At 41.0% G+C, this 71758-nt stretch overlaps 14 gene segments (V, D, J or C); 6 read left to right on the forward strand and 8 right to left on the reverse strand.

Moving 5' to 3' along the window:
- The first annotated feature begins 13014 nt into the window (after nt 1-13014).
- Nucleotides 13015-21355, forward strand: LOC115775295 (Ig kappa-b4 chain C region-like). The segment is given in 3 exon segments: nt 13015-13191; nt 13877-14206; nt 21110-21355. Coding segments are annotated over 2 exon segments (465 nt in total).
- LOC115775304 (Ig kappa chain V region 3381-like) lies at nt 17824-18338 on the reverse strand. The segment is given in 2 exon segments: nt 17824-18146; nt 18254-18338. Coding segments are annotated over 2 exon segments (375 nt in total).
- LOC115775305 (Ig kappa-b4 chain C region-like) lies at nt 19563-21108 on the forward strand. The segment is given in 2 exon segments: nt 19563-19713; nt 20780-21108. Coding segments are annotated over 2 exon segments (465 nt in total).
- Nucleotides 21356-22445: 1090 nt separating the features above from the next.
- Nucleotides 22446-22936, reverse strand: LOC115775306 (Ig kappa chain V region 3547-like). The segment is given in 2 exon segments: nt 22446-22777; nt 22885-22936. Coding segments are annotated over 2 exon segments (384 nt in total).
- A 1629-nt stretch (nt 22937-24565) lies between these two features.
- On the reverse strand, nt 24566-25398 carry LOC115775299 (immunoglobulin kappa variable 2D-40-like). The segment is given in 2 exon segments: nt 24566-25101; nt 25313-25398. Coding segments are annotated over 2 exon segments (360 nt in total).
- Nucleotides 25399-26336: 938 nt separating this feature from the next.
- On the reverse strand, nt 26337-26818 carry LOC115775307 (Ig kappa chain V region 3381-like). The segment is given in 2 exon segments: nt 26337-26656; nt 26764-26818. Coding segments are annotated over 2 exon segments (372 nt in total).
- A 1326-nt stretch (nt 26819-28144) lies between these two features.
- LOC115775308 (Ig kappa-b4 chain C region-like) lies at nt 28145-30038 on the forward strand. The segment is given in 2 exon segments: nt 28145-28211; nt 29713-30038. Coding segments are annotated over 2 exon segments (393 nt in total).
- A 7877-nt stretch (nt 30039-37915) lies between these two features.
- On the reverse strand, nt 37916-38401 carry LOC115775310 (Ig kappa chain V region 3381-like). The segment is given in 2 exon segments: nt 37916-38238; nt 38346-38401. Coding segments are annotated over 2 exon segments (375 nt in total).
- Nucleotides 38402-39633: 1232 nt separating this feature from the next.
- Nucleotides 39634-41580, forward strand: LOC115775294 (Ig kappa-b4 chain C region-like). The segment is given in 2 exon segments: nt 39634-39784; nt 40835-41580. Coding segments are annotated over 2 exon segments (465 nt in total).
- A 4298-nt stretch (nt 41581-45878) lies between these two features.
- On the forward strand, nt 45879-47640 carry LOC115775296 (Ig kappa-b4 chain C region-like). The segment is given in 2 exon segments: nt 45879-46122; nt 47158-47640. Coding segments are annotated over 2 exon segments (462 nt in total).
- A 4384-nt stretch (nt 47641-52024) lies between these two features.
- Nucleotides 52025-53274, reverse strand: LOC115775298 (Ig kappa chain V region GOM-like). The segment is given in 2 exon segments: nt 52025-52972; nt 53189-53274. Coding segments are annotated over 2 exon segments (360 nt in total).
- Nucleotides 53275-54489: 1215 nt separating this feature from the next.
- Nucleotides 54490-54971, reverse strand: LOC115775311 (Ig kappa chain V region 3547-like). The segment is given in 2 exon segments: nt 54490-54812; nt 54920-54971. Coding segments are annotated over 2 exon segments (375 nt in total).
- A 9604-nt stretch (nt 54972-64575) lies between these two features.
- LOC115775297 (Ig kappa-b4 chain C region-like) lies at nt 64576-66207 on the forward strand. The segment is given in 2 exon segments: nt 64576-64726; nt 65787-66207. Coding segments are annotated over 2 exon segments (390 nt in total).
- A 1812-nt stretch (nt 66208-68019) lies between these two features.
- Nucleotides 68020-68502, reverse strand: LOC115775312 (Ig kappa chain V region 120-like). The segment is given in 2 exon segments: nt 68020-68342; nt 68450-68502. Coding segments are annotated over 2 exon segments (375 nt in total).
- Nucleotides 68503-71758: the final 3256 nt, after the last annotated feature.

The following is a 71758-nucleotide window of genomic DNA, read 5'->3' on the forward strand; positions in this document are numbered from 1 at the left end:
TGTATGGGTCACCAGCCTGTCGCAGGGCTAACACAGAGACACAGACAACCAGTCAGACTCATAGTGACATAAATGGGCAATTTAGAATCATCAATTAACCTAACCCCACTAACTACACATCTTTGGACTGTGGGAGGAAATTGGAGAACACCAACAAAAACATGGGGAGAACATGATAACTCCACAAGGTGGAATTGAACCCAGAACTTCTCATTTTTAGGAAACACTGCTAACCACCACATCACCCTGCTGCCCTCCTGTATTACCAGACTGAAGTCTCCTCCTATTATAAGTGTGTTGTCAGAGTGATCAAACAGTGAAGAAGATATGAAAACAGGAGGGGTCATCAACATTTGGTCCATATATACTAGCAATATATAAATTCATGGTTTGAACAGATAAATTAAATGTTATAAATCAATGTTCTAAATGTTAAACTTCATCTTTATGTCAATCCATTTGACTACGACTCTGCTTGGATTTGTAGCAGGCTGAGAACATGTGGAGGAACTGTGGAGAGGTGAGTGTGTGAGTGTGTTTTGGACAAACGTGTCTCCTGTAGAAAGAAAATATCTGTCTGTAAGTCATTTAACTAATTAACGATTTTTAGCCTGGACCCAACTTTGAGTTTATTCATGAAACAAACCTAAGTGTGAGCATGCTTAAACTAACTGGTGTGTGTGTGTGTGTGTGTGTGTGTGTGTGTGTGTGTGTGTGTGTGTGTGTGTGTGTGTGTGTGTGTGTGTGTGTGTGTCCTCAGTGAACTGTATCAGTCTCTGCAGTAGCTTCCAGCTGCAGCAGTCAGTTCACTTTCTGTTCAGTCTGACTGAGGGAGGTTTTTTTTTCACTGTGTGAACACATACTGACTGATATAGTGAGCACTCTGACAGTAATAAACTGCTGCATCTTCAGCCTGGACTCCACTGATGGTCAGAGTGAAGTCAGAGTTTGATCCACTGCCTGTAAAACGAGCTGGAATCCCTGAATCTCTGCTGCTAGCATAATAAATGAGACATTTGGGAGGTTTTCCATCTTTCCATTGGTACCAGGCTAAAAAGTGGTAACCACTAGAAACATATACCATATGTCTACTAATGTATGATCTAAATAAAGTGAAATGAAATAAAGTGGCTGCCTATGGGCGCATAAAAACTGTGCATTATGAGCAGAAATTCTTCATTCCTTCCTGCCACTCCTTTTACTTTGAGGCCTCAGTCACTTTTTGGCCATTAAGTCCTCACACTAAATACAGGAAACTGCTTAGAAAACTTCACGTTAACATGCTAATAAGAAGCATTAGCATTAGCCAGCTGACTGCTCATACTTAAAACTCATATTTAAAACCATTCACACAGCTAACTGCAAAGGTAATTGTATCTTCAATTTAGACGAAATGATCATGTGATTTTTCAGTTGGTCTCACTTGTTTTTGTGTTCATACATTTTATTTAGGAAATTCCTGTTTTCACTGTTTCTAGGTAATTGTCCTACCTACATCTTCCCTAATCAACAAAACGAACCACACCTCCTCAGTCTAACATGTTTAATGGAAAAAGAAGAACAGCTGAGCAGGAACTGCAAAGCCAAGAGGAGACCAGGGAGAGGAGAATGAAAATCAGATGCAATTCATTTTAGACCAGGAGCTGCTGAGGAGGCCATGGAAGAAAGGCCTGTTGTTGGAGTGCTGATGGAGATGCTCAACATTAGAGCAACAATACAGCAGCGGGCAGAGTTAACACCTCTGACCAACTTGTGAGTATCGGCTTCTCACAAGTGACAATCGTTTGTGTCCCTTCTGTACAGGAGGTCAGCACCATCAAGTTGGAGGCCATATAACCAGAACATGGTGGCTACAAGAGATTTTATAAGAGTGCTTTATGGTTTTAGAGGCTGTGATGGTGTGTGTAGCCCGTCTACCATATATGTAAATAATGATGTAGATGGGGCCCTAGGTTCTTTTCTCTATCTACTGTAACTGTTAACAATTAAAGATTATTCAACACAAATTACCCCCAGAAACTAACATACACTAACACACAATAGGATTAGCAACAGAGAATGTACATTTACTACTACCACCTTGAAACCTTAAAGAGAATGAGCTTTACTATAAACACAATAAACACAACAGTATTTGAAATTAAAAGAGTCAATTTACTAATAGTTCAATGAAAATAAAAGAGAAATACAAAATTAAAGTGCCTTCTGTTATTCAACTTAAATTTCAAATCATCCTTATCCTTTAACACTATGCCGGCAAAACAATATAAAAGAAAATAAATGTTGCAGGCCTGAATCGTGGCTGGAGATCGTAGTGACCTAAAACTCAGTGGTCGTTTCACTCCACCTGGAGCAACAAAATAAAATGGTGGTACCTTTTTGAAAGACACGTGTCCCGCAGGAAGAAGCTAGCCAGCAGGCCTCATCTCCGGAGCAGAACAGAAGCTCTCAGGAATCACTGCAGAACAAGATGGACTTCACCTCCACTAGAGGAACCACGGGCGTCCCCGGGCCACTCTAATTGTTGCTTGGATGCTATCTCTTTTCCTGGCCCACAAAATGTCCAGACCGGGCAGCTGTCTTGAAGCTGGGTTAGCTACTAGCCGCTTACAGTCCGATCGCTCAGTCATTAGCTACTCACTTCACCAACGAGCAGCAAACTTCCACACAGCAAACTTCAGGTCGACTTTTGCTGTTCTCAGAATGGCCCACAGTCTCTGACTTATCTAACCGACAATCCAAAATGTCTGTAGCCATAAACTTTTGCCTCCGATCTCCGCGGGAATCCACTTCTCTGCGGTAGCTCCTCTGGTCTCCTCTCGTTCTCACTCCGCCATTCCACCTGTGTCTCCTTCACTTCCACTCGGAAAAAACAGTTCTTTCAAAGAAATACAGTTTTTAAAACCAAAAAAAATATACAATAATTAAAACAAATGGTTTTTAACATTCTTAATATTTCAGCCATGAACTTAACACAACAAAATATATTTTTAACTGTTTTTAACCAAATATCACAAATTTATTATGAACAGCTTATTTATTACAGTTTCCCATTTTTTAACCGGGCTACACCCTCCCCCTTCTAAACGTCTGATGTCCTCATCAGGCTTCAAACATCTCAAAACATAAAACACATAAGGGGGTGTGAGCAAGCATCCTGTTTTTTTTTTTTTTTTTTAGCTTTGCCCAATCTTTATGACAACACCTCTATGTATGATGGTGATTGGTTCATCTTTGGCAGTACCTGGTTTGTCATACGTTAGCCTAACAACTGGCTTCACTGTTCTCTTGGGGCAGATCTCAGTTTTCTCATCATGTCTGCAATCTGTCTCTCTCACATATCTTGGAGCTCTAGCATGGTGAGATCCATCCCCTTCCAAATCTTCTTCCTCAAGATCAGTTCCAGAATCAGGAACAGAATCCTGAGATTGCTGGTCTTGATCAGTCCAACGCTCTTGCTCAGCATGATCCAGCTCTGGACCTTCATCTAACTGAGAACGCGATCTCTCTTCCTCCAAAACAACAGATGACCGCCTAGCAGGTTCCCACATTTGTTGCCCCAATCTTGCTGAGCATTCATCGGCAATCCTTGCTGGTCTATAATACTCTAAATCAGAGGATGAGTCAGAGTCTTGCACCTCTCGACTCTCAGGTAAGTTTTGGGTCCATCTCTGGGTAGATGAAGTTCTTGTCTTTGGTCTGGTGGGTGGACTGCAATCCCTATTAGTCTTTGGCAACCTCACAAGTTGTCCAATAGGCAGGATATGGTCACGATGAATAGTTTTCACGCCTCCACAGCCATCTTCAGGTTTGACTCTATAAACTGGAAGATTGGGCAGTTTTTCCACTACAGTGTAGGGGACAGGACTCCACCGGACTTGCAACTTATGCTTTCCTTTAAGCCCCAAGTTCTTGAGTAACACTCTGTCACCTACTTTGAGAGACTGAAAGCCAACTCTTTTGTCGTACATTCTCTTGTTCTTATAGTGACTCTTGTTGGCAGTTTCAGTGGCAAGCTGATAAGCTCTCTTAAGGTCTTCCTTCAACTTTGCCACATAGCGTGAATGGCTCTCTCCTTTTCCATCCTCACCAGTGCCAAAACACAAATCCACTGGGAGCCGGGCTTCCCTGCCAAACATTAGATAATACGGGGAATAGCCTGTTGCATCGCATTTAGTACTGTTGTAGGCATGCACCAGAAATCCAACATGTTGACTCCACTGTTGTTTTTTCTCATCACTCAGAGTAGCAAGCATGGAAAGCAAGGTCCGGTTGAACCTTTCCGGTTGAGGGTCTCCTTGAGGGTGATACGGAGTAGTTCGGGACTTCCGCACTCCCATCATCTTCAGCATGTCTCGAATCAGGTGACTCTCGAAATCTCTGCCCTGATCTGAATGGATTCTAGAAGGCAGACCATAATGTACAAAATACTTGTCAACCAGTATCTTTGCCACAGTCTGAGCCTTCTGGTTCTTGGTAGGGAAAGCTTGTGCATAGCGAGTGAAATGATCAGTGATCACTAATACACTGCTCATGCCTTTACTATCAGGTTCCAATGAAAGGAAATCAATACATACTAGATCCATAGGGCCACTGCTTAGGATCTGATGTAATGGAGCTGCTCTCTGCGGAGGTGACTTACGGGTAATGCACTCTCCACAAGTCTTTACATGCTGCTCCACATCTCTTGACATTTTGGGCCAAAAGAACCTTCTCCTCAGGAGATCAGTGGTCCTTTCAATGCCAAGGTGTCCCAAATCATCGTGCAATGATGTCAACACAATCTTACGGAACTCCACAGGTAGAACAAGCTGAGTGAGTTCTTCACCTGAGGGTTGCCTGCTTATTCGATAAAGCAGCCCATCCTTTATTACCAGCTTATCCTTGTCTCGTTTCAGCTGGGAGAGCTCTGGATTATTCTCTGTATCCTCAGGCCATTGTTTATTCTGAACCGCTTGCAAAGCTGCTCTAATTACCGCATCCTCTTTTTGGGCACTGACCAGCTGTGGTTTTCTCAGACACTCTAAAGACTTCAATCCCATGTATGTCGGGAAAGAGTAGATGTCTGGCACACAAGCAGGAGAAGCTCCTAACTGATCAATGTACCTTGGGGGGCCATCTGAGGACTCAGAGACACAAACCTGTTGACAGACTGACTTTACATCTGCCTGCGGAATGATCTCCCATTCTGTGTTATCACTGTCTGGAAAGTTTCTGGAAAGGAGGTCAGCATCTATATTATGCCTTCCAGGTCGGTAATGGATGTCAAAGTCGTATGTGGAAAGGGCAGCAAGCCATCGATGCCCTACTGCACTAAGCTTGGCTGTGGTGAGCACATACGTCAAGGGATTGTTATAGGTGCGCACCGTGAATCGAACCCCATAAAGATAATCATGGAACTTGTCCACCACAGCCCACTTAAGTGACAGGAACTCCAGCTGATGTACTGGGTATCGTTTCTCAGATTGGCTAAGCTTTCTGCTGGCAAACGCAACTGGTCTCAATCCTTCTGGGTATTCCTGATAAAGGACAGCCCCAATCCCCTTCAAGCTTGCATCCACATGCAGGATGTACGGCTTTTCAGGGTTAGCAAAAGCTAACACAGGGGCATGAGTCAAGCAGTAGATGATCTGATGGAATGCATCTCTGCAGGACTGATCCCATCTTTCACCAAAAGGTTCTGACTCATTCAGATAAGTCTTAGTAGGGTCTCTGTTTTGCCTCTTACTTTTCTGGGTGGGAGCATAGCCTTTTGTCAGCTCAGTCAACGGTCTGACAATGGCAGCATAGTTGGCTATGAACCTGCGATAGTATCCGCAGAAACCCAAAAAGGATTTCAATGTTTTCAGGTTTGTTGGCTGAGGCCAGCCAACGACTGCCTCAATTTTCTGTGGGTCTGGTGAAACACCATCTGCGGATACAATGTGGCCAAGAAACTTTACTTTTGGCTGGCAGAACTGACACTTCTCAAGAGAGAGTTTCAGTCCAGCCTCTGCAAGTCGGTCTAGAACTTTGAGGAGCCTTTCCTCGTGCTCTTCCAAGGACCTTCCAAAGACAATTAGGTCATCGAGGTAGACCAGTACTTGCAGCAAGTTCATGTCACCAACAGTCTTTTCCATTAACCTTTGGAAAGTTGCTGGGGCTCCAGTTATTCCCTGAGGCATTCTTTCGAACTGGAAAAAGCCCAGAGGACAAATGAATGCAGTTTTTTCTTTGTCCTCCTCAGCCATGGCTATTTGGTAATAGCCGCTCCGCAAGTCGAGAACAGAGAACCACTGGCTTCCAGACAGGGAGTCCAGTACTTCATCAATACAAGGTGTAGTGTATTGATCGGGAACTGTCCGGCTATTCAGTAGCCTATAGTCAATGCACATCCTTATAGTCCCATTTTTCTTCCTAACGATCACAATTGGTGACGCATATGGACTACGAGACTCCTTAATGATGCCTGCACACAGGAGCTGTTGGAGGTGCTTTCTGACATCCTCAATGTCTGCAGGAGCCAGGCGGCGGGAACGCTGCCGAAAGGGTCTATCATCAGAGAGGCGAATTGTGTGCTCCACATCTCTGGCTAGCCCAACATCCCATTCCTCCTTGGAGAAGACATTTGATCGTTGAGACAGTTTTTCTCCTAATCATCTCTTCCATTCTTCTGGGACAGGTGAATCTCCAAAATTAATCAGTTTGGCATCAATGCCTGATGTTGATGCTGACTTGGCCAGAGGAACTGTAGCAACACTCTCAGTGAGGTACATGTGTCCCAGGACCGTGCCCACTGGTATGACTGTCTCTTTCAGAGACTGGTTCTGAACCAGGATTCTGAAATTATTGACATTCACTGCATGGCCTGGTACTACCATAGGTTGCAGTAACACACTGGCCGGAAGTGGAGCCGAGGGAGAAGAGTCAAGCATCAGGATCTCTTTATCAACCGGTTGTATGAGATCAACTTTGCAGACCACCTGCTGGTCTGCACCTGGGGGCAGAGTAAGAGGGCCAGGGCCCTGCCATGTCACCATGCCAACACTGTCTTCTGACTCACTGGCAGATGATGTAGTCTCTGCAGCTGAATGCTCACTGTTAGACTCAGCCGGTATGCCAAGAGTTTGTGTGATATCAATGCCACTTGCTCGACACTGTTCCACTAGACTCCTGACATGACTGGTATTTGTCCCTATAATAACTGGGGTCTGATCATCAGTTCGGGGACTGGGGCAAATCAGGGCAAGAACTGTCACAATCTGACATGTCCCTGTGACCATGGCTGGGTATTCAAGGTCTACCACTACATAGCCACGATAAGGATAGCTAGCCTCTGACTCACTCAAACCCCACAGAGCAAGACCGGACACTGGTTGTATGGGGACATCCGGGAGGTACTTTTGGTACCAAGACTCAAAAATTATAGTGACCTGAGAGCCACTATCAAACAGGGCATGGCATGAGTGTCCATTAACTTTTAACTGTACAATGCTAGGTGGCCCAATCAAACCTTCAGGGATTCCAGAGTCCTGTGGTGTAAGTACGAGACTTCTCTTGACACCACAGTTAACCTCTTCCCTTGCTGGTTTTGCAGAAGGTTGGTGTACCTTTGCTAGCTTTAGAGCTTGAATCAGTTGCCTAATGACCTTGCTCTGATTTTCTGGATTACGGCATTTTGCGGCAAAGTGACCTTTCTCCCCACACCGGTAACAGAACTGTTCCTCTGTGTGTCTGGAGGGTCTGGAGAGGGAGCTAGCAGAAGCTTCCATAGTCGAAACTGTAGCTGGTTGGGCCAGAGTGTCTGATTCAGGCACTCTTTTATTTACCTTTTGCTGCAACCTCTTTAACTGCTTTTTTAAAGATGTCAGCTCAGACTCTTGAGTGTTCTCAAAAGTGTGTTCTTTGATCACAGTACCAGCACTGGGATATTCATCCTTAGGTACATGGGGCTTGGTCCCAACTGATGCAACCATGCTCTTGAGCTCTTTGATTTCAGCTTTTAGACTTTGGATCTCGGCCTGTCTTAGATCCACTGTCTGTGTTGCTTCTACTCGATGCACTGAAGTTTTGAGTTTCATCCTAGAGGCTTCATACTCTTCCTCAGCCCGAACTTCACTCAAAAGCTGCAGAAAGGTAGGAGGAGCTGTCTTTCGCTCTCTTAAGCGTAGCTGGATTAACATCAGGTCAGAGGCCACTGCCCCTCTGAGTAGTTGCTCCAAACGAGCCCTATCCCTACAACTAGGGGGAAGGCCACCTCTCTGAATGACCTTTGAGAGAGCGCGCTCCAGCCTTCTGAGGAAATCGGAAAGTTTTTCTCCAGGTTGCTGCTGCATCAATCTGAATGCGAAATACAGATCCTCCCCGGATTCTGCTGTTCCGAAAGCACTTTCTAGGGCTTCCAAATACACAGCAGGGCTAGCATCCGGATGGGAGGTTCGCACAGCTTTTGCAATTTCCAGTGCTGGCCCCTTTAAACTTTCCATTAATCGCCGCTTTTTTTCTTTATTAGTGCATTCACTTTCTTCTATCATGAGCCATGCCTGTTCGAGCCAGTACTCAAACTGCTCTTCCCCAGCTGGGACAGGCTGTGCTCCTGAAAAAATGCGTAAGCGTCGATAAATACCTTCTAAGGGAGGTTTAGTAGCCTTTTCCAAAAAATCCCCAACTGCTTGGAGGATGGACTCAGTAGAGTCCGTGGGGCGTTGACCAGTAGTCAGCAGGACTTTAAGGTCCTCTATGGTCTTTCCTTCAGCTGCCAATAGCCCTTTTAGTTTTTTGTCAAACTCTTCATCAGCAGTGTCAGGGGAGTTTCCTGTAGTGACTAAGGGCCAGGACCCCCTTCCCTCAGGAAGATGGACCTCTGAAGGAAGACTTGCGCCAGATAAAGTTTCTCTACTTTCACACAAAACCATCAGGTTGTCTGATCTGGCATCAAAGATCCTTCCTCTGACACGAACTCGCCCTAAGCACTTAATAGTTTCAAGAGTCTCTTCAATTTTGGATATTTCAGTATCTTCTGGAACAATGACCATTAGTCCATGGGCTTCATCCAAACCTTCACCCCTGCACCATCTCTTCAGCTCAGAAACAAGGTTTACCTTATCTGCCATTCTTAAGAGTATTGCTTCTCTACGGTTTCTTAGCTAATCCATTGAAATCTAATAAAAGGGGGGTTGTGAACATCCCAGCGGTGCCTCCATTTTATGTAGCCCGTCTACCATATATGTAAATAATGATGTAGATGGGGCCCTAGGTTCTTTTCTCTATCTACTGTAACTGTTAACAATTAAAGATTATTCAACACAAATTACCCCCAGAAACTAACATACACTAACACACAATAGGATTAGCAACAGAGAATGTACATTTACTACTACCACCTTGAAACCTTAAAGAGAATGAGCTTTACTATAAACACAATAAACACAACAGTATTTGAAATTAAAAGAGTCAATTTACTAATAGTTCAATGAAAATAAAAGAGAAATACAAAATTAAAGTGCCTTCTGTTATTCAACTTAAATTTCAAATCATCCTTATCCTTTAACACTATGCCGGCAAAACAATATAAAAGAAAATAAATGTTGCAGGCCTGAATCGTGGCTGGAGATCGTAGTGACCTAAAACTCAGTGGTCGTTTCACTCCACCTGGAGCAACAAAATAAAATGGTGGTACCTTTTTGAAAGACACGTGTCCCGCAGGAAGAAGCTAGCCAGCAGGCCTCATCTCCGGAGCAGCACAGAAGCTCTCAGGAATCACTGCAGAACAAGATGGACTTCACCTCCACTAGAGGAACCACGGGCGTCCCCGGGCCACTCTAATTGTTGCTTGGATGCTATCTCTTTTCCTGGCCCACAAAATGTCCAGACCGGGCAGCTGTCTTGAAGCTGGGTTAGCTACTAGCCGCTTACAGTCCGATCGCTCAGTCATTAGCTACTCACTTCACCAACGAGCAGCAAACTTCCACACAGCAAACTTCAGGTCGACTTTTGCTGTTCTCAGAATGGCCCACAGTCTCTGACTTATCTAACCGACAATCCAAAATGTCTGTAGCCATAAACTTTTGCCTCCGATCTCCGCGGGAATCCACTTCTCTGCGGTAGCTCCTCTGGTCTCCTCTCGTTCTCACTCCGCCATTCCACCTGTGTCTCCTTCACTTCCACTCGGAAAAAACAGTTCTTTCAAAGAAATACAGTTTTTAAAACCAAAAGAAATATACAATAATTAAAACAAATGGTTTTTAACATTCTTAATATTTCAGCCATGAACTTAACACAACAAAATATATTTTTAACTGTTTTTAACCAAATATCACAAATTTATTATGAACAGCTTATTTATTACAGTTTCCCATTTTTTAACCGGGCTACATGTGGATTTTTCTTTGTATATATACAAATGTCAATGGTCCTCTTTGGCTAATGTGTGTGAAAATGTTGCTGCACAAAAAGAAGGACCCACACAGTCTTCATTTTCAAGATTCATCAACCCTCTCTGCTCCATGATGGCTGCAGCCTGCTGCCTTGTAACTCTTGTACTGATCTGTTCAGTGTTTGGGCCTCAGTTTTGTAATAGGACATGATTTTCCTCACATTATGGAGTTCATAGATTTGCAAATAAAACTTGAACTGAACACTGAAAGAAACTCTTAAATCTGAGGAAAATGGAAACTAAATTATTTAATTGATTTAAAAGCAAAGTTTCTGTTTAAAGTACATCTTACATAGTTTAACAGAATCTGATTTATTAGTGACTCGTTTAATTTAGTGATTCAGTTTTATTTTCTCTTTTATCCTGAGTGATCTAATGTTCCTGTTGTTGAGTCTTTAAAAGTTATTTTTGATGTTAATCTAATTTACGATTGATTTGAGAATTACTAGTACAAAATAGTACAAAGCTGAGGTCAAAGGTCATGAACATGTTGTTAATTATCACAATTCTGGTGGTCTTTATGGAGTGTAGTCAATAAAAGATAAACATGGGATACTAAAACGATACCACTGGATATTTAAATCTTTAACTTTTCTTTCTTTTTTTGATACATGCTCTTTTCAAATAAGGTGTGTGTGTGTGTGTGTGTGTGTGTGTGTGTGTGTGTCCTCAGTGAACTGTATCAGTCTCTGCAGTAACTTCCAGCTGCAGCAGTCAGTTCACTTTCTGTTCAGTGTGACTGAGGGAGGTTTTTGTACGACTGTTTTTCACTGTGTGAACACAAGCTGACTGTTAGGATAGTGCCAACTCTGACAGTAATAAACTGCTGCATCTTCAGCCTGGACTCCACTGATGGTCAGAGTGAAGTCAGACTTTGATCCACTGCCTGTAAATCGAGCTGGAATCCCTGATGCTCGAGTGCTAATATAGTAAATGAGACGTTTGGGAATTTGTCCATCTTTCTGTTGGTACCAGGATAACCAATCACTATAAATGTTCTGACTGGTCCTACAGTTGATGGTCACAGATCCTCCCACAGCAGAGCTCACTGCTCCAGGCTGAGTCACTGTGATCTGTCCTCTGGACTCTGAGGATACAGAGACACAAACATAAAGCAGCTTGATGGTTTTGTCAGCTTCATTTCAGAGGGACAGATGTTGATAGAGGAGAGGAGTTTGATTCTCTGGACTTTACCTGTGAAGCAGCAGCAGAGGAGAGTCCAGATGAGGACGCAGATCAAAGTCATGTTTTTGATGAGGACGATTTCTGTGGCTTCTGTTGTGATGAAGGACAGCTGTCAGTCATCCAGTGTTCAACTGTCAGGACTATAAACTCTCCCAGAGCACTGGAGCATGGTGCTGCTGATGCAAAGTGGCTCTCTATGGAAATGCTCTCACTGACTCACACAGGGATCAATATGAAGATGCTGTTTATCAACACTGTAAATCCGGATAAATTGAATCTACTTAAAAAAAAAAACTAAGGTAACTGGTTGCCTTAAATTTTTGAAGTAATGAAGCATCAGTTGAATAAGTGCAGTGGACTATGTTCAATGTACTTGAGACAATTTTGGAATGGAGTGAAAGATCTAAGTTAAATGTACTAATAACAGAGTTTCAGTAATTGAAGATACTTAGTTTAAGGAATCACTCACCACCCATTTATTTCACTCAGCTTGTTAAGTAAGCACTGCTCCATTACCAATTGAACTAAACTGTATGTTCTAATTGACCAAACTTATCTGTTATAGTTCTTATAAGTCAAAATATATCTTTTAATCAACAGAGCTGGGTAAATTAAATATATACAAAATTTTTCATTAAACATATCTTTATCCGTCCATCCTCTTCAGGTTCAAGGGTGGGGGGGATTGGAGTCTATACCAGCTGACAGGGTGAGAGACAGGGTACACCCTGTACAGGTTGCCAGCCTGTTGCAGGGCTAACACAGAGAGACAGACAACCATTCACACCTGTGGGCAATTTAGAGCGACCAATTATTCTAACCCCAGTTATTGCATGTAGTTTGGGAGGAAACCCACGCAGGCACGGGGAGACACACAGCCAAGGTCAAACCCAGAACTTCTAGAAGTTATTCTAGCTGTGAGGCAGCAGTGCTAACCACCGCACCACCGCGCTGCCTGATATATCATCAATCCAATATCATCAATCCTGTTAAAACTGGTATAAACTAGATTTTTGGTTGGTGCAAAACCTGATGATATTAAGTTGTTTGAATTCAAACACATAATTACAATAAGAGAGACCATTAAAAAAATACAGTATATTCAGAATTGATAAGTAATGTAGCAAAAGGACAGCTGTTAAAGAAATTAATATAAACTCAGTGGGAGATAAATTACAATTAACCTGTGGACTCTGAAAATAAAAATGTAGATATTTTATTATTATTAATTTTCTAAAATGATTTTGGGGAATCAAGCAGGTCTTAATTTACATGGATACCTTTTAAATCCAGTGAACATTCTATGAATTGGTGCCACTGTGTTATTGTGAGTGTTTGATATCAGAAGAAAGGCCCAAAACAACAAAAGTCCAAAGTCACACATTCCAAATCTATATATTCTTCACTGTAATATTTTCAGCTTTCACATCAGCTGACAAAACTGTACAAACAGTGAATGATTTTGTTGAGTTTGTTTGTCTCAGAGTCAGAGAGCCGTGTCTCTGTGCAGTCAGAGGTTTTTGTACGGCGGCTCAGTGAGTTTGTATCACTGTGGTGGACGTTTGGTGGAGGAACCAGACTGGAATTTGGAAGTAAGTCAAAAACAAATTTAATATTAGGTCCTTTTCGTTTTTACCAGAAAAATATCTCAATTCATTTCCATGTTAATTTTCTTACATTTTTTGTTTTAAACTGAATGAATCTTAGAAATATAAAAAGTCCTAAAAATGCAGGAAACAGTTTATTTCTTTTAGTAATCTCTGTTTTTAATTCTAAAAAGAATTCTGTAAATTTAATTCATTTTTAAATTATTTAAAAAGGAGAAAAAGTAATTCACCAGCATTTTGATGAACAGCTTTTTATTATGTGCTGTCATTCCAATCGCTGCTGTTTGGATGAACTCAATCTTTTAGGACAACATGAAGCTAAAAATATTGATGGTTTGTTGTGTCAAATATTGTTTCAATATTGTTTTAATTCTATTTGAAATCTTCAGGAAGTGAGAAGTGTTAGAGAGCTACATTAGGTTTGTTTGTTTCCATGAAATATTTTAAAGTCATGTGTGATTCATACTTTTATTTCCAGAGTAGTTTGAACATATTTCAGGTCAAACTGTGATGATTCTCTCTGTGCTGATGTGCATGAGAGCTTTCTTAAAGGAAGTGAAACAATGTGTGAGTGAGTGACTGATGGAGCAGAAAAACATCTGGCAGAAACTTCTTCAAGGAGAAGATCAAGTTGTGGTTTCTGTGCTCTAAGCTGATTGGTGTCTCCTAGGTGATGTGCGCCCCGCCCTGAAGGTGCTGGGTCCCTCCAGTGAGGAGCTGCAGCAGGGGAAGGCCACGCTCATGTGTCTGGCCAACAAGGGCTTCCCCTCAGACTGGAGGCTGTCCTGGAAGATGGACGGCAGCAGTGGCAGCATCAGCTGGGAGGAGAGCAGGACTCCCGCAGTGCTGCACAATGACGGCCGCTACAGCTGGAGCAGCACCCTGACACTCACTGCAGACCAGTGGGGGAAGGTGGGCTCTGTGACCTGTGAGGCCACCCAGGGCTCCCAGGCTCTGGTCTCAGAGACACTGAGGAGAGACCAGTGTTCCCAGTCCTGATGTGACTCAGTCTGATGCTGGTTTAAAGCTCCTGCTTTCATTCTGTGCTCTTTAACAATCTCACTCTCTCTTCATCCTTGTTGTGTTTGTTGCTTTTCGTAGAGTTGATGTTTTTAAGGTTTTTCAAATAATAAATATCTTTCTTACACACATCTTTGTATTTCTTGCAGTACTATCATTAATCAGAAAATGACCTCAAAGGGAAAATTACATTTTAGAACAAAAACAGATTGACATGTTTTGTTTTTCATGATTTTAGAACTGTTGACGGTGTTCTCATATCTGTTTAATTTTAATTCATATTCCTGTCTTGCATTTTGCTCTGAGTACGAGGATTTTAAAAACTAAACACTGAAGATTTTTTGGGTTTGAAATCAAAAATAATTTAACATGAACCGATTAACCAGAAATAACAGAAATCCTATAAAACTCTGCTTATGTATATTATGTATGATCCATCCATAAATGAATACATCAGACTTTGTACAGATGCACAGCAGGCAGCAGTAATGCAGGTCAAAAGTCATGAATGAAGGTAACATTGAAACAACTTTGAAATCAACAGACATGTAAAAATATTACATCAGCCAAGAAATGTAACATAAAGGAGACTGAAATTTAAAATAAAGAATATTTTACATATTTAAACAAAACAAAGAAAAAACACAGCATGAGCAAAAGTAAGTATTGTAACACATAAAATTTCATATTGAGAAATCAAATGTTTAATGATATGTTGTTGACTACAGCCGAGAGCTGATAGAGTCAGTGACATCATCATTGTGCTGCTGGTGTGTGATTGGCTCTGAAAGGCCTGAAGAGCCTCTGATCAGCACTGGCCTCTGAACATGTCATGCTGTTTGACCCTCAACAAACACTGAATAATCAAATCATTCATGACATCATTTGATTTCCACCAGTAAAAACATGTTAATTTACTACATCTAATACATCTACATACTCTTACATGGGACTTTCTGGGATCTACAGGCCGAAACTTTAAAATACAAACTTGCAACAATGAACACAAACAGGATGAATCTTAACAGGAATGTGCAGGTGTGTGATGATCATCTTTGTCTTCACAAACTGGATGTACTTAAGATGTCTGTGAAGAAGCACGAGGTAAGGTCAAAGGTCATGAAGTGGATTGATTGTCACACATTCTCACAGCTTGTCTGTCGATACAAAGATTATATTGAATGGATGTTGTGAAGCTGCAATGGATGAAGTAATCAGATACATATTGACTAGTGGTGTGATGTCAGTGCTGCTGTGTCCCTGCTTTTGTGGAGGGGCTGGGGTTGGGCTGTTTGTTCCATATCGAAGCTTCAGAGTCGCACCGTCATCACTAGTTTGAGCCAGTCTGCCTTCCCCCACACCGCTCTCACCTCAGAGTGACAAACACAAAATAATCCCCTTCTCCATTTTTCGTCAGAACTGACCCGAGGATCTCTCTTCTCCCCCATGCCCCCTCACACCACCAGTCTGGGAGTATTAGTCAGCTTCAGAGTTATTCATGCATTCAGTGGTAGCCCTTTTATAAATGTACATTTATATTTATGAGTGACTCTGTTTAGTTTGGCATAGGTTTGGTTCTCATCAATCGTGTTCACACTTTGCAAACTAAAAAGCTCAAATTTCGTGGTTAGACTGGCTGCTGATTTTTATGTCAGTTCTTTTGAGTCACCTGTAAATAAAGTTTACTGTGAATTTGAACTCCACGCTCCTCCATGACTGCATCTGAATCCCTTTGTTTGAGTGTACAGCGCTGATGACAAGTGGTTAAAGGGGTACTTTGGAAAGTTTAGTGTGCTTAATGACAGTTTACACTGTGAGTGTGTGTGTGTGTGTGTGTGTGTGTGTGTGTGTGTGTGTGTGTGTGTGTCCTCAGTGAACTGTATCACTCTCTGCAGTAGCTTCCAGCTTCCAACCTCATGCACTGTGGAGAGCATCCTGACAAACTCCATCACGGTGTGGTATGGAAACTGCACCAGTCAGGACAGGAAGGCTCTCCAGCGTGTCATCAAAACAGCACAATTCATCTGTGGAGCTGCCTTCCCATCACTACAGGACACTTATAATACCCGGGTAATAAAGAGGGCACACAACATCATCAAGGACCGTACCCACCCACAGCACACACTGTTCACACTCCTGCCATCTGGCAGACGTTACAGGAGTGTAAAAGCAAGAACAACCAGACTAAAAAACAGTTTCTATCCACAGGCCATCAGGCTACTGAACCACTGACTGATTACCAAACTGTGATTACCTGCCTTTCTTTCATCTGTATATATCTGTATATATTACACTTGCTGTATTGTTTATTTATTTTTATTTTCTACTTTTACTTTCCTAATATACTAGTTCTTAAATTTTATTTTAACTTAGTTGCTTATTTCAATTGTTTGTAAAGCAGTCGCAAGTAAGAATTTCATTGCTCAGCATAACCACAGTGTTTTGCGGTGTACATGACAATAAACTTCTTGAATCTTGAATGAATCTTGAATCTTAAAAGAGCTAACTGATCATCTGCTGAGGAACGGTTTCAGTCAGGTTTCAGAATTCATCACAGTACAGAAACAGCATTAGTGAAGGTTACAAATCATCTTACAGCCTCTGACAGTGGACTCATCTCTGTGCTTGTCCTGTTGGACATCAGTGCATCTTTTAATACAGTTGACATTTTATTACATTTTATATTAAATATTAACATGTTACTTCAGAGATTAGAGCATGATAGGTATTAAAGGTACTGCACTGCAGTGGTTTGAATCATATTTATCTAATAGACTCCAATTTGTTAAGATTAATTATGGAGTTCCACAGGGTTCTCTGCTAGGACCAGTTTTATTTACATTATACATGCTTCCCTAAGGCAGTGTTATTAGAAAGCATTGCATACATTTTCATTGTTATGCAGATGATACCCAGCTTTATCTATCCATGAAGCCAGATGGCACACATCTTAAAGACATAAAGGCCTGGATGACCTCTAATTTCCCCACATTACTGCCTTCACAAAAACACATGGCAATATGTGTTGTCCACTCCTTTTTGAAATAATGAATGAAATCTTGCTTTTTATGTAATGATATGTAATGTATTACATCTCCCATCCATCCATCCATCCATCCATCCATCCATCCATCCATCCATCCATCCATCCATCCATCCATCCATCCATCCATCCATCCATCCATCCATCCATCCAGTCTCTTCCACTTATCCTTTATGTTCTAAGTGTTGAACTTTATTTTTCTAGCAATCAATTTGACGACTCCTCTGTTTGGAGTTGTTGTACATGTGGGCGAACTGTGGAGAGGTGAGTGTGTGTGTCCTGTAGAAAGAAAATTTCTGCCTCTAAGTCATTTAACTGTTCAACAATTTTTAGCCTGGAACCAACTTTGAGTTCATTCATAAAGCAAACCTAAGTGTGGTCATGCTTAAACTACCTGGTGGAGGGTTTAGTGTTCACAAAATGTGTGTGTGTGTGTGTGTGTGTGTGTGTGTGTCCTCAGTGAACTGTATCAGTCTCTGCAGTAGCTTCCAGCTGCAGCAGTCAGTTCACTTTCTGTTCAGTCTGACTGAGGGAGGTTTTTGTACGACTGTTTTTCACTGTGTGCACACCCACTGACTGTTAGGATAGTGCCAACTCTTACAGTAATAAACTGCTGCATCTTCAGCCTGGACTCCACTGATGGTCAGAGTGAAGTCAGAGCTTGATCCACTGCCTGTAAAACGAGCTGGAATCCCTGATGCTCGATTGCTAGTGTAGTAAATGAGCAGTTTGGGAATTTGTCCATCTTTCTGTTGGTACCAGTTTAAATAGTTGTTGCCATGAACATCCTGACTGGTCCTACAGTTGATGGTCACAGATCCTCCCACAGCAGAGCTCACTGCTCCAGGCTGAGTCACTGTGATCTGTCCTCTGGACTCTGAGGATACAGAGACACAAACATAAAGCAGCTTGATGGTTTTGTCAGCTTCATTTCAGAGGGACAGATGTTGATAGAGGAGAGGAGTTTGATTCTCTGGACTTTACCTGTGAAGCAGCAGCAGAGGAGAGTCCAGATGAGGACGCAGATCAAAGTCATGTTTTTGATGAGGACGATTTCTGTGGCTTCTGTTGTGATGAAGGACAGCTGTCAGTCATCCAGTGTTCAACTCTCAGGACTATAAAGTCTCCCAGAGCACTGGAGCATGGTGCTGCTGATGCAAAGTGGCTCTCTATGGAAATGCTCTCACTGACTCACACAGGGATCAATATGATGATGCTGATTATCAAAACTGTAAACCCGGATAAATTGAATCTACTTTAAAAAAAAAAACTAAGGTAACTGGTTGCCTTAAATTTTTGAAGTAATGAAGCATCAGTTGAATAAGTGCAGTGGACTATGTTCAATGTACTTGAGACAATTTTGGAATGGAGTGAAAGATCTAAGTTAAATGTACTAATAACAGAGTTTCAGTAATTGAAGATACTTAGTTTAAGGAATCACTCACCACCCATTTATTTCACTCAGCTTGTTAAGTAAGCACTGCTCCATTACCAATTGAACTAAACTGTATGTTCTAATTGACCAAACGTATCTGTTATAGTTGGAGTCTATACCAGCTGACAGGGTGAGAGACAGGGTACACCCTGTACAGGTTGCCAGCCTGTTGCAGGGCGAACACAGAGAGACAGACAACCATTCACACCTGTGGGCAATTTAGAGTGACCAATTAACCTAACCCCAGTTATTGCATGTAATCTGGGAGGAAACCCACGCAGGCACAGGGAGACACACAGCCAAGGTCAAACCCAGAACTTCTAGAAGTTATTCTAGCTGTGAGGCAGCAGTGCTAACCACCGCACCACCGCGCTGCCTGATATATCATCAATCCAATATCATCAGTCCTGTTAAAACTGGTATAAACTAGATTTTTGGTGGGTGCAAAACCTGATGATATTAAGTTGTTTGAATTCAAACACATAATTACAATAAGAGAGACCATTAAAAAAATACAGTATATTCAGAATTGATAAGTAATGTAGCAAAAGGACAGCTGTTAAAGAAATTAATATAAACTCAGTGGGAGATATATTACAATTAACCTGTGGACTCTGAAAATAAAATGTAGATATTTTATTATTAATATTCTAAAATGATTTTGGGGAATCAAGCAGGTCTTAATTTACATGGATACCTTTTAAATCCAGTGAACATTCTATGAATTGGTGCCACTGTGTTATTGTGAGTGTTTGAAATCAGAAGAAAGGCCCAAAACAACAAAAGTCCAAAGTCACACATTCCAAATCTATATATTCTTCACTGTAATATTTTCAGTTTTCACATCAGCTGACAAAACTGTACAAACAGTGAATGATTTTGTTGAGTTTGTTTGTCTCAGAGTCAGAGAGCCGTGTCTCTGTGCAGTCAGAGGTTTTTGTACGGCGGCTCAGTGAGTTTGTATCACTGTGGTGGACGTTTGGTGGAGGAACCAGACTGGATGTTGGAAGCAAGTCAGTCTTAGAACTCTTTGATTTCTTTTTCTTTTCATTCCTTTCATTTCCTTTAATATTCAGCATGTAGGAAACTTTTCATGTTCATGATTCATTATTTTAGAAACATTTTTGCTCTGAGAAACAAAGTCAGCTTTGGAAATGTAGATTCAAAACTTTCTTTCTTTCTTTCTTTCTTTCTTTCTTTCTTTATTTCTTTCTTTCTTTCTTTCTTTCTTTCTTTCTTTCTTTCTTTCTTTCTTTCTTTCTTTCTTTCTTTCTTTCTTTCTTTCTTTCTTTCTATAATAATCATTTGTTGTCAGACTCGTCATGTTTGCTTTGTTTCACTGAAACTGTGAAGTTTGAAGTTTAAACTCTGATGTTTTTATCGTGTCAGATGTTTCAAAGTTAGTTTGGAATTATGTGAACTGTTCAGTAACATTTGAAACCTCTATGAAGAACATTTGATGCTGATGAGTAGTTGTTCTTGTTTCCACTCATTCCTTCAGTCAGTGAGCATATTACTCCAGTTTTAGCTTCTCTTCACTGGCTTGCTGTCAATATTAGGATTCATTTGAATATTTCATTGATGGTTTTTAAGCTCTGAAATGTGCTGGCACCTTTGTCATGTTCTCACTCCTGTCAGAGCGCTGAGGTCTGCTAATCAGATCATCCTCAATACTCCAAGATTTAGACTTAAACATAGAGCTGACCGAGCTTTTCCAGTCGTTGCCCCGAGTCTCTGGAATGCCTTACCATTTCATATTAGAGCTGCCCGAACAGTTTCTACCTTTAAGTCTTTGCTCAAGACTCATTTCTACTCTCAGGCCTTTAATTGCAGATAAATGTGTTTTGTTTTTAAATGTGTGTTATTTTTGCTGCCTGTGAAGCTCTCTGGTTGTTTAAATGTTGGTCAAACTGTGATGATTCTCTCTGTGCTGATGTGCATGAGAGCTTTCTTAAAGGAAGTGAAACAATGTGTGAGTGAGTGACTGATGGAGCAGAAAAACATCTGGCAGAAACTTCTTCAAGGAGAACATCAAGTTGTGGTTCCTGTGCTCTAAGCTGATTGGTGTCTCCTAGGTGATGTGCGCCCCGCCCTGAAGGTGCTGGGTCCCTCCAGTGAGGAGCTGCAGCAGGGGAAGGCCACGCTCATGTGTCTGGCCAACAAGGGCTTCCCCTCAGACTGGAGGCTGTCCTGGAAGATGGACGGCAGCAGTGGCAGCATCAGAGGGGAGGAGAGCAGGACTCCCGCAGTGCTGCACAATGACGGCCGCTACAGCTGGAGCAGCACCCTGACACTCACTGCAGACCAGTGGGGGAAGGTGGGCTCTGTAACCTGTGAGGCCACCCAGGGCTCCCAGGCTCTGGTCTCAGAGACACTGAGGAGAGACCAGTGTTCCCAGTCTTGATGTGACTCACTGGGACTCTGATCCTGCTTTTCTTCAGCTACTGCTCTCTGTGTGCTCCAACTCTCTCTGTCTCTTTCTTTCTTTTTCTTCTTACATTAAAAGAAAAAAATCAAATCATAATATTTTCCATCTCATAAGAATAAAAAAATGCTAAAAACAATCTCCTCTAGTTTGATCCTTTTGTGATTGTCTGCTGTAAAACTGATATTTGAACTTTTCAAAAGAATAAAAATGTACTGAGTAAACATGTTCTTTGACTCCCTGAGTTTAACAAATATCAAACATTTTGTAAGATTTATTAAGCCGACCAAAAGAAAAATGGCAGCAGAACACATTGAGTGTAATGTTGTGTAAAATGGTTGAATTCATTCTTATATCCACATTTAATATATTTGATAGATGCTGAGGCCATGTCAGTGGCAGATTAACTCTAATCTCTTCATAATTTCTAGTCTTGAAGCAGTTCTTTGACCTGCATTTGATTCTGGCCATGTGAAACAATAAATAATAAAGATTAAAGAGCAGAGAGTCATCCCTATCTTTAAGGAGAGATCATTTAAAACCATTTAAGATGATTGATCAAAGTCTGATTAATCAATTATTGGGCAATAAACGATTAAACTCTGATGGAGCCTCACAGCAGGCTGGAGTTTAGACACTGGTGTTGGCAGAGATGAAGCAGGTGGAGACTTGAATGAGGATCTCTGATTGTCCAGGATGAGGTGGAGATGGGGAGGAGGCGGGTCGCACCAATGAGAGTTTGAAAGGCAGAATGAAAGAAGAGCGCTGAGATTTAAAGCACACAGAACAGAAGCTGATTGGCTCACAGAAGGAGGGCAAGAAGATGATTGGACTCAAGTAATGATGACAGAATTGATCCTGACAGTGGAAGTGATGGTTTCAGAGATTTATCAATGCTGACGTGTAATGTTGCAAAGATGGACTGAAATGTTAAATATACAGAGTATAAAGAGTTTAACAATAATTCAAACTTACAAGATTATCCACTGTGAACCTGAGGTCAAAGGTCATGACTAAGAATTTTCTAATACAATGTCATGAAATTTGTCTTAATTTTTTTGGCAAATCAATTAAAAGCAAAAATTAACAGGATCATGATCTCTGACAGTCAGTAAATTTTTTAAAGTAATAAGCTCATCTTGATAAATGTTCATTCGTGTGTGTGTGTGTGTGTGTGTGTGTGTGTGTGTGTGTGTGTGTGTGTGTGTGTGTGTGTCCTCAGTGAACTGTATCAGTCTCTGCAGTAGCTTCCAGCTGCAGCAGTCAGTTCACTTTCTGTTCAGTCTGACTGAGGGAGGTTTTTGTACGACTGTTTTTCACTGTGTGAACACATTCTGACTGTTAGGATAGTGCAAACTCTGACAGTAATAAACTGTTGCATCTTCAGCCTGGACTCCACTGATGGTCAGAGTGAAGTCAGAGTTTGATCCACTGCCTGTAAAACGAGCTGGAATCCCTGAATCTCTGCTGCTAGCAGTGTGAATTAGACGTTTGGGAGGTTTTCCATCTTTCTGTTGGTACCAGGCTAAATAGTGGTAGCTGTTATAAACAAAAACATTCTGACTGGTCCTACAGTTGATGTTCACAGATCCTCCCACAGCAGAGCTCACTGCTCCAGGCTGAGTCAGTGTGTATTGTCCTCTGGACTCTGAGGATACAGAAACACAAACATAAAGCAGCTTGATGGTTTTGTCAGCTTCATTTCAGAGGGACAGATGTTGATAGAGGAGAGGAGTTTGATTCTCTGGACTTTACCTGTGAAGCAGCAGCAGAGGAGAGTCCAGATGAGGACGCAGATCAAAGTCATGTTTTTGATGAGGACGATTTCTGTGGCTTCTGTTGTGATGAAGGACAGCTGTCAGTCATCCAGTGTTCAACTCTCAGGACTATAAAGTCTCCCAGAGCACTGGAGCATGGTGCTGCTGATGCAAAGTGGCTCTCTATGGAAATGCTCTCACTGACTCACACAGGGATCAATATGATGATGCTGTTTATCAACACTGTAAATCCGGATAAATTGAATCTACTTAAAAAAAAAACTAAGGTAACTGAATCATTCATTTTCATCAGAATTCAAATGTTCAAAATACATTTTGTTGAGTTCTTTCTGAATGAATAATTTCATCTGCATTTCTTAATAAATATTTTGCTTTTCTTTGATCAACTGATAATTTATGAGATAACTGATTGTAAATAGGTTTCATATTATGTACAGAGACAGCTTTAAGCATATGAATGTGTAGTTTCAGTGTATTTTCTTGTTCTTGCATCTTTGGCTTCATCTACACTCATACAAACATTTTTTTAATTTGTGATTTTCAACTTTCATTTAGAAAAATATCACAATCCACATGAAAATCAGAAGAACGGCCTCTACAGCTGGAGCAGCACACTGAGGCTCCCTACAGACCACTGGGGGAAGGTGGGCTCTGTGACCTGTGAGGCCACTCAGGGCTCCCACACTCTGGAGAAACCGATGTTCCCAGTCCTGACCTGATTCAATCTGATCCCAGTTTTCCACTCCTGCTCTCAGTCTCCACTCTTTAACAGCCTCACTCTGTAGCTTCATCATAATGTGTTCACTTACTTTCATCCAGCTGATGTGTTCAAGATTTTCAAATGATGATGTCAGTCTGGGTGGTAACCTGAACACAGGTGCAGAGCACAGTAATCAGGTTAAGAACAGGAAGTTTCTGTAACAGGTTAGACAGCAGTTTGTTCTTTTCCTTCAAGTGTGTGATCAGCAGGATGGAGACCTCAGACACACTCCACTACTGGAACACAAAAACACACTCACACAAACACACACTCACACAAAAACACACTCACAACAACAGGAGAGAGAGAGAGAAAGGACGAGTCAGCCCAAGAGAGTCATTGACCCTGTCAAATTAATATCTTTCATATATTTATTAATATTTATTGTATTTTACTTTACATTAAGAAGATCACATTAGTTAAATAAATACTGAAAAAGGAATAATTTAGTCTATAATCACAGGTCATTTTAATGTTCATGTTATTGTGTATGAATGTGTAACTTTGATGCAAAAATGCAAACTGCAGATAAGTTACTGCTGATGACTTTGTGAAAATTAAAAATGCTCTATATTTGGATTTAAACTAAATTATTCTGTATTAAATTACTAAATAAATGAATATAATTTAATTTTGTAGAGACAGTATTTCATAGTAATGCAGGGCAAATCTCATGAAGGAAGTTAACATTGAAATGACCTTGAAAATAATAAGAAATATTTAAAAATCTCAATAATCAAAACTCAAGAAGAAGCCAGAAGCAAAACAGGACAAAATGTTGTCAGTGGGTTAAACTGATAAACTGCATGAAAAAGATAAAACTGAAATAAAAATATTATTGGTCTAATTTGATGTAAGAGGAAAAAAAATTATGTAAAATGATTTTGACCTTTATATTACTCTAATTTCAGACGGATAGTTTTTGCTTTTAAATCAAGTTAAAAGTCTTATATTTTTAAAAATATGTAAAACAATCAATAAAACAATAGAATGAGTATCATTAAATGTAGAAAAAATATTTGTATGCATTTAGAAATAAACAGATTATAACTTGATGCTTTTTGTGTGACTGCAGCTGTCAGATCAGTTCCTCTCCAGCTGTCTGAGGTTTTTGTACGACGGGTTTTCACTGTGTGAACGGGTAGCTGTTGTGCTGCTGACAGTAATAAACTCCTGCATCTTCAGCCTGAACTCCACTGATGATCAGAGTGAAGTCGGTCTGAACTGCTGTTGCCCTGAAACGATCTGGAACTCCAGACTGACGGATTGTAGTATCATAGATCAGAAGTTTAGGAGCTTCTCCAGATTTCTGAAGGTACCAGTCTATGTCATCACCTATCAGTGTGCTGGATTTACACCTGATAGAGACAGTCTGTCCTGGAACAACAGACTGAGCTTCAGGAGTCTGAGTCAGGATGATTTCTCCTGATGAACCTGGAAACATGAGAAAGAGGAGAAGAGTTATTGAGACCAATCCAGCTTGGAGAAAGATGATCAACATCCAAAGAGAAGAGGATCATTTCTTTAACATGGAGAACAGATGGAAGAAGGTCAATGCTGCTGGTTTCAGTGTTTCTCCATCAGAGCATCATTGTTGTGAACCTGGCTGCATCCTGAAGCAAAGTTTTCTCTCAGAGAGTCTCACCCTGAACAAGGAGCCCCAGGGTGGCCAGCAGGAGAGTCAGTGACATCATCATTGTGCTGCTGCTGCTGTGTGAGTGGCTGTGAAAGGCCTGGACAGCCTCTGATCAACACTGGCCTCTTAACAGCTGGGAGCAGAGAGGCAGGACACATATGCAAACACACAGAGTCAGTCAGCTGCAGCTGTCCTCAGTATAACATGCAGTGAACAGTGAGCACAGAATTTAATCATTCATGACATCTAGTGGAGAAAAATATTGATTCTCACCAGTAAAAGAATGTCAGTTTATTCATGTTATTCTACTACATTTAATACACATACTGAACTTCCCTCCACAACCTGCAGGACATTTACATCAAGCATTGCAGGTTCAGAGCTAAGAAGATCCTTAAACAGTCCAGACACTCCCTGCTCCCATCAGGTCGGCATTACTGCTGCCTGAGGACTGAGACTGAAAGGCTGAAGAAGAGTTTTAGTCCACAAGCTTTCCATCTGCTCAGCTCTGAGCTCCAAACTGGATGTTATGTAAAATGTAAATTATTCTATTCTGTTCTGTTTGAGTTGCACTGAACCATAAACTCATTAACAAAACTGCAATAAGATGCCCTCATGTAAATATCAGTGTCTAGAATTTTATATTTTTACCTTTTATTCATTTTTATATCTTATCTTATGATTGTTGTCTTTACATAACATGGGAATTGATGCTCTTACAATTTATGTGAAGAATTACAGGTTGAGGTCAAAAGTCATAAAGTTGATTAACTGGTACACTCACACTTTGTCTGAGCTTATAATGATACTGAATGGATGTTGTGAAGCTGCAATGGACAAAGTATTCAGATACATACTGACTAAAAATGACCTGTGTGTGTGTGTGTGTGTGTGTGTGTGTGTGTGTGTGTGTGTGTGTGTGTGTGTGTGTGTCCTCAGTGAACTGTATCAGTCTCTGCAGTAGGTTCCAGCTGCAGCAGTCAGTTCACTTTCTGTTCAGTCTGACTGAGGGAGGTTTTTGTACGACTGTTTTTCACTGTGTGAACACAGCTTGACTGTTGATTTCATGATAACTCTGACAGTAATAAACTGCTGCATCTTCAGCCTGGACTCCACTGATGGTCAGAGTGAAGTCAGAGTTTGATCCACTGCCTGTAAATCGAGCTGGAATCCCTGATGCCCGACTGCTAACATGATAAATGAGAAGTTTGGGAACTCCTCCATCTTTCTGTTGGTACCAGGATAAATAGATGTTATAAACATTCTGACTGGTCCTACACTTGATGTTCACAGATCCTCCCACAGCAGAGCTCACTGCTCCAGGCTGAGTCACTGTGATCTGTCCTCTGGACTCTGAGGATACAGAGACACAAACATAAAGCAGCTTGATGGTTTTGTCAGCTTCATTTCAGAGGGACAGATGTTGATAGAGGAGAGGAGTTTGATTCTCTGGACTTTACCTGTGAAGCAGCAGCAGAGGAGAGTCCAGATGAGGACGCAGATCAAAGTCATGTTTTTGATGAGGACGATTTCTGTGGCTTCTGTTGTGATGAAGGACAGCTGTCAGTCATCCAGTGTTCAACTCTCAGGACTATAAAGTCTCCCAGAGCACTGGAGCATGGTGCTGCTGATGCAAAGTGGCTCTCTATGGAAATGCTCTCACTGACTCACACAGGGGTCCATGTACAGTTATCACAGTGTGAATTAACAGGTGTCATTTCAATCAGAAATATCCATCCATCCATTTGCTTCCGCTTATCCTGTTCAGGGTGGCGGGGGGCTGGAGTCTATTCCAGCTGTCATAGGGCGAGAGGCAGGGTACACCCTGAACAGGTCGCCAGCCTGTCACAGGGCCAACACAGAGAGACAGAAAACCTTTCACACTCACATTCATGCTCTCATTCACACCTATGGGCAATTTAGAGCAGCCAATTAACCTAACCCCAGTAACTGCATGTCTTTGGAGTGTGGGAGGAAATCAGAGCACCAGGAGGAAAACCGCGCAAGCACGGGGAGAACATGCAAACTCCACAGAGAGAGAGAGGGGGAGAAGTCTGGGCCAAGGAGGAATCAAACCCAGGCCTTCTAGATGGTGTTCTGACTGTGAGGCAGCAGTGCTATCCACTGCGCCACCGTGCTGCCCTGCCCCTGAATCAGAAATAATTTGTCTAATTTGTCTCATGATGTATAAACTGGTGTAGTGGATTAAAAACAGATTTAAATTCATACCAAACTGCATTCCTTTCCAAAATTGATACCACTGACTGCTCCCATGCTTGCGTGACCTAAATCCAATAGAATTCCTCTGGGACATCATGTTTCAGTCCATCCGACACTGCCAAGTTGCACCTAAGACTGTCCACGTGTGTGTAAGGATTTGAGCAACTTTGACACGGACCAGATTGTGATGGCTTGATGACTGGATCAGAGCATCTCCAAACTTGCAGCTCTTGTGGGGTGTTCCTGGTCTGCAGTGGTCAGTATCTATCAGAGGTGGTCTAAGGAACAGTGCTGAACCAGCGACAGGGTCATGGGCGGCCAAGGCTCACTGATCCAAGAGCAAAGGCTGGCGTGTGTGCTCCAATCCAACAGATGAGCTACTGCAGCTCAGACTGCATAAGAAGTTAATCCTACATCTGACAGAAAGATGTCAGAATACAAAGTGCATCACAGTTTGTTGTGTATAGGGCTGCATGACCACAGAGCAGCAGGGTACCCATGCTGACCCCATCATCCACTGAAAGCACCAACAATGAGCCTGTGAGCATCAGAACTGGACCACAGAGCAATGGAAGAAGGTGGCTGGATCTGAAGAATCACATTTTTGTTCATATCACATTGATGGCCAGGTATGTGTGTGTCGCTTACCTGGGGAACACCTGGCATCAGGATGCACTGTGGGAAGAAGGTAAGCTGGCAGAGCCAGTGTGATGATCTACATGGATGTTACTTTGACACGTACCACCTACCTAAGCATTGTTGCAGACCATGTTCACCCTTTGATGGAAACTGTATTCCCTCATGGCTGTGGCCTCTTTCAGCAGGATAATGTTTCCTGCCACAAAGCAAAAAATGGTTTGAGGAACAGAACAACAAGTTTGAGGTGTTGACTCGGCCTCCAAATTCCCCAGATCTCGATCCAATCATCCATCTGTGGGATGTGCTGGAAATCTCGCAACTTCCAGGACTTAAAGGATCTGTTGCTAAGATCTTGGTGTAGATACCACAGCACACCTTCAGGGTCAGGGCTGCTTTGGCAGCAAAGGAGGACCAACACAATATTTGGCACATGGTCATAATATCATGCCTGATCGTGTATATAACCTTAGTAACTTAGTAAGTTATTCTGGTGAGTTTGTTTGTCTCAGAGTCAGAGAGCCGTGTCTCTGTGCAGTCAGAGGTTTTTGTACGGCGGCTCAATGAGTTTGTATCACTGTGGTGGACGTTTGGTGGAGGAACCAGACTGGAAGTTGGAAGTAAGTCACATTTAAAAGTGTTTTATTTAAGTATTTTTTTTTTATCTTAATTATATTTTACTTGTCTGCTGGTAATAGCAAAAAACATAAGTATAAATTTTGTAAATTTAAGAATATGTACTGCATTCCCAATGAAACAATCTGGATTAGAAATGGATATTAGAAATAGATTTTAATTATTTTGAAACATTAGAATAATCCAGAGATTAAATTTTTTATTTATGATTTTAATGGCTGAATCTTGAGGGTTTGTAGGTTTAGTTCAGTCAGTCAGAGTCAGAGAGCCGTGTCTCTGTGCAGTCTGCAGAGGAAGCAGACATCAAGTTAGAAGTTTATTCTGTTTTCCTATCAAATTGTTTCATTTTATTAATTTATATATTTCTTTTCTGACTTGTGAATGAGAGAAACATAATTTCACAAACAAATTGTTGCTGATATTTTTCATTATGCTCTTTTGTCATGGAGGGTAATTCAGATCAGCTCTGTCAAAACATTTTGTCTGAATTTTGGTCAAATTAAAATTTAATCTTGATAAAAATAATCTTTATTTGTAGAAAATACAAAGATAATATTTTTAGTCTCTCAAATATTTTTTAAAATTTTGTTTAAATTTATGTGAACTTAGATACACATGAACAACATTTCATATTGCTGAATATATTTTCTATACTTGTTTCCACTGAACAGTGATGTGAGGTCATGTATGAGTTTGATGATTTTAAACTTGTTTTTGTACATTTTGCTAGTTTGAACATATTTCAGGTCAAACTGTGATGATTCTCTCTGTGCTGATGTGCATGAGAGCTTTCTTAAAGGAAGTGAAACAATGTGTGAGTGAGTGACTGATGGAGCAGAAAAACATCTGGCAGAAACTTCTTCAAGGAGAACATCAAGTTGTGGTTCCTGTGCTCTAAGCTGATTGGTGTCTCCTAGGTGATACTCGTCCCATCCTGACAGTGCTGCCCCCCTCCAGTGAGGAGCTGCAGCAGGGCAATGCCACAATCACATGTCTGGCCAACAAGGGCTTCCCCTCAGACTGGAGGCTGTCCTGGAAGGTGGACGGCAGTGGCAGCATCAGCTGGGAGGAGAGCAGGAGCCCTGTGGTGCTGCACAAGGACGGCCTCTACAGCTGGAGCAGCACCCTGAGGCTCCCTGCAGATCGGTGGGGGAAGGTGGGCTCTGTGACCTGTGAGGCCACCCAGGGCTGCCAGACTCTGGTCTCAGAGCCACTCAGGAGAGACCAGTGTTCCCAGTCCTGACCTGCCTCAGTCTGATGTTGTTTTTACTGCTCAGTCTGCACTCTGTAACTGTCTATCTTCTATTATAACAAATAAAGACTAAAACAGTTTCTTTCTCACAACAACAACATTTGTGTTTTCAGATAATAAAGATGTTTTGCAAAGTAAATTTGAATCAGGCATTTAACTTTATTCAGAATTTACAAATCTGCACACACCTGATGAATATATTTACAAGCGTTTAGTCCAACATGAAGTCTTTATGTTACACTGGTTGAACAACATAACACAGGCTGAAAGGAGCATTAAGAAGATGAGCATTCAGAGAAAAGATGAAAAAATGAAAGGATGATTGTACCAGTTATTTCTGTTTATTTAAATTTCCATGAAGGTGTGTGTGTGTGTGTGTGTGTGTGTGTGTGTGTGTATCTACTAACCTTAAAAAAATATCTTTTACTAACGTGATTTTTTTTTTTTTGGAACTTTTATTAGAACAAATCCTTGACATGGTCCACACACATATCAACATTGCAACATTTTCAGAGAAACAGCTTTTACAAAGATTTTTTTTTAAATCCAATATCACAAAAGTTCAAGTCCTCTGTTCCAGGTAGGAAATAACTGAAGACCATCTTCTCATATAAGTGTCCTTCCGTAGTCTCAGAGTTGCTGTTATGTCCTCCATTAAGTTGACAGTGTTTAACCTCTGAATCATTGTTCCACAGTCGGTGGATGTGGTCTAAGCCAGTTTGCAGTAATAACCTTATGAGCAATAACACAAGGGCTTGTAACATATATATGGTATCGCTATCTCCAGCAGCAAGGTTTTTATCATCCAGAACTATACGGTAGACTTCCATGGCTGTATTGAGGTTTAATATTTTCCCTATTTCTTCTTTCACTCCCTCCCAGTAGAGTTTTATCATAGGGCACTCCCAAAATATGTGGGAGAAGTCTCCTATCTGTCCACACTTCCGCCAGCAGAAGGCAGTTGCATTATTATCATAACTGGCTATTACAATTGGGGTTTTAAAGAATCTCATTCTCAGTTTCCAGCTAAACTCTCTCCAGTTTGGCCTATTAAGACATTTATGCCATTTACTCCAAGAATCTTCCCAGTCAGCATCATTGATTAAAACATTAAGTTCCAGTTCCCATTTATTCTTTACATCAAGAGTTCTCTCATCTTGATTAATGCATAATTTCTCATACAGAACTGAAATAATCTTTTTAAAGTCTTTTTTCTCCTCTACTGCATCAATCCAAAATTGCTCAAAATCTGTCGTCCTTTCTTTTACTGTGTCTAGTTCCTCGTGGTTTTGGAGATAATGCCTTATTTGGAAGAATCTGAAGAGGTCACTATTAACAATATTGTATTCGGCTTGAAGCTGGGAAAATGATTTTAATGTTGTCTCTGCAGATAATTGATTTATTGTAATCAGGCCTTTGTCTGCCCATTTACCAAATCCCCCATCAAATTTGATAGGTGCAAAATCAATTAAGCCAGTTATTCTAGATGCTCGAGATAAAGAAAGTGGCAACCCTAATTTCTTCCTAACCTTTTCCCACACCCCTAGAGTAAACATTATCCATTCATTTTGTGTTTTTAGTTTCTGCCATTGTTTTCTATTTAAAAAGGGTAAATCTGCTATGGATATATTTGCTACAGAGCCTTGCTCCACCTGTAACCATTTTGTATCTGTATCCAGCCTAATCCAGGAAACCAGAGCCCTAAGCTGCGCCGCCCAATAATAGCTCTTAAAATGTGGGAGGGCTAGGCCACCTAAGACTGTAGACGAACAAAGAATATTAAGTCTCACTCTCGGGCGTTTATTTTGCCAGATGAATCTAGATATGAGCCTGTCCAGCAGTTTAAAGGTGGTGTTAGGGACTACAGCCGGGAGGGAGCCAAAGAGAAAAAGTAATTGTGGCAACACATTCATCCTGATCGTTTCCACCCTGCCCACTAGAGACAGAGGGAGAATTTGCCATCTTTCCAAATCTTTTTTAATCTGTGATAGAAGCTTTCCATAATTGGCATTATGTAGCTGAGACAAGTTATCAGTCAGTGTGACTCCCAGGTACCTACTAACGTGATTTTTAATTAAGGTAGGTTTTTATCTCGGAGTTTATCTTGGAGTAAACATTAAATTGACCCAATAACTTTAATAAGCTGCATTGACTCAAAAGTCTGAATTTCTGAAGTTCTGTCTCTGTGCTCACAGTTGCTGAAACATAATGAGTGTCTCTGAAAAACAAACTATTCAGCTAACGCTGTTTACCCCCTAAAACATCCAAAGTACTGATTATTTCCCTTCATGTCACAGATACATTAAATGCTTAGTTCAGGTGTAACTGAGAAAAAGAGTGTTGCTCAGAGTGTAATAAATCCTTGGTGTTTGTTGTAGATATAATAACAAAATGAGTGCACACAGCAGGCTTTAATTGTGTTTTTTACAAGAGGCTCTGGCCTCAGCCTGTTAGGACTGTGCTGTCCAATCTATGTGTTGCAGGGTCCCTGTCTCCCTAAACTGATGTGTGCAGGTTAGCATTTGTCCACTCTGATGAACTTCACGTGAAATTTGTATGAACAATTCTGTCAGTAAACATGTCAAAGCGGGGACTTTACAGAAAGTGAAGAAGGCTTTAATGCACTGAAGAAGATTTGCTGAGAAAGATCTCAGAGAACGACGCGGCCTCTGTATGGAAAGGTTTTAGGCAGATTACCAACTACAAGCCTAAAACCCCCCACTCCACAGACGACCTACAAACTGCAAATAGACTGAACGAGTTCTATTGTCGTTTTGATGGTCAGTTCAGCAGCCTTCACACCTCCACCAGTCCCAACTACAATACAGCCAACACAAATATTCACCCCCCAACCTCCCCCACTCCCCACACCTCAGAGAAGCCCACATCATCAAGGACTCCCACCCCAGAGTCCCCCTCATCCCCCACCCCCACAGTCTTTTGTATTCAGGAGGACCAGGTGCTAAAGCAGTTCAGGAGTGTCAAAGCTCGCAAAGCTCCAGGTCCAGATGGTGTCTCACCTGCCACACTGAGACACTGTGCTAACGAGCTTGCCCCATTGTTCACGAACATCTTCAACTCCTCACTGGAGGCTTGCCACGTGCCTGTCTGCTTTAAAACCGCTACCATTGTTCCTGTCCCCAAGAAGCCAAGGATCACTGGACTAAATGACTACAGACCTGTGGCACTGACTTCTGTGGTCATGAAGTCATTTGAGCGTCTGGTGCTGTCCCACCTCAAGTCCCTCACAGCCCCCCTTCTGGACCCCCTGCAGTTTGCCTACAGAGCCAACAGGTCTGTGGACGACGCCATCAACCTGACTCTGCACTTCATCCTACAGCATCTGGACTCCCAGGGAACCTACGCCAGGATCCTGTTTGTGAACTTCAGCTCTGCCTTCAACACCATCATCCCTGATCTCCTCCAAGACAAGCTGTCCCAGATGAACGTGCCAGATCCCATCTGCAGGTGGATCATTGACTTCCTGATGAACAGGAAGCAGCACGTGAGGCTGGGGAAGAATGTCTCGGACTCCCGGACCATCAGCACTGGCACTCCTCAGGGCTGTGTCCTCTCTCCTCTGCTCTTCTCCCTGTATACCAACTGCTGCACCTCTGACCACCAGTCTGTCAAGCTTATTAAGTTTGCAGACGACATGACTCTCATCGGACTCATCTCAGACGGGGACGAGTCGGCCTACAGGATGGAGGTCAAACGTCTGGTGTCCTGGTGCAGCCACAATAACCTGGTACTGAACGCCCAGAAGACAGTGGAGATTATAGTGGACTTTAGGAAGCACACAGCCCCTCTACCCTCCATCATCCTGACTGACACCCCCATCACCACAGTGGACTCTTTTCGCTTCCTGGGAACTACCATCACCCAGGACCTCAAGTGGGAGCCCACCATCACCTCTGTCATCAAAAAGGCCCAGCAGAGGATGTACTTCCTGCGGCAGTTGAAGAAATTCAACTTGCCAGCAAGGACCATGGTGCAGTTCTATACTGCCATCATTGAGTCCATCCTCACCTCCTCCATCACTGTGTGGTACGCTGGAGCCACCACTAGGGACAAACAGAGACTACAGCGCGTTGTGCACTCTGCTGAGAAGGTGATTGGCTGTAACCTCCCATCTCTCCAGGACCTGTACACCTCCAGGACACTGGGGCGTGCAGGTCGGATCACAGCCGACCACTCTCACCCTGGGCACAGACTTTTTGACCCTCTCCCCTCAGGCAGGAGGCTACGGTCCATACGGACCAGAACCTCCCGCCATAAGAACAGTTTCTTCCCCTCTGCTGTTGGACTCATGAACAATTACCCTAAGACTGTTACCACCACCCTCCACAAACGCTGATGACCCTATGTCTATGCACCTGTCTGACTGCACTGATGTACATATTAGTGGAATATAGTCTACATTCTTTTATCTTTTAATTAGTCTCTGCACTGTATATTTTGTAATTTTGTAATATTGTGTTATAGTTATAGCTCTAATATCTCTGTATATTTGCAATTTGTATACTTGTATATTGTCTTATAGTTTTTATACTTATTTGTTTTTTGTTTTTTTTTTTCTGTAAGCACGAAGTACCGCAGCAATTTCCTAATGCTGTGAACCTGTTCACCCATATGGCAATAAAAACCTTCTGATTCTGATTCTGATTCTGAAAGATAAAGACAGAGTTCAAAGTGTGGAAGCCTCCCTGCTACTGCTGTGCTCTTCAAGCACTGCTACAACATCCAGAAACATCAGAGTCGCTGTTCAGAGGCCACATCACTGCACAAACAATGAATATATAAGAATATCATCCTAAAGAAGTCAACTGTTGAGTGATGCACTCAGTGAAAGAAATGAAATAGTTGGATTTTTTCATCCATGAATGTAAAAAATAAAAAGCCTTTATCAAAACATCTGTGTGCATTTTCCCGCAGATACACAGCCTGAGACGCTGACATACATTTGAAATGCATTAAGATTCCTTATCATCTTGGAAATATGAACAATACGTGTGTTTCAAACTTTCCTTTTGAGAGCAGAGAGAAACCTTTAAAATAATGTTTGCTGAGACTTTTCCCAACATTTCCTGCGTGGACGCTGGAGTACCAAATCTTACTGAATCCTAAAATGTCTTCACCTGTGGGGGCACAAAAACTTTCAGTCTCCTACACCAGGATGATGCTGTGGTTTAAACAGAGAAGCAGACCATGTAACGTGAAGCAGTACTGGACAATGGATAATATCAATGTGCAATTATCACCTCAGCTGTCAGACATCTTATATCTTCTTTGTCTTTTTTATCTTTGCTGATTATTAATCTATTGATTCTTTTGCTTGTATATTTTTGTGTATTTCCGACTGACAATATTTCCAACTACATCTCTGCTTGTGTGACTATAATGTAAAAAGTGCTACTGGAACTTTAATTTCCCTGACAGAACCCTCCCAAAGGGATTAATAAATCCCTTTGGGGTTTAATCTAATCTCTCATATATATGTCATATATATTCCAGGTGATTTTGGTATGGCCAATTAGATGATTGGCTGAATGAGCTGTCAATCAAAATGTGAGGGTCTAGCCTGCGATATATAACTACATAACGTGGCCAGTAAACAGGCTAAACGTATGAGTGAAGGGTTTAAAGGCTGGCTGTTGATGAAAGCGTAGCTCCGAGGGGAGAGAAGCTAGAGATTTGAGGCTCCAGCACAGCATGAACAGTTCAGAAACAATTTGAAATGAGAAAAAAGAGCTATTTATTAACTGATTAAGTTGTGTTTTAGACTGCTTATTGCTAGCTGATCTATTCTGACCTAAAGTGCAGCCGTGACTAGTTCTGAATGACAGCTTCACAGCAGGCAGCCTCCCCCTCTTCCAGGTACTGTGTACCGGCACAGAATCTTTTAGTGGTACGCAGTACCGGACTGTACCGGCTTACTTTCACCCCTGCCTGCACCTCTCCAGGCTCTCTTCCACCTGCTCTCTACTCTCACTACAGATCATACAAAGTTGCCCTTTTATTAACAATTAAATGGTTGCTGTGTGCCGCAACCAAAACAAAACAGTAACAACAACGAGACTGACTCGGATAATGACGAGAGGGAACCCGGCATGCTTGATGCCGAAATCTCCCAGCTGTTCAACTCAGACACTGAAGATGAGGAATTTGATGGATTTGTGGAAGATGAATGATTTAAAATGTGAGGGTATTTTTCTGTATTTGTTACAACTGAACAATATTCTGAGTTATTGTGAATGAGTTGAATAAAGTTCGACTTACCTGACGCTTTTGTTTCGCTCTACATAATGTTTTGTCATGCTCCTTATAACCCGGTGCGCCTTATGGTCCTCAAAATACGGTACCTCTTTGGTATGTAATTGTAATTTTTTAGTATAAGACAAAGTGTGCAAAGATGAGAAAACAAATTTCTTTGCAGGTTGTGTCCAAGGCCATGACGCACTTATTATCAGACTGATGCTGTAGCTGTAGCTCAGTAGGTAGAGCAGGTCACCTACTGATCAGAAGGTCAGGGGTTTGATTCCTGGCTACTCCAGGCTACATGCCAATGTATCCTTGGGCAAGATGCTTAACCCCAAGTTGCTCTTCGACGCAACTGTCGGAGTGTGAATGTGTGTGAATGTTAGATAATTAAAGCACTTAGCTTAGTTAATATGGAAGTGCTTGTATGAATGGGTGTGCATGGGTAAATGTAAAATGTGTTGTATAAGCGCTTTGAGTGCTCTGACTGAGTAGAAAAGCGTTATGTAAGAACTAGTCTTTATGCTACATGGTGGTGGGAACTCATCTTCACTCAAACGTTCACATCATCTCCCAGATCCCGACATTTTTCCATCAGTGAGCTTTTACAACACGACCAATGATCGATCATTGATCACTGTGTTCTGTGTCTAAAGCTTCATACAGATCAGTGTGATGTAACAGTGATGCTGCAGTAACTACAGTAAATGTTTCAGAGCTGCAGCTGCGCTCATTATAAATCCATGACATCATCGCCGTCTCCGTCCTTACAGCCTGTTGACGAGTGAACGACTGTAAAAGCTTCATGTTACGTACAAAAATAACAAACTAACATCTAACTGGGATTTCAGTGCTTGTAGAAACACAAACGTCTGCAGATGAATTCGCTCCTCTGACGCTCTGACAGCCACTTTATGAAGGAGGAAATGAGTCCGTGTGTCAGACAGGTGGTTCAGGTGCAGCAGGAGGGGAGGAGTCAGAGAGACACTTAGAGTCTATTTGATAAAACCTGCCAGAGAGCAGGTTGGGTTCACCGTCCTTTACCCCAGTGACAGAGGTCAAAGGTCATGATGAAGTTTTCTCCATAACTGTTCCACTTTGGCTCCTCTTTATGTATTTATTGTAAAAAAAAAAAAAAATAAAAAAATCATGTGCATGTGTGTCTTTTTAAAAATGAGACACTAAAAAAGTCTCACACTTTAGTTTAATCGTCGCAGTAAATTTTATACTTAAAGTTTTCAAAGCCTGTAACAGTGGGGAAAGTTCTATCATCCATTTTCTTCTGCTGATCCAAAGTTCAGTGATGCAGGAGCAGGAAGTTGAAAATACTTCCTACTTTTCCTGTTTTATTCTGAATAAATTGATGAATTGTAATAAAATGTCATGTGTTCAGTTATTTTCTTTTTGTTTGTCTTCAATTGTGTCTCTGTTCTATGTGTGTGAGTTTAACTTTTAATAACACGTGTGTGTGTGTGTGTGTGTGTGTGTGTGTGTGTGTGTGTGTGTGTGTCCTCAGTGAACTGTATCAGTCTCTGCAGTAGCTTCCAGCTGCAGCAGTCAGTTCACTTTCTGTTCAGTCTGACTGAGGGAGGTTTTTGTACGACTGTTTTTCACTGTGTGAACACCCACTGACTGTTAGGATAGTGAAAACTCTGACAGTAATAAACTGCTGCATCTTCAGTCTGGACTCCACTGATGGTCAGAGTGAAGTCAGAGTTTGATCCACTGCCTGTAAAACGAGCTGGAATCCCTGAATATCGACTGCTAGTGTAGTAAATGAGCAGTTTGGGAATTTGTCCATCTTTCTGTTGGTACCAGTTTAAATAGTTGGAGCCATGAACATTCTGACTGGTCCTACAGTTGATGGTCACAGATCCTCCCACAGCAGAGCTCACTGCTCCAGGCTGAGTCACTGTGATCTGTCCTCTGGACTCTGAGGATACAGAGACACAAACATAAAGCAGCTTGATGGTTTTGTCAGCTTCATTTCAGAGGGACAGATGTTGATAGAGGAGAGGAGTTTGATTCTCTGGACTTTACCTGTGAAGCAGCAGCAGAGGAGAGTCCAGATGAGGACGCAGATCAAAGTCATGTTTTTGATGAGGACGATTTCTGTGGCTTCTGTTGTGATGAAGGACAGCTGTCAGTCATCCAGTGTTCAACTCTCAGGACTATAAAGTCTCCCAGAGCACTGGAGCATGGTGCTGCTGATGCAAAGTGGCTCTCTATGGAAATGCTCTCACTGACTCACACAGGGATCAATATGATGATGCTGTTTATCAACACTGTAAATCAGGATAAATTGAATCTACTTTAAAAAAAAAACTAAGGTAACTGGTTGCCTTAAATTTTTGAAGTAATGAAGCATCAGTTGAATAAGTGCAGTGGACTATGTTCAATGTACTTGAGACAATTTTGGAATGGAGTGAAAGATCTAAGTTAAATTGAAGATACTTAGTTTAAGGAATCACTCACCACCCATTTATTTAACTCAGCTTGTTAAGTAAGCACTGCTCCATTACCAATTGAACTAAACTGTATGTTCTAATTGACCAAACGTATCTGTTATAGTTGGAGTCTATACCAGCTGACAGGGTGAGAGACAGGGTACACCCTGTACAGGTTGCCAGCCTGTTGCAGGGCGAACACAGAGAGACAGACAACCATTCACACCTGTGGGCAATTTAGAGCGACCAATTAACCTAACCCCAGTTATTGCATGTAATTGTGGGAGGAAACCCACGCAGGCACAGGGAGACACACAGCCAAGGTCAAACCCAGAACTTCTAGAAGTTATTCTAGCTGTGAGGCAGCAGTACTAACCACCGCACCACCGCGCTGCCTGATATATCATCAATCCAATATCATCAATCCTGTTAAAACTAGTATAAACTAGATTTTTGGTTGGTGCAAAACCTGATGATATTAAGTTGTTTGAATTCAAACACATAATTACAATAAGAGAGACCATTAAAAAAATACAGTATATTCAGAATTGATAAGTAATGTAGCAAAAGGACAGCTGTTAAAGAAATTAATATAAACTCAGTGGGAGATAAATTACAATTAACCTGTGGACTCTGAAAATAAAAATGTAGATATTTTATCATTATTAATTTTCTAAAATGATTTTGGGGAATCAAGCAGGTCTTAATTTACATGGATACCTTTTAAATCCAGTGAACATTCTATGAATTGGTGCCACTGTGTTATTGTGAGTGTTTGATATCAGAAGAAAGGCCCAAAACAACAAAAGTCCAAAGTCACACATTCCAAATCTATATATTCTTCACTGTAATATTTTCAGTTTTCACATCAGCTGACAAAACTGTACAAACAGTGAATGATTTTGTTGAGTTTGTTTGTCTCAGAGTCAGAGAGCCGTGTCTCTGTGCAGTCAGAGGTTTTTGTACGGCGGCTCAGTGAGTTTGTATCACTGTGGCTCACGTTTGGTGGAGGAACCAGACTGGATGTTGGAAGTAAGTCAGTCTTAGAACTCTTTGATTTCTTCTTCTTTTCATTCCTTTCATTTCCTTTAATATTCAGCATGTAGGAAACTTTTCACGTTCATGATTCATTATTTTAGAAACATTTTTGCTCTGAGAAACAAAGTCAGCTTTGGAAATGTAGATTCAAAACTTTCTTTCTTTCTTTCTTTCTTTCTTTCTTTCTTTATTTCTTTCTTTCTTTCTTTCTTTCTTTCTTTCTTTCTTTCTTTCTTTCTTTCTTTCTTTCTTTCTTTCTTTCTATAATAATCATTTGTTGTCAGACTCGTCATGTTTGCTTTGTTTCACTGAAACTGTGAAGTTTGAAGTTTAAACTCTGATGTTTTTATCGTGTCAGATGTTTCAAAGTTAGTTTGGAATTATGTGAACTGTTCAGTAACATTTGAAACCTCTATGAAGAACATTTGATGCTGATGAGTAGTTGTTCTTGTTTCCACTCATTCCTTCAGTCAGTGAGCATATTACTCCAGTTTTAGCTTCTCTTCACTGGCTTGCTGTCAATATTAGGATTCATTTGAAGATTTTATTGATGGTTTTTAAGCTCTGAAATGTGCTGGCACCTTTTTCATGTTCTCACTCCTGTCAGAGTGCTGAGGTCTGCTAATCAGATCATCCTCAATATTCCAAGATTTAGACTTAAACATAGAGCTGACCGAGCTTTTCCAGTCGTTGCCCCGAGTCTCTGGAATGCCTTACCATTTCATATTAGAGCTGCCCGAACAGTTTCTACCTTTAAGTCTTTGCTCAAGACTCATTTCTACTCTCAGGCCTTTAATTGCAGATAAATGTGTTTTGTTTTTTAATGTGTGTTATTTTTGCTGCCTGTGAAGCTCTCTGGTTGTTTAAATGTTGGTCAAACTGTGATGATTCTCTCTGTGCTGATGTGCATGAGAGCTTTCTTAAAGGAAGTGAAACAATGTGTGAGTGAGTGACTGATGGAGCAGAAAAACATCTGGCAGAAACTTCTTCAAGGAGAACATCAAGTTGTGGTTCCTGTGCTCTAAGCTGATTGGTGTCTCCTAGGTGATGTGCGCCCCGCCCTGAAGGTGCTGGGTCCCTCCAGTGAGGAGCTGCAGCAGGGGAAGGCCACGCTCATGTGTCTGGCCAACAAGGGCTTCCCCTCAGACTGGAGGCTGTCCTGGAAGATGGACGGCAGCAGTGGCAGCATCAGAGGGGAGGAGAGCAGGACTCCCGCAGTGCTGCACAATGACGGCCGCTACAGCTGGAGCAGCACCCTGACACTCACTGCAGACCAGTGGGGGAAGGTGGGCTCTGTGACCTGTGAGGCCACCCAGGGCTCCCAGGCTCTGGTCTCAGAGACACTGAGGAGAGACCAGTGTTCCCAGTCCTGATGTGACTCACTGGGACTCTGATCCTGTTTTTCTTCAGCTACTGCTCTCTGTGTGCTCCAACTCTCTCTGTCTCTTTCTTTCTTTTTCTTCTCACATTAAAAGAAAAAAATCAAATCATAATATTTTCCATCTCATAAGGAAAAAAAATGCTAAAAACAATCTCCTCTAGTTTGATCCTTTTGTGATTGTCTGCTGTAAAACTGATATTTGAACTTTTCAAAAGAATAAAAATGTACTGAGTAAACATGTTCTTTGACTCGCTGAGTTTAACAAATATCAAACATTTTGTAAGATTTATTAAGCCGACCAAAAGAAAAATGGCAGCAGAACACATTGAGTGTAATGTTGTGTAAAATGGTTGAATTCATTCTTATATCCACATTTAATATATTTGATAGATGCTGAGGCCATGTCAGTGGCAGATTAACTATAATCTCTTCATAATTTCTAGTCTTGAAGCAGTTCTTTGACCTGCATTTTATTCTGACCATGTGAAACAATATATAATAAAGATTAAAGAGCAGAGAGTCATCCTTATCTTTAAGGAGAGATCATTTAAAACCATTTAAGATGATTGATCAAAGTCTGATTAATCAATTATTGGGCAATAAATGATTAAACTGTGATGGAGCCTCACAGCAGGCTGGAGTTCAGACACTGGTGTTGGCAGAGATGAAGCAGGTGGAGACTTGAATGAGGATCTCTGATTGTCCAGGATGAGGTGGAGATGGGGAGGAGGCGGGTCGCACCAATGAGAGTTTGAAAGGCAGAATGAAAGAAGAGCGCTGAGATTTAAAGCACACAGAACAGAAGCTGATTGGCTCTCAGAAGGAGGGCAAGAAGATGATTGGACTCAAGTAATGAGGACAGAACTGATCCTGACAGTGGAAGTGATGGTTTCAGAGATTTATCAATGCTGACGTGTAATGTTGCAAAGATGGACTGAAATGTTAAATATACAGAGTATAAAGAGTTTAACAATAATTGAGGAACATTGTTTGGTTCTGGCTTTTTTATGAGCATGATTAAACACACAAATGAAAATAAAAATATTTAAAATCTGATACTTGAAAATGTTTTAATTAAAGATATCACAGTATTTCTCAGTCACTAAAACACTAAACCACACTCCCTAAATCAAATCCACAGAGGCCTTAACACATTTCTCTAATCACACACTCTTCTTGCCAAACCGTGAACACAGTTCAGGCACTTCGACACATTCGGTGCAGCTCAATCGCTCTCTTTTCTGTAACAGCAAACACAGTCTCAGTCACTAAACACACTTCACATGTGTTTTGCTAAACCTTAAACACTGGCAGCAGAATGCAAACACAACTCCAACACTGCTGTCAGCTGTTACACTCAGCAACTCACAACTGAGCACACATTTGTCAAATGATGTGAGCAGAACAACTGTGCAGGACAAAAGTCAGTTTAGTGTGCAGGCGGCACATGTGCATCTAAAATGGACAGACACATACAGAGAGGCAGAGGAGGAAGAGCGCGTGTGAGAGGTGGCAGACGAGGAGGAAGAGGACGAGGACCACTGAGCAAAGAAACCATGTCCTCGTCCACGGGATGACAATGAGGGAAGCGGGACAAAGGGTCCAACCCAGTCTGAGCAGATTCTCTGTGGCAGCATCATCAGGACATTCACTGTTCATGCTGTACAACCTTTGACACACAGTATGCCACACTGCAGGTACTGTGACGTTCATTACAGTGTAATGTCCAAGTGTACTCTGACTTTCCCAGAATTGAACAACGACCACATGCGGGTGGCAGGAGCGCCCTTTTCACGCCTCATGTGGAAGTCCCTGGTCAGCGGGGTGGCACTGTCACCCTCTGTGCAGCCATTGGTAACTGTGGGGTCCTCCACCATCATGCTAACCTGGAGCCATACAACACCAGACATCTCCTCACATTCCTGGGTGGTCTACAGGATCACATGGCTGCATGTGAACAGCTGGATCAGCAAACAGTGCCTCCTGTATACATCATAGTTTGGGACACTGAAATTTCACCATGCTGAGGGGTTCACAAACAACCAGCACTACATGAACATGTTCCATCCACCTTACAGCCCCTTCCTCAGTCCAATAGAGGAGTTTTTCTCTGCGTGGAGGTGGAAGGTGTTTGACCGACAGCCCTACACCAGGGAGAATATACTGGAGGCAATGGAACATGCATGTGACGATGTTACTGTAGAGTCCTGTTAAGACTGGATTCGGCACATATTATTAGTTTATTTTATTTATTTATTATTTACGTATCGTTTGTTTATCTACATTCAGCACTGTCATGTCACTCTGACTATGGCACTGTTTCACTGTACACACTTGAAATAAACATTTTCTGCTGACTACATGTCCTGGATGCTGCGTCTTAAATTATTTGATGTAGTGTGTAACAGATGGTCTTTGTGAATAGGTTTTTTACTTGCTGTGTGTTTGATCTCCCCACAGTGGTTGGTTTTGCACACAGATCACTGCTTTTTGCAGTGATGGTTTGATTTTGACAGGAAAGTCTGGGATTTTGGAAATTAGCTTTGAGTTTTTGGATTTGTGTCAGGAAATGTGAGACAGCAGTTCAGAAATACTGTAATACAATGTAAACCGAGCAGCTCAGAAACACAGATTGTTCCATTACCTTCAAGTGTTTCATTTACCTTTGAGCAAAATGTGTTACTTACAGCATTTTGCTCAAACTCATGGATGAATGTCTTTGCTCTTCACCTGAGTAAAGATTATCCACTGTAAACCTGAGGTCAAAGGTCATGATTAAGCATTTTCTCATCCAATGTCATGTTGCACATCTTAATTTTTTAGTAAATCAATAAAAAGCAAAAAATTAAGAGGATCATGATCTCTGACAGTCAGTATTTTTTTAAGTAATGAACTTGTCTTGATACAGGTTCATTCGTGTGTGTGTGTGTGTGTGTGTGTGTGTGTGTGTGTGTGTGTGTGTGTGTGTGTGTGTGTGTGTCCTCAGTGAACTGTATCAGTCTCTGCAGTAGCTTCCAGCTGCAGCAGTCAGTTCACTTTCTGTTCAGTCTGACTGAGGGAGGTTTTTGTACGACTGTTTTTCACTGTGTGAACACACGCTGACTGTTAGGATAGTGAAAACTCTGACAGTAATAAACTGCTGCATCTTCAGCCTGGACTCCACTGATGGTCAGAGTGAAGTCAGAGTTTGATCCACTGCCTGTAAATCGAGCTGGAATCCCTGATAATTGTTGATTAACATACTTTATTAAAAGTTTAGGAACTCCTCCATCTTTCTGTTGGTACCAGAAAATACAGTTGTTGCTATAAACATTCTGACTGGTCCTACAGTTGATGTTCACAGATCCTCCCACAGCAGAGCTCACTGCTCCAGGCTGAGTCACTGTGATCTGTCCTCTGGACTCTGAGGATACAGAGACACAAACATAAAGCAGCTTGATGGTTTTGTCAGCTTCATTTCAGAGGGACAGATGTTGATAGAGGAGAGGAGTTTGATTCTCTGGACTTTACCTGTGAAGCAGCAGCAGAGGAGAGTCCAGATGAGGACGCAGATCAAAGTCATGTTTTTGATGAGGACGATTTCTGTGGCTTCTGTTGTGATGAAGGACAGCTGTCAGTCATCCAGTGTTCAACTCTCAGGACTATAAAGTCTCCCAGAGCACTGGAGCATGGTGCTGCTGATGCAAAGTGGCTCTCTATGGAAATGCTCTCACTGACTCACACAGGGATCAATATGATGATGCTGATTATCAACACTGTAAATCAGGATAAATTGAATCTACTTAAAAAAAAAAAAAACTAAGGTAACTGGTTGCCTTAAATTTTTGAAGTAATGAAGCATCAGTTGAATAAGTGCAGTGGACTATGTTCAATGTACTTGAGACAATTTTGGAATGGAGTGAAAGATCTAAGTTAAATTGAAGATACTTAGTTTAAGGAATCACTCACCACCCATTTATCTAACTCAGCTTGTTAAGTAAGCACTGCTCCATTACCAATTGAACTAAACTGTATGTTCTAATTGACCAAACTTATCTGTTATAGTTGGAGTCTATACCAGCTGACAGGGTGAGAGACAGGGTACACCCTGTACAGGTTGCCAGCCTGTTGCAGGGCGAACACAGAGAGACAGACAACCATTCACACCTGTGGGCAATTTAGAGTGACCAATTAACCTAACCCCAGTTATTGCATGTAATTGTGGGAGGAAACCCACGCAGGCACAGGGAGACACACAGCCAAGGTCAAACCCAGAACTTCTAGAAGTTATTCTAGCTGTGAGGCAGCAGTGCTAACCACCGCACCACCGCGCTGCCTGATATATCATCAATCCAATATCATCAATCCTGTTAAAACTGGTATAAACTAGATTTCTGGTTGGTGCAAAACCTGATGATATTAATTTGTTTGAATTCAAACACATAATTACAATAAGAGAGACCATTAAAAAAATACAGTATATTCAGAATTGATAAGTAATGTAGCAAAAGGACAGCTGTTAAAGAAATTAATATAAACTCAGTGGGATTTATATTACAATTAACCTGTGGACTCTGAAAATAAAATGTAGATATTTTATTATTATTAATATTCTAAAATGATTTTGGGGAATCAAGCAGGTCTTAATTTACATGGATACCTTTTAAATCCAGTGAACATTCTATGAATTGGTGCCACTGTGTTATTGTGAGTGTTTGATATCAGAAGAAAGGCCCAAAACAACAAAAGTCCAAAGTCACACATTCCAAATCTATATATTCTTCACTGTAATATTTTCAGTTTTCACATCAGCTGACAAAACTGTACAAACAGTGAATGATTTTGTTGAGTTTGTTTGTCTCAGAGTCAGAGAGCCGTGTCTCTGTGCAGTCAGAGGTTTTTGTACGGCGGCTCAGTGAGTTTGTATCACTGTGGTGGACGTTTGGTGGAGGAACCAGACTGGAATTTGGAAGTAAGTGAAATTTAAAGCGTTTTTTTAAGACACGCTTTCTGTTTTTGCTTTCTTTACTTTATAGTCATCAGAACTAAAACATTTTTATTTTTAATGTTTGATTTTCTTATGGCTTTTCGCACTAAGAGACAAAGGCTCATTCTGAAATGGAGATGTATAAAAAAAAAAAAAAATCAAACATTGATACAGAGAATAAGGAGGTTTTTCTTCTCTTTAAATGGTTGAATCTTGAGGGTTTGTAGGTTTAGTTCAGTTAGAGTCAGAGAGCCGTGTCTCTGTGCAGTCAGAGGTTTTTGTACGGCGGCTCAGTGAGTTTGTATCACTGTGGTACACGTTTGGTGGAGGAACCAGACTGGATGTTGGAAGTAAGTCAAAAACAAATTTAATTTTAGGTCCTTTTTGTTTTTACCAGAAAAATATGAATCTCAGTTCATTTCCATGTTAACTTTCTTACATTTTTGTTTCAAAGTGAATGAATCTTAGAAATGTAAAAAGTTCTAAAAATGTAGGAAACAGTTTATTTCTTTTAGTAATCTCTGTTTTTAATTCTAAAAAGAATTCTGTACATTTAATTCATTTGTTTAAATTATTTATAAGGAGAAAAAATTTATTATGTGCTGTCATTACAGTCGCTGCTGTTTGATGAACTCAATCTTTTAGGACAACGTGAAGTTAAAAATATTGATGGTTTGTTGTGTCAAATATTGTTTCAGAGTTAGTTTTAATTCTGTTAAATACTGTTTGAAATCTTCAGGAAGTCAGAAGTGTTAGTGAGCTACATTAGGTTTGTTTGTTTCCATGAAATATTTTAAAGTCATGTGTGATTCATACTTTTATTTCCAGAGTAGTTTGAACATATTTCAGGTCAAACTGTGATGATTCTCTCTGTGCTGATGTGCATGAGAGCTTTCTTAAAGGAAGTGAAACAATGTGTGAGTGAGTGACTGATGGAGCAGAAAAACATCTGGCAGAAACTTCTTCAAGGAGAACATCAAGTTGTGGTTCCTGTGCTCTAAGCTGATTGGTGTCTCCTAGGTGATGTGCGCCCCGCCCTGAAGGTGCTGGGTCCCTCCAGTGAGGAGCTGCAGCAGGGGAAGGCCACGCTCATGTGTCTGGCCAACAAGGGCTTCCCCTCAGACTGGAGGCTGTCCTGGAAGATGGACGGCAGCAGTGGCAGCATCAGCTGGGAGGAGAGCAGGAGCCCCGGGGTGTTGCAGGACGGCCGCTACAGCTGGAGCAGCACCCTGAGGCTCCCTGCAGAGGACTGGGTGAAGGTGGGCTCTGTGACCTGTGAGGCCACCCAGGGCTCCCAGGCTCCAGTCTCAGAGACACTGAGGAGAGACCAGTGTTCCCAGTCCTGATGAGACTCACTGATCCTGCTCTCTGTTTACAGTCTGTGCTGTAACTCTTTCTGTCTGTTTCTCTTTCTTCTCAGATCAAATAAAATTCAATTATTTTCATCTGATAATGTCAAAAATATGTTTTAAGATAATAAAGATGTTTTTGTTTTAAGCAAAACTGTTTCCAAGTAAATTGTTTGTTTAGTGTGAATCTGAAATAGCTCTACACTCAACAGCTTAAAAGTTGGACACATGAGAAACTCACACCTATTTATTATTTTAAACACAAAGAAATGACACAGCAGGAGAGCAAAGAAGTGAGCGATGAAACAAACATAACAATAATGTTGCTGTTTAAACATCTACAGTTAACAATAACAAGTAGAGTCCATCTGTTTAAGAACTTCATGTGATGATTGAAAGCTTCATGTTAGCTACATGATGGAAGCTGGTCCCAGAAATCTAAAAACACAGTTTAATTTAAATAAAACTCTGAAAAAATATGGTTTTAAAATTTTAGAAAAGTATAAGCTAAGGTTTCAGTTTCATATGTAATAAAATCATAATGAATCAGTTCTTATTGTTTGTAACAGATTACTTGAAATCAAATAAATGGATATAAAACAAAACACATTTTCAAATATAAGCTGACTTCTTTGTTAATATTGTCATAAAATATAAATGATCATCTCTAATATTAAAAAAGTTTAATAAATGTTTCATATTTTTATTCAATGCAAATAAATTTTTAAAAAATGATTGAAAGGCTGTAATAAAGCTGATTGAACCTAAAACTTTATTATATCATCAAAGTATGAACATCAACATCATTGATCATCATGAATATCAATATGCAGCCTGTCCTGGACATAATTTGCACTTTACCATCACACTCTTGTCCTTTTGTGCAATTAAAGTGAAAGGAATGAAACTAATTTTAAGATTGGTCTGTCTTCAGTTAAACAATGTGATGTTGTGAGCCAAAGAATTTTTAATGTTTTGAATATGAAAACGCTGCTGCCGCCAGTGTCAGATCAATTCAATTCAGTTCAATTCAATTTTATTTATATAGCACCAAATCACAACAAAAAGTCGCCTCAAGGCGCTTTGTATTGTGGGTAAAGACCCTCCAATAATACAGAGAAAACCCAACAGTCAAAATGACCCCCTATGAGCAGCACTTGGTGACAGTGGGAAGGAAAAACTCCCTTTTAACAGGAAGAAACCTCCAGCAGAACCAGGATCAGGGAGGGGCAGTCATCTGCCGCGACCGGTTGGGCTGAGGGGAGAGAAAAGACATGCTGTGGAAGAGAGCCAGAGATTAATAACAATTAATTATTAAATGCAGAGTGGAGTATAAACAAAGTAAATAAGGTGAATGAAAAGAAACAGTGCATTATGTGAACCCCCCCAGCAGCCTAGGCCTATAGCAGCATAACTAAGGGATGGTTCAGGGTCATCTGATCCAGCTATAGCAGCATAACTAAGGGATGGTTCAGGGTCATCTGATCCAGCCCTAACTATAAGCTTGAACAAAAAGGAAAGTTTTAAGTCTAATCTTAAAAACAGAGAGGGTGTCTGTCTCCCGAATCCAAGCTGGGAGCTGGTTCCACAGAAGAGGGGCCTGAAAGCTGAAGGCTCTGCCTCCCATTCTACTCTTAAGTATCCTAGAAATCACAAGTAAGCCAGCACTCTGAGAGCGAAGTGCTCTGTTGGGGTGATATGGGACTATAAGGTCTTTAAGGTAAGATGGGGCCTGATTATTCAAGACCTCATTTGAGGAGAAGGATTTTAAATTCTATTCTAGATTTAACAGGGAGCCAATGAAGAGAAGCCAATATGGGAGAAATCTGCTCTCTCTTTCTAGTCCCTGTCAGTCCTCTAGCTGCAGCATTTTGGATCAGCTGAAGGCTTTTCAGGGAGCTTTTAGGACAGCCTGATAATAATGGATTACAATAGTCCAGCCTAGAAGTAATAAATGCATGAATTAGCTTTTCAGCATCACTCTGAGAAAGGATGTTTCTAATTTTAGAAATATTGTGCAAATGCAAAAAAGCAGTCCTACATATTTGTTTAATATGTGCATTGAAGGACATATCCTGGTCAAAAATGACTCCAAGATTTCTCACAGTGTTACTGGAGGCCAAAGTAATGCCATCCAGATTAAGTATCTGGTTAGACACCATGTTTCTAAGATTTGTGAAGCCGATTACAAGAATTTCAGTTTTGTCTGAATTTAGAAGCAGGAAATTCGAGGTCTTAGCTTCTCTCCTGCTGTGTGTTGTCCTGTTTTTGTGTAGTTCTGATTAAGTGAGATTGCTAGTCTGTTTTGTTGATTATCTGTAAGTCCTGTGTTTCCAGCAATAAAGCTGGAGTTTAAGTTGAATCCCTTTCTTGAGTCTGGTGTTGGGATCCAAGACCTGCCTGCCACAGCAATACATGAGTCTATGTACAGTTGTGTGACATAGGAGATGAAGACAGACATTAATGTCTTTGTTATTTGCTTTGTATTAAATCATTTTATTCTACAAAATTCTATTTGTGAGATACAACTTGCTACTTGAAACAACCACTGTGTGTGTGTGTGTGTGTGTGTGTGTGTGTGTGTGTGTGTGTGTGTGTGTGTGTGTGTCCTCAGTGAACTGTATCAGTCTCTGCAGTAACTTCCAGCTGCAGCAGTCAGTTCAGTTTCTGTTCAGTCTGACTGAGGGAGGTTTTTGTACGACTGTTTTTCACTGTGTGAACACCCACTGACTGTTAGGATAGTGCAAACTCTGACAGTAATAAACTGCTGCATCTTCAGCCTGGACTCCACTGATGGTCAGAGTGAAGTCAGAGTTTGATCCACTGCCTGTAAATCGAGCTGGAATCCCTGATGCCCGACTGCTAACATGATAAATGAGAAGTTTGGGAACTCCTCCATCTTTCTGTTGGTACCAGGATAAATAGATGCTATAAACATTCTGACTGGTCCTACACTTGATGTTCACAGATCCTCCCACAGCAGAGCTCACTGCTCCAGGCTGAGTCACTGTGTATTGTCCTCTGGACTCTGAGGATACAGAGACACAAACATAAAGCAGCTTGATGGTTTTGTCAGCTTCATTTCAGAGGGACAGATGTTGATAGAGGAGAGGAGTTTGATTCTCTGGACTTTACCTGTGAAGCAGCAGCAGAGGAGAGTCCAGATGAGGACGCAGATCAAAGTCATGTTTTTGATGAGGACGATTTCTGTGGCTTCTGTTGTGATGAAGGACAGCTGTCAGTCATCCAGTGTTCAACTCTCAGGACTATAAAGTCTCCCAGAGCACTGGAGCATGGTGCTGCTGATGCAAAGTGGCTCTCTATGGAAATGCTCTCACTGACTCACACAGGGATCAATATGATGATGCTGTTTATTATTAGAGAGAATTTTTCACAACATATCCTTCATGTAACTCACAAACCCTTCAGGATGAGGAGAGGTGACAAATTAAGGACAAACTTGATTGCTTTGACCCCTACAGTGAGGGGATGAAATGGTTTGAGACCACTTCTTCCACTTCTAGTTGCTCTAATTCAGGGGTATTCAACTCCAGGCCTTGTGGCCTGGTGTCCTGCAGGTCTTAGATTTGTCCCTGATGCAACACACCTGAATCAAATGGCTGAATTACTTCCTCAGTATGCAGTCAAGTTCTCCAGAGTCCTGCTAATGACTTCTATATTTGACTCAGGTGTGTTCAACCCTGTACAACTACAGTGAGCACTTGGTCCGCATAAGTTGGACTTGTTTCCTGTGGGTGTTGAACTCCACCAGAGCTGCTCTTTGTCACCAATTCTGTTCATAGGATAATATATAATATATTGTAAATAGTCTGGCCTGTTAAGGTTCAACACACAGGCACATCATGTACATTGTATATAGTGTTATTATTAGTAGTATTATTATTATCATTATTAAGGTTAATCTTGTTTTTTGTTTATATATATATATATATATATATATATATATATATATATATATATATATATATATATATATATATATATATATATATATATATATATATATATATTCTTTTCTCAATAGTGTAAATTATTATATGTATATTTATAAGAACTGCGGCTGCTGTTACACACAAATTTCCCCTCTGTGGGACAATAAAGGCTGTTTCTTCTTCTTCTTCATAATTTTTATGGACAGACTTTCTAATCATGCAGAGCACAGTAATCAGGTTAAGAACAGGAAGTTTCTTTAACAGGTTAGACAGCAGTTTGTGCTTTTCTTTTCAGGTGTGTGATCAGCAGTGTGGAGACCTCAGACACACTCCACCCCTGGAACACAAAAACACACACACACACAAACACACACTCACACAAAAACACACACACACCAACAGGAGAGAGAGAGAAGGGACGAGTCAGCCCAAGAGAGTCGTTGACCATGACAAATTAATATCTTTCATATATTTATTGACATTTGTATTTTACTTTACATTAAGAAGATCACATTAGTCAAATAAATACTGAAAAAGGAATATTTTATTCTGTAATCACAGGTCATTTTAATGTTCATCGTTATTGTGTATGAATGTGTAACTTTGATGCAAAAGTGCAAACTGCAGATAAAAGTTACTGCTGATGACTGTGAAAATTAAAGTTGCTCTATATTTGGATTTAAACTAAATTATTCTGTATTAAATTACTAAATAAATGAATATAATTTAATTTTGTAGAGACAGTATTTCATAGTAATGCAGGGCAAATCTCATGAAGGAAGTTAACATTGAAATGACCTTGAAAATAAAAACAAATATTTAAAAATCTCAATAATCAAAACTCAAGAAGAAGCCAGAAGCAAAACAGGACAAAATGTTGTCAGTGGGTTAAACTGATAAACTGCATGAAAAAGATAAAACTGAAATAAAAATATTATTGGTCTAATTTGATGTAAGAGGAAAAAAAATTATGTAAAATGATTTTGACCTTTATATTACTCTCATTTCAGACGGATAGTTTTTGCTTTTAAATCAAGTTAAAAGTTTAACGTTTTTAAAAATATGTAAAACAATTAATAAAACAATAGAATGAGTATCATTAAATGTAGAAAAAATATTTGTATGCATTTAGAAATAAACAGATTATAACTTGATGCTTTTTGTGCGACTGCAGCTGTCAGATCAGTTCCTCTCCAGCTGTCTGAGGTTTTTGTACGACGGGTTTTCACTGTGTGAACGGGTAGCTGTTGTGCTGCTGACAGTAATAAACTCCTGCATCTTCAGCCTGAACTCCACTGATGATCAGAGTGAAGTCGGTCTGAACTGCTGTTGCCCTGAAACGATCTGGAACTCCAGACTGACGGTATGTAGTATCATAGATCAGAAGTTTAGGAGCTTCTCCAGATTTCTGAAGGTACCAGTTTATGTCATCACCTATCAGTGTGCTGGATTTACACCTGATAGAGACAGTCTGTCCTGGAACAACAGACTGAGCTTCAGGAGTCTGAGTCAGGATGATTTCTCCTGATGAACCTGGAAACACGAGAAAGAGGAGAAGAGTTAATGAGACCAATCCAGCTTGGAGAAAGATGATCAACATCCAAAGAGAAGAGGATCATTTCTTTAACATGGAGAACAGATGGAAGAAGGTCAATGCTGCTGGTTTCAGTGTTTCTCCATCAGAGCAGAACATCATTGTGGTGAACCTGGCTGCATCCTGAAGCAAAGTTTTCTCTCAGAGATTCTCACCCTGAACAAGGAGCCCCAGGGTGGCCAGCAGGAGAGTCAGTGACATCATCATTGTGCTGCTGCTGCTGTGTGAGTGGCTGTGAAAGGCCTGGACAGCCTCTGATCAACACTGGCCTCTTAACAGCTGGGAGCAGAGAGGCAGGACACATATGCAAACACACAGAGTCAGTCAGCTGCAGCTGTCCTCAGTATAACATGCAGTGAACAGTGAGCACAGAATTTAATCATTCATGACATCTAGTGGAGAAAAATATTGATTCTCACCAGTAAAAGAATGTCAGTTTATTCATGTTATTCTGCTACATTTAATACACATACTGAACTTCCCTCCACAACCTGCAGGACATTTACATCAAGCATTGCAGGTTCAGAGCTAAGAAGATCCTTAAACAGTCCAGACACTCCCTGCTCCCATCAGGTCGGCATTACTGCTGCCTGAGGACTGAGACTGAAAGGCTGAAGAAGAGTTTTAGTCCACAAGCTTTCCATCTGCTCAGCTCTGAGCTCCAAACTGGATGTTATGTAAAATGTAAATTATTCTATTCTGTTCTGTTTGAGTTGCACTGAACCATAAACTCATTAACAAAACTGCAATAAGATAGAATAGAATAGAATAGAATAGAATAGAATAGAATAGAATAGAATGCCTTTATTGTCATTATACAGGATGTACAATGAGATTGGAGGGCCACTCCTGTTCAGTGCCATGTAACAGAAAATCAAACTCTAAATGAAAATAAAAATATTATAAAAATATTATAATCTAGTATAATCAATATGATCAAGAGATATACAGAAAATAAACAATGTGTAAAATATACAAAAAATAGAATGTATAAAAATATATACATACATACCTACATCATCAATATGATGATGCTGTCATGTAAATATCAGTGTCTAGAATTTTAATTTTTATCTTTTATTAATTTTTATTTATTTTTATATCTTATCTTATGATTATATCTTATCTTATGATTGTTGTCTTTACATAACATGGGAATTGATGCTCTTACAATGTATGTGAAGAACTCCAGGTTGAGGTCAAAGGTCATGAAGTTGACTACCTGTTACACGTTCGCACACTTTGTCTGAGCTTATAATGATACTGAATGGATGTTGTGAAACTGCAATGGACAAAGTATTCAGATACATACTGACTAAAAATGACCTGTGTGTGTGTGTGTGTGTGTGTGTGTGTCCTCAGTGAACTGTATCAGTCTCTGCAGTAGCTTCCAGCTGCAGCAGTCAGTTCACTTTCTGTTCAGTCTGACTGAGGGAGGTTTTTGTACGACTGTTTTTCACTGTGTGAACACCCACTGACTGTTAGGATAGTGCCAACTCTTACAGTAATAAACTGCTGCATCTTCAGCCTGGACTCCACTGATGGTCAGAGTGAAGTCAGAGTTTGATCCACTGCCTGTAAAACGAGCTGGAATCCCTGATGCCCGACTGCTAACATGATAAATGAGAAGTTTGGGAACTCCTCCATCTTTCTGTTGGTACCAAGAAAGGTCCACTCCATCATCTACCCTATGACTGGTCCTACACTTGATGGTCACAGATCCTCCCACAGCAGAGCTCACTGATCCAGGCTGAGTCACTGTGTATTGTCCTCTGGACTCTGAGGATACAGAGACACAAACATAAAGCAGCTTGATGGTTTTGTCAGCTTCATTTCAGAGGGACAGATGTTGATAGAGGAGAGGAGTTTGATTCTCTGGACTTTACCTGTGAAGCAGCAGCAGAGGAGAGTCCAGATGAGGACGCAGATCAAAGTCATGTTTTTGATGAGGACGATTTCTGTGGCTTCTGTTGTGATGAAGGACAGCTGTCAGTCATCCAGTGTTCAACTCTCAGGACTATAAAGTCTCCCAGAGCACTGGAGCATGGTGCTGCTGATGCAAAGTGGCTCTCTATGGAAATGCTCTGACTGACTCACACAGGGATCAATATGATGATGCTGTTTATCAATGAATCATTCATTTTTATCAGAATTCAAACATATATAAAATGCATTTTATCAATCTGAGTTCTTTTTGAAAGGATATTTTAATCTGCTTTTTTAAATAAATATTTTTGCTTTATCTTTGATCAACTGATAATTAATAATATTATTCACTGTAAATATGCTTTATATTTTGTATAGAGGCATCTTTTTGACATTGTGGTGAATGTGTTCAAAAAGTTTAATAAAGAGCCCAAAGTGTTGTTTTTCTTTTGTTTGATCCTTTTATTGGGTTTTCTTCAGATTATAGAAGCTCGACACAGTTGAACTCTGGGAGATTTTGGAGCGATGTGTTGGACAGAGCTCTCCATCTGCATGTTTTGGGAGGATGGCCTTCATCCCTCCAGCAGAGTTCAGAGTCTTGGAGTCTCAGTGGCGGCTCAGCACAGAAGTATTTACATGTTTTTGTGTCCTTTGTCAATACATATGCATCTTTCTATGGAGGGAATCAGCCAGTTTATCAGAGGATCAAATGGAAACATGTCTTATTTTTCAATATTTACAGATATTACAATTATCCTCTGGTCTCTGAAAATAAAAATGTAGATATTTTATTATTATTAAAAATGATTTTGGGGAATCAAGCAGGTCTTAATTTACATGGATACCTTTTAAATCCAGTGAACATTCTATGAATTGGTGCCACTGTGTTATTGTGAGTGTTTGATATCAGAAGAAAGGCCCAAAACAACAAAAGTCCAAAGTCACACATTCCAAATCTATATATTCTTCACTGTAATATTTTCAGTTTTCACATCAGCTGACAAAACTGTACAAACAGTGAATGATTTTGTTGAGTTTGTTTGTCTCAGAGTCAGAGAGCCGTGTCTCTGTGCAGTCAGAGGTTTTTGTACGGCGGCTCAGTGAGTTTGTATCACTGTGGCTCACGTTTGGTGGAGGAACCAGACTGGATGTTGGAAGTAAGTCAGTCTTAGAACTCTTTGATTTCTTCTTATTATTATTCCTTTCATTTCCTTTAATATTCAGCATGTAGGAAACTTTTCATGTTCGTGATTCATTATTTTAGAAACATTTTTGCTCTGAGAAACAAAGTCAGCTTTGGAAATGTAGATTCAAAACTTTCTTTCTTTCTTTCTTTCTTTCTTTCTTTCTTTCTTTCTTTCTTTCTTTCTTTCTTTCTTTCTTTCTTTCTTTCTTTCTATAATAATCATTTGTTGTCAGACTCGTCATGTTTGCTTTGTTTCACTGAAACTGTGAAGTTTGAAGTTTAAACTCTGATGTTTTTATCGTGTCAGATGTTTCAAAGTTAGTTTGGAATTATGTGAACTGTTCAGTAACATTTGAAACCTCTATGAAGAACATTTGATGCTGATGAGTAGTTGTTCTTGTTTCCACTCATTCCTTCAGTCAGTGAGCATATTACTCCAGTTTTAGCTTCTCTTCACTGGCTTGCTGTCAATATTAGGATTCATTTGAAGATTTTATTGATGGTTTTTAAGCTCTGAAATGTGCTGGCACCTTTTTCATGTTCTCACTCCTGTCAGAGCACTGAGGTCTGCTAATCAGATCATCCTCAATATTCCAAGTCATGACAGATGACTGCCCCTCCCTGAGCCTGAGTCTGTATTATTGTAGGGTCTTTACCCACAATACAAAGCGGCTTGAGGCGACTGTTTGTTTGGATTTGGCGCTATATAAATAAAATTGAATTGAATTGTATTTGCTGTAATGTTATGGTGTTATTTTCTAGGACCATGGTCATGCTTTCAGTTTCCTGTTCAGGACACAGAAGATGTTCCCGTCCACCTTGTGTTGTAATCTTTCAGTTCTGCAATACAAATAGTAGACTACTGTAAATACTGTTTAGGAATACACAGTATGAATACATTTCCCGAATACTTGGAACATACTTTATTTTTACAGTCTTACAGAACAGTCCACAGGCAATACTGTACTGTACTCACTGAGTACTGCACTGATACGCAGTACTGCAGATTTCAAGTGAGGGTAGATTTCTTACCTATTCTCATTTTGGAAAGTCCAGATGATGGATGCTGCAGCGTACCTGCTCAAATTTGGCTGTACTCTTTGCCCAGCTTCCCTCATTGTTAGGCCATGGTTGACCACATGGTTAACCAAAGTGGCTCGGATCTCATCAGAGATTACGGTCCTTGGCCTTCCTCGTCCTCGTCCTCTTACTCTCACTCCTCTGGCTCTGCCTCTGTTTCCAATGTTAGCATCCATTGCTCCAAAACTGAAGAGCTCACCTGTTGTCCTTTTATACTAAAGCTCTGATTGCTAATTGTAAGACAGTGTGACAGGCGTTTCCCCATGTGATGAGTCAGTGTTGAGTTAGTACGGCAACTAACTTAGAATTTTGAATGACATTGTGTTCCTTGTGAAAACAAGAGATTTTCTTCATGAAAATTGTGCCAAATGCAGAAAATTGTGTGTAGTGTTTTGAAAAAAGTGTGTTTTAGAACTGCAGTTTGAGTGTAAAGCAGGAATTGTGCTTGTAGTTTAGCAGAATTGGTTCAGGGGGTTGGTGCATGAGTTACATGTTGTGTGTCTCAAGTACCAGTATTTGTGTGTAAACAACTGAGAAAAACAGGTTAGGCAGCAGTTTGTTCTTTTCTTTTCAGGTGTGTGATCAGCAGGACAGAGACCTCAGACACACTCCACCCCTGGAACACAAAAACGCACTCACACATAAACACACTCACACATAAACACACTCACACCAACAGGAGAGAGAGAGAGAGAAAGGACGAGTCAGCCCAAGAGAGTCGTTAACCATGACAGATTAATATCTTTCATATAATTATTGACATTTATTGTATTTTACTTTACATTAAGAAGATTACATTAGTTAAATAAATACTTAAAAAGAAATATTGTAGTTTATAATCACAGGTCATTTTAATGTTCATGGTTATTATGCATGAATGTGTAACTTTTATCATGTGTTGATGCAAAAATGCAAACTGCAGATAAAAGTTACTGCTGATGACTTTGTGAAAATTAAAAAATGCTCTATATTTGGATTTCAACTAAGGTATTCTGCATTAAATGACTAAATAAATGAATACAATTTCATTTTGTAGAGACAGTATTTCATAGTAATGCAGGACAAAACTCAGGAAGGAAGTTAACATTGAACTGACCTTGGAAATAAGACATTTTTAAAAAATCTCAACAATTACAACTCAAGAAGAACTCAGAAGCATCAGGTAACAGTTTATGTCATCACCTATCAGTGTGCTGGCCAGTGTTATTTTTGACAGCAAATTTAGATTTAAGAAGAAGAAGAAGAAGAAACAGCCTTTATTGTCCCACAGAGGGGAAATTTGGGTGTAACAGCAGCCGCAGTTATTATAAATATAAATAAAGATATAATAATTCACACTATTAAGAAAAGAATATATATAAAATCAACAAACAATATTAACCTTAATACTACTAATAATTTAGTTTTAGTCATAGTCTTTTGATGAAAATGTAATTTAGTTTTAGTCATAAATTAGTCATCTGAATAGTTTTAGTTTTAGTCTAGTTTTAATCGATGAAATTATCGTAAAAATATAGTCGACTAAATCTACAGCCGATATAAAGGGAGTAAAATGTAAATGCTTTTTCTTCACTTCCCTTGAATTAGTCATTATACACACTTACACAAAATTACACATTTATTAAAAGTTATGGAATATTATTAATAACATTAGCGTTTCACCTGCTTCCCACACAACTGATCATTAACACCACCTTACTGAGATAATACGAGCGTTTTACAGCAGGACGCTCTGACAGGTACAGGGCAGTGTTCAGGACTAAGATTAGGAAAGGCTAATCCACCGCGGTGTGGAGATTTTCTCTAAACACAAACGCTAAACTGGGAAAAACACTTTACCCTGCATGACATTAAAATGCTTACCTCTGCATGGAGATCTGGGTGACTGGTTTGCAGATGTTGTAAGATTTGTCGTGTTTTTACCCGAGATAGTCGCCCCACATGGTTTGCACATCATTTTGTTTGTCACGGTATCAAAGGACAAATGTGTCCATACATCGGCTCGTCTCTTTCTCCCTGCTGACATTGTTTACATAACTTAGTTCTATCGGAAGGAACGACAAATCACAGGCTAGTTTGTCCTTCCCGGGTTTAGAGCAAATTTGTGCAACTGTGCGTTTGATTGGATGTTTTCCTAACTTAAGCAGCAGTAGAGAAACATGAGCCTGTTTCAAGTCCTGCCGCCAGAAAAATTCACTTTCAAGGCTGAAGACTGGCCCAAGTGGATCAAGCACTCGAGAGGTTTCGAATTGCGTCCGGTCTGGAAACGCTAGCCGACGAAAACCAGGCGAATGCGCTGATCTACGCGATGGGGGAGGAGACAGAGGATATTCTGACCTCTCTGCATCTGAGTCCTACTGAAGCAAGCGAATTCAGCACAATTAAAGACAAATTAGATGCTCATTTCATAACACGGAGAAACGTCATCTTTGAAAGAGCAAAATTCAATCAGAGGCAGCAAGAGCTGTGTGAGTCAGTCGATTGTTTTATTACTGCACTGCATTGCCTTGCCGAACATTGTGGATATGGCGCTCTGCACGATGAAATGGTGAGAGACAGACTAGTAGATGGCCTAAGAGACACTAAACTATCTGAACAATTGCAAATGGACCCTGAATTAACGCTCTCCAAGGCAGCCACCAGAGCAAGACAGTGAGCAAATAAAGAAACAACAAGAAATGCTAAAGAAAAATTTTAAAGGAGATGCATTAAGTTAAGTTAAGCCACAGTCATCCATGTCAGCTAGTAAAGCAGCATGGAAAAAGACCATCAAAAACACACAATGCAGAAGATGTGGAGATATGAAGGGCCACAGCTTGCAGCAATGCCCAGCTAAGGAAGCAGTGTGCAACCACTGCAAGAAAAAAGGGCATTATGCCAGAGTGTGTAGAGCTAAAAGGCTTAATGAGGGGAACGTAGCAATATTGACAGAAGAGGTGGGAGATGAGGCCGCATTTCTGGGTTCACTCACAGGTATTACAGATGAGGGCCCATGGATGACAGAGATAAAAATGGATCACAGCAACATCGTGTGTAAAATAGACACAGGTGCCGACGTAACTGCAGTGCCAGAGAGGATGTACAGCCCGGACCAACTCAACAGACTGAAGAGAGTTTCAAAGGCCCTGAAGGGACCAAGAGGAAGGCCACTGAAAGTAAAAGGACAATTTACTGCCATATTAAAGAAAGGACAAAAGAGCATCTCACAGGAAGTCTATGTGGTGGAGGAGCTGGCCACACCATTGTTAGGTCGTTTAGCTGCTGTAGCGCTGCAGTTGGTAGCTAGGCTGGATGCCATCAGCCTAGACTCAGATGAAGCAGTAAAAGCAGAATTCCCAAAGCTATTCAAAGGCCTAGGAAAGATGCAGGGCGAGTATAACATTGTCCTGAAACCAGACGCTAAACCTTTTTCTTTCTCTACGCATTTCTCTCCCTCTCATACCTAAGGTCAAAGAAGAACTAAACCGCATGGAGCAGCAGGGAGTCATCTCCAAGGTGGAACAACCAACCGAGTGGTGTGCGCCTATGGTAGTAGTACCCAAACGAACAGGTAAGGTGAGAATATGCACTGATCAAATCAGTCATGAGGGAAAGACACCCGCTTCCCTCTGTAGAGCACACACTGGGACAGTTGGCAGGAGCCAAAGTATTCTCGAAGCTAGATGCGAATTCTGGATTCTGGCAGATTCCACTCTCAAAAGAATCTTCACTGCTCACTACCTTCATAACTCCATTTGGAAGGTACTGTTACAATCGCCTATGCTTCGGAATTTCTTCTGCTCCAGAGCACTTCCAGAAGCATATGACACAAACCCTTGAGGGTCTGGAGGGTGTTTTGTGCCAGATGGATGATGTACTCATCTGGGGAGCTACTCAACAGCAGCACGACGAGAGGCTACGTGCAGCACTGTCACGACTTCAGGAGGCCGGGGTCACACTCAACGAAAAATGTGAGTTTTCCAAGAGCAGAATCAAGTTTCTGGGGCAGGTGATTGAAGCATCAGGAGTGAGCGCAGACCCAGAAAAGGTGAACGCAGTCAAGCCCATGAGAGAACCCCACAACATCAGCGAGGTGAGAGGGCTGCCGGGAATGATAAATCACCTGGGGAAATCCATACCCCACCTGACTGAGAAAACCCGTCTGCTGAGAGACTTGCTGAAAAAGTCAAATATGTGGATGTAGGGCTCCCAACAGCAGGAAGCTTTTGAGGTCATTAAAAAGGAACTTACAACACCACCAGGATTGGCACTTTATGACCCAAATGCTGAGACATGGGTCTCTGCTGATGCCTCATCATTTGGCTTGGGTGCTGTCCTCCTTCAAAAGCAAACAGACCAGGACTGGAAACCAGTAGCGTATGCTTCCAGGTCCTTAACAAGCACTGAGCAGAGGTATGCTCAAATCCAAAAGGAGGCACTGGCCTCCACATGGGCCTGTGAGAAATTCGCAGAGTTTCTCATTGGAAAAAACTTCCATATGGAAACAGACCACAAGCCCTTGGTCTCTTTGCTGGGCTCAAAGACATTAGACATGCTCCTACCGCGAATACAGCGTCTCAGAATGAGACTATTGAGGTTCTCGTACACAATCTCACATGTGTCCGGTAAGAACATTGCAACGGCAGATGTACTTTCTAGATCTCCGGTGACTAGCACAGCAGATGGATTGCAGGAGGAAGAAACAAACCTCTATGTCAATATAGTCATGGCAAATTTGCCAGTCACAGAGCCTAGGCTCAGGGAGATTCAAACACACCAAGACAATGACCCTACACTTCGCCAGCTCAAGACACATTGTTTAGAGGGCTGGCCTGATAAATTCTCTGTTGTAGAGGCAATTCGGCCCTGCATGCCATTTTCAGGCGAATTCACAGTACAAAATGGAGTGCTGCTAAAAGGAGGAAGAATTGTCATCCTGGCATCCCTCCGGGCAGAGATGTTGTGCAAATTGCACGAGGGACATTTGGGCATGACAAAATGCCGTGAGCGTGCTAAGCAGTCGGTGTGGTGGCCAGGTCTTAGCAAGGAATTGCAACAGTTGATTGAGAACTGTGACACTTGTGCACGAGAGCAAACAAACTTCAAAGAACCAATGATGCCAACAGTGTTTCCAGCCAGACCATGGTCCACTGTCGGAGCTGATCTTTTCCAGCATTACCTTCTTATTGTCGACTATTTTTCCAGATTCTTTGAAGTTGCCAAATTATCATCCACTACTTCAGAAGCAATGATCCAGCACTTTAAATCGATCTTTGCTCGTCATGGTATTCCAGAAGTTGTACGTTCGGATAATGGCCCACAGTTTTCTTGTGACAGTTTCCAACCTTTCGGACAGGAATGGGGCTTCAACCACGTGACATCCAGTCCTCATTTTCCACAGAGCAACGAGGAGGCTCAGAGAGCAGTGAGAACCATTAAGGGTCTTCTAAAAAAGTCAACCGACCCCTATCTCGCCCTCATGGCCTACCGCGCTGCTCCACTGGCGAATGGATACAGTCCCACAGAGCTTCTCGTGGGAAGAAGGATCAGAACATCTGTTTCTATAGCACCATCCCAACTCCAGCCAAGATGTTTGGACTGGGACAAGCTAAGAGAGACTGAAAACACATACAGGAGAAAACAGAAATGCAACTATGACCACAGACATAGAACACATGTCATGACACATCTCCATCCTGGTAAGAATGTGTGGGTAAAGGACATTGGGGAGCGAGGCACAGTGGTGTGCCCTGCAGACACACCAAGATCCTACATTGTGGAGACACCTCGGGGCATCCTACGGAGAAACGGATTCCATCTCTCCCCAACCCCGGTGGCTCCTGACATTGCGACTAGCTTTCCTGACATGCCAACAGGCGGAGTCACGGCGACAGACACAGCCAGAACACTCCCCTCACCAGAGGCTCAAGTTCAACCACAGCAGCAGAGCCAAACGCCTGAGCGTTGTTACCTCATCAGAAACAGGAAGGTCCCTAGTCACCTCCAGGACTTTGTTTGTACATAAGTTAAGGTACAGAGAGCCGAATGGGCAATGGGGCAGAATAATCCCCACACTTGGCAGAAGGGATGGGTAGTCTACCCCACCCTTCTCTAGAAAAAAAAAAAGAAGTTACTTGTCTCAGAAAGGGGGATGTAGTATCAGCTCAGTTAGAGGGTAGGAACATTTGTTGTGGGTCATGTAATGGAAAAAAGGGAGGGGGAAACATTTAAATAAAGCGACAGGGGTCCAAACCGGATGGTACGTGTCTGTGTCGTCTCTCACAGCTCACTAAGGGTTAAGGTGGTCCCTAACAACGTGACACCAGGCATTTTCGTCTCGTTTTCATTCGTTGACGAAAGTGTCAATTAATTTCGTTATCATTTTTATATCCTTTTAGGTAGTTTTAATTTAATTATCGTCTCGTTATCGTCATGAAAAAAAGGGTCGTTGATGAAAACTATGACGAAAATATTTCGTCAAGGAAATTAACTCTGGTGCTGACTGGATTTACACCTGATAGAGAAAGTCTGTCCTGGAACAACAGACTGAGCTTCAGGAGTCTGAGTCAGGATGATTTCTCCTGATGAACCTGGAAACATGAGAAAGAGGAGAAGAGTTATTCAGACCAGTCCAGCTTGGAGAAAGATGATCAACATCCAAACGGAAGAAGATCATTTCTTTAACATAGAGAACAGATGGAAGAAGGTCAATGCTGCTGGTTTCAGTGTTTCTCCATCAGAGCAGAACATCATTGTGGTGAATGTGTTCAAAAAGTTTAATAAAGAGCCCAAAGTGTTGTTTTTCTTTTGTTTGATCCTTTTATTGGGTTTTCTTCAGATTATAGAAGCTCGACACAGTTGAACTCTGGGAGATTTTGGAGCGATGTGTTGGACAGAGCTCTCCATCTGCATGTTTTGGGAGGATGGCCTTCATCCCTCCAGCAGAGTTCAGAGTCTTGGAGTCTCAGTGGCGGCTCAGCACAGAAGTATTTACATGTTTTTGTGTCCTTTGTCAATACATATGCATCTTTCTATGGAGGGAATCAGCCAGTTTATCAGAGGATCAAATGGAAACATGTCTTATTTTTCAATATTTACAGATATTACAATTATCCTCTGGTCTCTGAAAATAAAAATGTAGATATTTTATTATTATTAATATTCTAAAATGATTTTGGGGAATCAAGCAGGTCTTAATTTACATGGATACCTTTTAAATCCAGTGAACATTCTATGAATTGGTGCCACTGTGTTATTGTGAGTGTTTGATATCAGAAGAAAGGCCCAAAACAACAAAAGTCCAAAGTCACACATTCCAAATCTATATATTCTTCACTGTAATATTTTCAGTTTTCACATCAGCTGACAAAACTGTACAAACAGTGAATGATTTTGTTGAGTTTGTTTGTCTCAGAGTCAGAGAGCCGTGTCTCTGTGCAGTCAGAGGTTTTTGTACGGCGGCTCAGTGAGTTTGTATCACTGTGGCTCACGTTTGGTGGAGGAACCAGACTGGATGTTGGAAGTAAGTCAGTCTTAGAACTCTTTGATTTCTTTTTCTTTTCATTCCTTTCGTTTCCTTTAATATTCAGCATGTAGGAAACTTTTCATGTTCGTGATTCATTATTTTAGAAACATTTTTGCTCTGAGAAACAAAGTCAGCTTTGGAAATGTAGATTCAAAACTTTCTTTCTTTCTTTCTTTTCTTTCTTTCTTTCTCTTCTTTCTTTCTTTCTTTCTTTCTTTCTTTCTTTCTTTCTTTCTTTCTTTCTTTCTTTCTTTCTTTCTTTCTTCTTCTTTCTTTCTATAATAATCATTTGTTGTCAGACTCGTCATGTTTGCTTTGTTTCACTGAAACTGTGAAGTTTGAAGTTTAAACTCTGATGTTTTTATCGTGTCAGATGTTTCAAAGTTAGTTTGGAATTATGTGAACTGTTCAGTAACATTTGAAACCTCTATGAAGAACATTTGATGCTGATGAGTAGTTGTTCTTGTTTCCACTCATTCCTTCAGTCAGTGAGCATATTACTCCAGTTTTAGCTTCTCTTCACTGGCTTGCTGTCAATATTAGGATTCATTTGAAGATTTTATTGATGGTTTTTAAGCTCTGAAATGTGCTGGCACCTTTTTCATGTTCTCACTCCTGTCAGAGCGCTGAGGTCTGCTAATCAGATCATCCTCAATATTCCAAGATTTAGACTTAAACATAGAGCTGACCGAGCTTTTCCAGTCGTTGCCCCGAGTCTCTGGAGTGCCTTACCATTTCATATTAGAGCTGCCCGAACAGTTTCTACCTTTAAGTCTTTGCTCAAGACTCATTTCTACTCTCAGGCCTTTAATTGCAGATAAATGTGTTTGTTTTTTAACGTTTGTTATTTGTGCTGCCTGTGAAGCTCTCTGGTTGTTTAAATGTTGGTCAAACTGTGATGATTCTCTCTGTGCTGATGTGCATGAGAGCTTTCTTAAAGGAAGTGAAACAATGTGTGAGTGAGTGACTGATGGAGCAGAAAAACATCTGGCAGAAACTTCTTCAAGGAGAACATCAAGTTGTGATTCCTGTGCTCTAAGCTGATGGTGTCTCCTAGGTGATGTGCGCCCCGCCCTGAAGGTGCTGGGTCCCTCCAGTGAGGAGCTGCAGCAGGGGAAGGCCACGCTCATGTGTCTGGCCAACAAGGGCTTCCCCTCAGACTGGAGGCTGTCCTGGAAGATGGACGGCAGCAGTGGCAGCATCAGAGGGGAGGAGAGCAGGACTCCAGCAGTGCTGCACAATGACGGCCGCTACAGCTGGAGCAGCACCCTGACACTCACTGCAGACCCGTGGGGGAAGGTGGCTCTGTGACCTGTGAGGCCACCCAGGGCTCCCAGGCTCTGGTCTCAGAGACACTGAGGAGAGACCAGTGTTCCCAGTCCTGATGTGACTCAGTCTGATGCTGGTTTAAAGCTCCTGCTTTCATTCTGTGCTCTTTAACAATCTCACTCTCTCTTCATCCTTGCTGTGTTTGTTGCTTTTCGTAGAGTTGATGTTTGTAAGGTTTTTCAAATAATAAATATCTTTCTTACACCCATCTTTGTATTTCTTGCAGTACTATCATTAATCAGAAAATGACCTCAAAGGGAAAATTACATTTTAGAACAAAAACAGATTGACATGTTTTGTTTTTCATGATTTTAGAACTGTTGACGGTGTTCTCATATCTATTTAAGTTTAATTCATATTCCTGTCTTGCATTTTGCTCTGAGTACGAGGATTTTAAAAACTAAACACTGAAGATTTTTTGGGTTTTGAATCAAAAATAATTTAACATGAACAGATTAACCAGAAATAACAGAAATCCTATAAAACTCTGCTTATGTATATTATGTATGATCCATCCATAAATGAATACATCAGACTTTGTACAGATGCACAGCAGGCAGCAGTAATGCAGGTCAAAAGTCATGAATGAAGGTAACATTGAAACAACTTTGAAATCAACAGACATGTAAAAATATTACATCAGCCAAGAAATGTAACATAAAGGAGACTGAAATTTAAAATAAAGAATATTTTACATATTTAAACAAAACAAAGAAAAAACACAGCATGAGCAAAAGTAAGTATTGTAACATATAAAATTTAATATGGAGAAATCAAATGTTTAATAATATGTTGTTGACTACAGCCGAGAGCTGATAGAGTCAGTGACATCATCATTGTGCTGCTGGTGTGTGATTGGCTCTGAAAGGCCTGAAGAGCCTCTGATCAGCACTGGCCTCTGAACATGTCATGCTGTTTGACCCTCAACAAACACTGAATAATCAAATCATTCATGACATCATTTGATTTCCACCAGTAAACACATGTTAATTTACTACATCTAATACATCTACATACTCTTACATGAGACTTTCTGGGATCTACAGGCTGAAACGTTAAAATTCTTGTGATTGATTCTTGTCTTCACAAACTGGATGTACTTAAGATGTCTGTGAAGAAGCACGAGGTAAGGTCAAAGGTCATGAAGTGGATTGATTGTCACACATTCTCACAGCTTGTCTGTAGATACAAAGATTATATTGAATGGATGTTGTGAAGCTGCAATGGATGAAGTAATCAGATACATATTGACTAGTGGTGTGATGTCAGTGCTGCTGTGTCCCTGCTTTTGTGGAGGGGCTGGGGTTGGGCTGTTTGTTCCATATCGAAGCTTCAGAGTCGCACCGTCATCACTAGTTTGAGCCAGTCTGCCTTCCCCCACACCGCTCTCACCTCAGAGTGACAAACACAAATAATCCCCTTCTCCATTTTTCGTCAGAACTGACCCGAGGATCTCTCTTCTCCCCCATGCCTCCTCACACCACCAGTCTGGAGTATTAGTCAGCTTCAGAGTTATTCATGCATTCAGTGGTAGCCCTTTTATAAATGTACATTTATATTTATGAGTGACTCTGTTTAGTTGGCATAGGTTTGGTTCTCATCAATCGTGTTCACACTTTGCAAACTAAGAAGCTCAAATTTCGTGGTTAGACTGGCTGCTGATTTTATGTCAGTTCTTTTGAGTCACCTGTAAATAAAGTTTACTGTGAATTTGAACTCCACGCTCCTCCATGACTGCATCTGAATCCCTTTGTTTGAGTGTACAGCACTGATGACAAGTGGTTAAAGGGGTACTTTGGAAGGTTTAGTGTGCTTAATGACAGTTTACACTGTGAGTGTGTGTGTGTGTGTGTGTGTGTGTCCTCAGTGAACTGTATCAGTCTCTGCAGTAGCTTCCAGCTGCAGCAGTCAGTTCACTTTCTGTTCAGTCTGACTGAGGGAGGTTTTTGTACGACTGTTTTTCACTGTGTGAACACATACTGACTGTTAGGATAGTGAAAACTCTGACAGTAATAAACTGCTGCATCTTCAGCCTGGACTCCACTGATGGTCAGAGTGAAGTCAGAGTTTGATCCACTGCCTGTAAAACGAGCTGGAATCCCTGATGCTCGAGTGCTAGCACCGTAAATGAGACGTTTAGGAACTCCTCCATCTTTCTGTTGGTACCAGGCTAAATAGTTGGAGCCATGAACATTCTGACTGGTCCTACACTTGATGGTCACAGATCCTCCCACAGCAGAGCTCACTGCTCCAGGCTGAGTCACTGTGTATTGTCCTCTGGACTCTGAGGATACAGAGACACAAACATAAAGCAGCTTGATGGTTTTGTCAGCTTCATTTCAGAGGGACAGATGTTGATAGAGGAGAGGAGTTTGATTCTCTGGACTTTACCTGTGAAGCAGCAGCAGAGGAGAGTCCAGATGAGGACGCAGATCAAAGTCATGTTTTTGATGAGGACGATTTCTGTGGCTTCTGTTGTGATGAAGGACAGCTGTCAGTCATCCAGTGTTCAACTCTCAGGACTATAAAGTCTCCCAGAGCACTGGAGCATGGTGCTGCTGATGCAAAGTGGCTCTCTATGGAAATGCTCTCACTGACTCACACAGGGATCCATGTACAGTTATCACAGTGTGAATTAACAGGCGTCATTTCAATCAGAAATAATTTAGTTATTTCTGATTGAAATGACACCTGTTAATTGGTGTACAAACTGGTGTAATGGATTAAAAACAGATTGAAATAATTTTCATACCAAACTGCATTCCTTTCCAAAATTGATACCATTGACTGCCCCCATGCTTGCCTGACCTAAATCCAACATCATGTTCAAAAGAATCATCTGAATCAGTGGGTAATATATAACTGTTTCAGTATACATTTATATACATTAATAAAATGAGTCTGTCACAGGGTCAGACTGCCTGATTTTTTTTTCATATTACATATGATCACATGGTAATCATAAACAGGTGTTTGGGTCAAACTTGACCTGTTTTAATATTTAACAGCAGTCAAATCGCATAAATGTCATTTTAACATTTGATTGATTAATTTGACATTTTATCCACAGCAAATACATTTATAACTTATTTTATTGGAATTAATTTGTTTTCATTTAGACTGGATCTGGTATTTAAAGTCAGTTAATTTAAAAGTATGTGAACCACAATAAAACCCTAAGTTTTATTTTCTAATAATGAACTCATATGAAAAGCTGAAAGCTTCTCTGGACTGTCTATTATATATATCTACATCTCATCAGTAGTTTTACATCCTCACTGTGTACGACTGTGGATACTGTGGATCCTCTGAAAAAGAAAGCTTCAAATCAGAAGGGCCTGACTCCCTGCTATAACTCACAAACGCACAGCTTAAAGCAGATCACCTGTAAGCTGGAGAGGAAATGACATCTTATTAATTTAGGAGATGCTCCTTTAGTCTGGAGAAAGAGTTTGTTGCTCTATAAAAGAAAAGCCCTCCGTAAAACTAGGACATCTTACTATTCATCACTGATTGAAAAAATAAGAACAACCCCAGGTTTCTTTTCAGCTCTGTAGCCAGGCTGACAAAGAGTCAGAGCTCTGTACAGCCGAGTATTCCTTTAAATTTAACTACTACACATTAGAGAAAAAAATGATTCATAACCATCTCACAGATGTATCCTGGTACTTTCAGTAGTACTGCTGTTTATTTAGACTCTTTCTCTCTGATCTTTCTGAGTTCAATAGTTGCTTCCTCCAACCTCATTCTTACTAGACTGCTCAAAGAAGTTCTTTCATTAATTGATGCTTTTATCTTAAATATGATCAATCTGTCTTTATTAGTTGGCTATGTACCACAGACTTTAAGGTGGCAGTAATTAAACCATTACTTAAAAAGCCATCAGTTGACCCACCTGTCTTAGCTGATTATAGGCCAATCTCCAACCTTCCTTTTCTCTCAAAGATTCTTGAAAGAGTAGTCATCCCTGGCCGTGCTCTGAGGGTCTGCTCTTCAGAGCTGGCCGAGGTTTTTACAGATATTTTTAATTTGTCCCTCTCCCAATCATCTGTGCCCACATGCTTCAAGTCCACCACTATAGTGCCCCTCCCCAAGAAAACCAACACAACCTCTTTGAATGACTATCGTCTCACTGCACTCACTTCACTTGTAATGAAGTGCTTTGAGAGGATGGTCATGTCCCATATTAAAGGATCCATTCCGGACACATTAGATCCCCTGCAATTTGCATACCATCAGAACCGTTCAACTGATGATGCTGTTAATGCAGCCATCCATACAGCCCTCTCACACCTTGAAAATAAGGACACTTATGTTCGAATGCTGTTTATAGACTACAGTTCAGCTTTCAACACTGTCATCCCAAGCAGGCTGGTTGAAAAGCTGTTCACCCTCGGAATACCACCCTCCCTCTGCCGCTGGGTCTTGGACTTCCTTACAGACAGACCTCAGGCAGTCAGAGTTGGTACCAGGACATCAGAAACAAAGACAGTGAGCACTGGGACCCCACAAGGCTGTGTGCTCAGTCCTCTCCTGTACACCCCTCTTCACCTACGACTGCATCCCCTCCCAAAGCAACACCTCCATCGTCAAGTTTGCTGACGACACCACCGTCATTGGGCTGATTACTGGGGAGAGGAAGCAGCTTACAGGGAAGAGGTGGCCCAGCTGGTGTCCTGGTGCCAGGAAAATAATCTCTCCTTAAATACAGAGAAGACTAAGGAGATGATTATTGACCCAAGGAAGAGAAGAGACCAGCATGCTCCATTATTCATCAACGGGACTAGGTGGAGAGAGTGAAGACCTTCAATTCCTTGGCACCCACATCAGTGAAGATCTCACCTGGACCTACAACACAACACAGACTGTCAAGAAAGCTCAACAGAGACTCTTCTTCTTAAGGAAACTGAGGAAATTCGGATTATCCCCCAAGCTCCTCAGCAACTTTTACAGATGCACTGTGGAGAGCATCCTGACAAACTCCATCACGGTTGTGGTATGGAAACTGCACCAGTCAGGACAGGAAGGCTCTCCAGCGTGTCATCAAACAGCACAATTCATCTGTGGAGCTGCCTTCCCATCACTACAGGACACTTATAATACCCGGGTAATAAAGAGGGCACACAACATCATCAAGGACCGTACCCACCCACAGCACACACTGTTCACACTCCTGCCATCTGGCAGACGTTACAGGAGTGTAAAAGCAGAACAACCAGACTAAAAAACAGTTTCTATCAACAGGCCATCAGGCTACTGAACCACTGACTGATTACCAACTGTGATACCTGCCTTTCTTTCATCTGTATATATCTGTATATATTGCACTTGCTTTATTATTTATTTATTTTTATTTTCTACTTTTACTTTCCTAATATACTAGTTCTTAAATTTTATTTTAACTTAGTTGCTATTTCAATTGTTTGTAAAGCAGTCGCAAGTAAGAATTCATTGCTCAGCATAACCACAGTGTTTTGCGGTTGTACATGACAATAAACTCTTGAATCTTGAATGAATCTTGAATCTTAAAAGAGCTAACTGATCATCTGCTGAGGAACGGTTTCAGTCAGGTTTCAGAATTCATCACAGTACAGAAACAGCATTAGTGAAGGTTACAAATCATCTTACAGCCTCTGACAGTGGACTCATCTCTGTGCTTGTCCTGTTGGACATCAGTGCATCTTTTAATACAGTTGACAT

The sequence above is a fragment of the Archocentrus centrarchus genome, unplaced genomic scaffold, assembly GCF_007364275.1.
Source record: "Archocentrus centrarchus isolate MPI-CPG fArcCen1 unplaced genomic scaffold, fArcCen1 scaffold_104_ctg1, whole genome shotgun sequence".
Classification (NCBI taxonomy): domain Eukaryota; kingdom Metazoa; phylum Chordata; class Actinopteri; order Cichliformes; family Cichlidae; genus Archocentrus; species Archocentrus centrarchus.